The 69392-nt window shown below is 51.5% G+C and overlaps 3 protein-coding genes across 10 annotated transcripts in view; 2 read left to right on the top strand and 1 right to left on the bottom strand.

Moving 5' to 3' along the window:
- Window positions 1-4751, top strand: part of CCR5 (C-C motif chemokine receptor 5) — a 4991-nt gene extending 240 nt beyond the window's left edge. Inside the window, exons 1-3 of one of the 5 annotated variants that reach the window (XM_058727210.1) lie at window positions 1583-1607; window positions 2329-2479; window positions 3371-4751. In XM_058727210.1, coding sequence (XP_058583193.1) covers window positions 3382-4440 — 1059 coding nt within the window. In that variant the 5' untranslated portion in view covers window positions 1583-1607; window positions 2329-2479; window positions 3371-3381 and the 3' untranslated portion in view covers window positions 4441-4751. Of the gene's footprint in view, window positions 451-576; window positions 928-1506; window positions 1608-1946; window positions 2049-2328; window positions 2480-3370 lie in introns of those variants that run through there. The other 4 variants (XR_009260969.1, XM_058727211.1, XM_058727209.1 and 1 more) reach the window with 4 other exon arrangements.
- A 23044-nt stretch (window positions 4752-27795) lies between these two features.
- On the top strand, window positions 27796-29641 carry CCRL2 (C-C motif chemokine receptor like 2). 4 transcript variants are annotated; one of them, XM_058727208.1, is made up of 3 exons: window positions 27796-28046; window positions 28487-29258; window positions 29352-29641. In XM_058727208.1, exons 2-3 carry the CDS (start codon window positions 28543-28545, stop codon window positions 29593-29595), a joined length of 960 nt encoding a protein of 319 aa, XP_058583191.1. In that variant the 5' UTR covers window positions 27796-28046; window positions 28487-28542; the 3' UTR covers window positions 29596-29641. The 4 variants fall into 4 exon arrangements, with proteins under 4 accessions (XP_058583191.1, XP_058583188.1, XP_058583189.1 ...); XM_058727205.1 differs by having other exon boundaries at window positions 27800-28046; window positions 28487-29641; XM_058727206.1 differs by lacking the exon at window positions 27796-28046 and adding an exon at window positions 28066-28173 and having other exon boundaries at window positions 28487-29641.
- A 2645-nt stretch (window positions 29642-32286) lies between these two features.
- Window positions 32287-63079, bottom strand: LTF (lactotransferrin). Its single transcript, XM_058727204.1, has 17 exons — window positions 62939-63079; window positions 56929-57092; window positions 55445-55553; window positions 54952-55134; window positions 54470-54617; window positions 53511-53566; window positions 50397-50575; window positions 49828-50002; window positions 48880-49034; window positions 47277-47367; window positions 46175-46222; window positions 44905-45060; window positions 43078-43219; window positions 37555-37622; window positions 35108-35292; window positions 33888-34077; window positions 32287-32478 (listed from the first exon to the last, which is right to left on the bottom strand). Exons 1-17 carry the CDS (start codon window positions 62979-62981, stop codon window positions 32444-32446), a joined length of 2127 nt encoding a protein of 708 aa, XP_058583187.1. The 5' UTR covers window positions 62982-63079; the 3' UTR covers window positions 32287-32443.
- Between the last annotated feature and the right edge of the window lie 6313 nt (window positions 63080-69392).

Here is a 69392-nt window from a genome sequence, read left to right as displayed (position 1 = left end):
CTCCTCTAGGCAAGGACCCCAGGGAACCAATTTTGTTAACCGTTTATAAAATAAACTCTCCCTAGGAAAGGATCACGGAATGAGTAGCTAGGGGGTTGATGTTTATCGAGTGTATATTATGTGCCAAATTCTGGATGTGGGTGCCTCATGAGCCCCTCCCCACAAACCCATGAGGCAACCCATTATTCAGCCCATCCCACAGAAGAGAAAGCTGAGGGTTGGGCCGGGCTTCAAGCTCAGGCAGGCTGGCTGCAGAGGCCACCTGCTTAGCCCTGCATTATGCTGCGCCCCCCAGGTTTGGGGTCTCCTCCGCCTTTTCTCAGACCACACAAGCCAACGCTTCTGATTCTGTCGTGGACAAAAACGGAAGACCCCAGAGGGCGCTCTTGAGGCTCAGGCTGGCTCCCCCTCGGTGTTTTGAGCTCTGCCATCAACAGTTGAGGTTTTTAGGTAAGTAACCAACCACCAAGAAAGCTCCATGTGCCTACAGGTGGTATTGTCCTAGAATCCTGAACCTGACCCTATTCTTTGGTCAGTTCCTGCTCACTTTATGTGGGAAATTTCTCATCACTACAGATAGACTTTCTTTGGAGAGAGGATCTCTGCTGCCTGTGTATCTGGCATGGTGCAGGCGCTCACGAACACCAGCCGGTTTGGAGGGCTGCAAAATAGCGACCGGGTAGAGGAAATTCGTAACGACGTGCCCCACGATATATCCGACCCCAAGGAGGATGGGCAATGTGTTTTGCTCACATGACAGCCTACAGTTAAAGCCCTTTAGGGGCACCTGGGTGGCTCAGTCGGTTAAGCGTCCGACTTCAGCTCAGGTCATGATCTCGCAGTTCATGAGTTCAAGCCCCGCATCAGGCTCTGAGCTGATAGCTCAGAGCCTGGAGCCTGCTTCGGATTCTGTGTCTCCTTCTCTCTCTGCCCCTCCCCACTTGTGCTCTGACCAATTGTTTTTGTCTGCAGAGAAAAATAGTACTGGGGCCTGAGGTATGGGTGTGGGCTGGGCGCAGGGGATGGGGGGGACAGTGGCTAAAGGGGACCATGGGCTTCACGTGAAGCATCCCCTATCAATTTCAAGTTGGTTTCCGTGGCTTTCATTGCAGGCAAGTCTTATGAGAATCAGAATCTCAACTGTTCAGCCTCACCATTGATAAGCCCTGTGGTCTTATACAAATAAATCATTGGCCTCTGAAGCAGCAATTTCTTTGGGCAGAATGAGGAGGTTTGACCCGATAAATGTGAATGTTTTTCTAGCGCTAATATCCCTCAGTCCTTCTATTTTCTAACAGACTCTGTGTAGTTGCATGAGCAGAAAACAAAAGAAAATAGTGTCGTCAGGGAAGCCCACAAATAAACTTTCAGGCCAGAAATCTAGTCTCTGACCTATTTTAAGTTCAATTAAAAAGAAAAGGAAAGAAGAAGAGCTGTTTGATTTTTTTTTTTTTTGGCCCTGAAATGTACTTATTCATTAAAACTCCGCCTTCCCCTTTCAGTAGAAACCATGCATTTCCTACTTTTATGCTGCCTATATGTTTGATTTGCACAACTCAGCTAGCCAGAGCAGCTGAGACATCCGTTCCCCTACAAGAACCCTCCTGGTAAGTCATCCCTCAGCCACTCTGTCTGTTAGTTAGCTCGGCTTCTGTGATGAGTAAAAAGCTTTACAGGAAACCCTAGAAGACTGGACACACACCAGATGCTCGTAGAGCTATCTGAAAACATAATCTTCGAGAGGAGAAAAGAGTTAGAATTTAGAATCAGTTTCAGACTGTGATAACAACGAAGATACAAAACATGATTGTGAATGAAAGATTGTTGTAAAGGGAGCAATATTTGAAAGAAGAAAGAAAGAAAGAAAGAAAGAAAGAAAGAAAGAAAGAAAGAAAGAAAGAAAGAAAGAAAGAAAGAAAAAAGAAAGGAAGGAAGGAAGGAAGGAAGGAAGGAAGGAAGGAAGGAAGGAAGGAAGAAACTTCACCTTTCAAAAGAAATCTTTTCAGACAGATGATTCTTGGCCAAAATCTTGGCAGAATGATCTTCTGGTAAGAACTGAAACTGACCAGGCAGGATGCCCTGTGAATGTATGTCCAAGACGAGTTGTATCTAAGTCCAGTTTTTCGTTTGTTTGTTTTTCTCAGAAAAGAGGGAAGGGTAAAAATTGTCCGAATTCATATTGGACTACAAATATCGAATAAACTTTCCCTTTACTATATCAGCTCTACAGCGCATTTCGTGTCCTTTAATGTATGGTTCTTGCTCTGGCTCAGAATTTAAGGTGAAATTTTCTGTATGTGTCTCCTTGCTACCTAACCCGAGGGACAGGAAGCATGAAACCCACGAGGATTTATTAAAGAAACTTCTACCAGGAAGTGGAACCGAAATAGACCAGGCTAGCCAGCGGGTCATGGAGGGGCTGAGCAAACGCAGAATATGCATGGTGGCACCTGAGATGTTTTCTACCTGGATTGCTTGGGTATGTGCGGGAGCTCTTAATCATAGCAATTCGGGAACTGTAAACATGAACTTGAGACTACACGTGAGAATGGCAGCCTGGACTTTATAGCTGGCTACTGGCTGCTATGACCCTCTCGGGGGACTTGGGCAGCGGCCCGTTTCATCCGGACCGCATCGAGGTGCCAGGCTGACGATACCACACTCCACTTCCCTCACCAAGAAGCGAGAGACTAGGTAGCTGCTGGATGAGAGTGCAGGCTGCCTGCCTTCAAAATCAGCTGCTTTCTAGCTGTGTGTGGTTGGGCAAGTTACTCATCCTCTCTGTGCCTTGAGTTCTAATCTGCAAAATGGGGACGATAACATGACCTGACTCATAGGGTGACCGTGAGGATTAATTGAATGAATGGGTGTGAAGTTGTTGGCCCACAGGGTGCCCTTGGGAACCGTCCACGGTTAGCAACACACACTCCGGGGGACGCTCTGTATAAGCTCACCCCAGGGAAGGCAGCTGCAGCAGAGACGGTAAGACAGTGTTAGACAGCGCCTGAGTCAGTTTCTTGACGTTGTTAAGCTTCATTCGTCCCACGTGGCTACAGAGCGCCAGGTTTTATTGGGTCAGACGATGCTTTTGTGAACCGCCCCCCCCCCCAAGAGTCACAGTCTCTGTCCAGTGAGCAGAGGTGATAGCAATCCTTCCTTTTCCTGAAAAAGTTCTTTCTTTTTCCTTTTCTTTCTTTCTTTCTTTCTTTCTTTCTTTCTTTCGGCCAAACAAGGGAGCTCCGTTAAATGTAGAAACCTATGTACCAATGTTGAAAAGCCTGTTCGTGGATAAGATGGTTTGCACCCATGGCGGACCACCACCAAGTACATTCTGGGGTATCATAGACGATCACTTTTTCTTTATTCACAGCATCGAGCAAAATGGATTACCAAGCAACGAGCCCCTACTATGACATTGAATACGAGCTGTCGGAGCCCTGCCAGAAAACCGACGTGAGGCAAATCGCAGCCAGGCTCCTGCCTCCGCTCTACGCACTCGTGTTCATTTCCGGCTTCGTGGGCAACCTGCTGGTCATCCTCATCCTCATCACCTGCAAAAAGCTGACGGGCATGACTGACGTCTACCTGCTCAACCTGGCCATCTCCGACCTGCTCTTCCTTTTCACCCTCCCCTTCTGGGCCCACTATGCCGCCAACGGGTGGGTCTTCGGGGATGTGATGTGTAAGACGGTCACCGGGCTCTATCACGTCGGGTACTTTGGCGGAAACTTCTTCATCATCCTCCTGACCGTCGATAGGTACCTGGCTATCGTCCACGCTGTGTTCGCTTTAAAGGCCAGGACGGTCACCTTTGGGGCGGTGACAAGCGCGGTCACCTGGGCGGCGGCCGTGGTCGCCTCTCTGCCGGGGTGCGTCTTCAGCAGATCCCAAAGAGAGGGTTCTCGTCTTACGTGCAGCCCTCATTTTCCATCCAATCAGTATCATTTCTGGAAGAACTTCCAGACGCTGAAGATGACCGTTTTGGGCCTGGTCCTGCCCCTGCTCGTCATGGTCATCTGCTACTCCGCCATCCTCAGGACCCTGTTCCGCTGTCGGAACGAGAAGAAGAAGCACAGGGCCGTGAAGCTCATCTTCGCGATCATGATCGGTTACTTTCTCTTCTGGGCCCCCAACAACATCGTCCTCCTGCTGAGCGCCTTCCCGGAATCCTTCGGCCTCAATAACTGCAGTAGCTCCAACAGACTGGACCAAGCCATGCAGGTGACGGAGACCCTGGGAATGACGCACTGTTGCATCAACCCCATCATCTACGCCTTCGTCGGGGAGAAGTTCAGAAGCTACCTCTTGGTGTTTTTCCAAAAGCACATCGCCAGGCGCTTCTGCAAACGTTGTCCTGTCTTCCGGGGAAAGGCCCCCGACAGAGTGAGCTCCATTTACACCCGATCCACCGGAGAGCAGGAAACCTCTGTCGGCTTGTGACCTGGACCAGGTGTTTGTACACAGCCTGGGGGGGGGGGGACCCTTTTAAAAGGGAAGTTACTGTCATAGAGGGCCTAAGAGTCATCCGTGCACCTGGCATCTATCCCACCATTTAAGCCCGTCACGCCTGGAAAGCCGAATCAATATATGTTGATGACATAGCAAACCCCCTCACCTCCCCTCCACACGCAACAACTTATTGGCAAACTCTTCCTTTGCTGCAAAAATTTCGTTATAAAAAAAAAAAAATCCTGAGAGAACTGTTAATTCTTGAGTTTGGTGACCCAAACAGGAATAACAAAACCAATCAAGATGCATATTGTACGGTTTCTGATCTGCTCGAGGCAACAGGTGCAGGTTGTAAGTGCGCTGAAAGCAGGTGCTTGTGGGTGATCTGTTAAGAAACGAGCTCTTCCAAGAGCGATCTCCCCTCCAGGGTGTGGTTAGTAAGTTCCACAGGCGATCAGGACCGGGTGAGAGCTGCGAAGGCTTCTTCAGGGAGAAGGGGAGAGGGGAGGAAGGTTAGCTCCAGGCCTGCAGGCCCCGCACATGCGCGGGGCGGCTCTGCGGTGGGGGGTCGGCACTGGCTGGGGAAAGGCAAGGCGAGCCCGGACCATAGGGAGCGTGCGCGGCACCGCTTGTCAAAGCCAGAGCAGAGCGGGGGGGGGGATCCCCGGCCACTGTCGCCGAAAGCTCGTTGCGCAGCCGAACGATGGCCTAGAAAGGTGAGCCTTTAGGTCGGGTGAGGCGAGGAGGCTTTCCATGTAGGTCCAGGCACCAGGGATGGTGACACCCTCGCAGCATGCAGGGTGAGAGTCAACAGAACTTGGGGTGGATTGGGGTTGGAGGTGAGGGGCCGTGGGGAGGCAGAGGGACCCTCTAGGCTTCACGCACGAGGACTGGAGATGCCCTTAAGGAAACCTCAGGCATGGAAAGGGGCCAAGGCTTGCATCGAAACCAGGAGGGGCCGGTGGAAGAGGAAGCCTCTGGTTTTGCCAGCTTGAACACAGCCTTCCGTAGCCAGAACCCGGGCTCTCTAGAGGTGGCCGCTCCTGCCTTTGGACTTGTCCTTCCCAACCCAGCTCCAACCAGGGGGCGTCTCCAGGGGGCTTGGAAACACTAGGTTTAGGAAATGCGGGGAGTCTGAGGCCTGGGAACACGTTTACGTCAGCTATGACATCCAGGGGCCGACTGTGTAGTTAATGAACATCCAGGACTTTTATAAGCATTAAGCAAAGAAGCCCCAGAGGGGGAGAGGGAAACCGGGATGACTAAGTTTCTGCCCGCCCAGGACACACCACTGCCTCCCTAAGCGTTGTCTTCCGGAGTTAACTCACAGTGGGCAGAGGGGAGAAGGGACAGATTCATTTGGAAACAGGCCGCCTCCAGCTGACTCAGCTCCGAGAAGCACCATTTTCCGGAACTCGGTGTTTCAGGCTGAGTGTGGTGGCTTGAGACTCTCCTTCCAGACGCCTTCTCCCGACACACCCCCGAACACTAAGGGATCTTTTCCTCTCAAAGAGAGGGTCATGATTTCGTGTTTGGCCGTTGCTCCTTGTACTTTTTTGTACCTGCCCGAGATGGTTTGGAATCCGGAAGGAGCTAAGACCGTTTGGGAGAGATTAGGTGAGGCGACATCAACGCAGTGAGACGCCCTCACAGGATGAAGGTATCTGAATAGTAAGAGGTGCTACTGATGTTTCTCAGCTCTGAAATATGACCTTGAGAGCGCGGGTGTCGACGGGGAGCAACCGGAAGTGCTCTCGAGGTCGTTTCAAGGGCACAAGTATCCTATGACCCAGCCTCTGGGTCAACTCAAAGACACTCTGATATCTTTGGGTGTAGTATACGTATCATGTATGATGTGATACGGCTCATGTATATAGAAAGTTACAAATCGCTTGGAAGAGAACCCTTGCCCAGTAAAAAAATCGCCCTGTAAAATAACTGACTTGATTCCTGTTCTTTCCGTCAAGCGCACATTTAGAGAATAGCGTTCAAAACTGCGAAAGCCGGGCGCCTGGGTGGCTCCGTCGGTTAAGTGTCCAACTTCGGCTCAGGTCATGATCTTGCAGTTCGTGGGTTTGAGCCCCACACCGGGCTCTGTGCTGGCAGCTCAAAGCCTGGAGCCTGCTTCCGGATTCTGTGTCTCCTTCTCTCTCTCTCTGCCCCTCCCCCACTCCTGCTCAGTCTCTCTCTCAAAATTCAATAAACATTTTTAAAAAAATTTAAAAAACAAACAAACAAACAAACAAAGCAAAACAAAACCGTGAAAGGATTTTGTTTGAAATATTTTTTTAAAAGTTGCCCCCCTTCCTGGGTCAAATTGCCAGAATACTTTGTCTGAAGATGCTGCCTTTAAGGGTGGCATTTCTGAGCAACAGACACTGAAAACTTCCCAGTTTCTAATCTAATTCTACTACTGGAGCAAAAGAATTGACACATTTAAAAAAGAAAAAAAGAAAAAAAGAAAATCGATGTATGTGTAAGCCCACGCCAGTTGTCTGTGTTTGAAAATGAGGAAGGCCTAGTGGCTCCTGGGTGGCTCAGTCGGTTAAGTATCTGACCCTTGATTTTGGCTCAGGTCATGATCTTGTGGTTCATGGGTTCAAGCCCTGAGTCGGGTCCCGTGCTGATGGTGCGGAGCCTGCTGGGGATTCTCTCTCTCTCTCTCTCTCTCTCTTCTCTCTCTCTGCCCCTCCCCTGCTCACATGTGCACATGTGCATGCTCTCTCTCTCTCTCTCTCTCTTAAAACAACTAAACTCAAAAAAAAAAAAATTACAACAAGAAAATGAAGAAGACATACGATGTCACAGTCTGGTCCTTGCTCTGTAATCCCAAACTGCAGACACATGACACGCGAGGACCTGGCTGCTATAAAGGTCGCTTTTCTTTCATTTCAAATCCCTTCTAAAAACTTGCCTGTAGTTGCAGTGATGACCATGGATTTGTCCTTGACGTTTGGCTTTCTGTGCACGTGTCTCTTATCCCCAGAGAGAACAGGTGCTCCGGGAAGAGGCGACTGGTCCAGGTGGCATTTACAGCCTGGGGCAGGCTGGTCTTGAGACCAGGTAGGTCACGGTCCCACTTGGACATCCGGGGAATGAGCAGACGGCAAGGGCAGCTGGAGCCAGTTTTAGGACAGCTTTTCCTTAACAACCGGAAAGACTGCCTTCCACCTCCTTCAACAGGAGGCGTGACCCAAGGGAGGGAGGGAGGGGACTGAGTCGGAGTAGAGGAAGGGTCCGGGGCACAGTTCCATCCAGCCCACGCCCCTCACTTTGTGGGCCCTCCTGGGCCCACCCCTCCTCTGCCCCAGTCCTTAGATTGACAAACAGGCTTGAACTCATCGTGACGTTCAGGTTCTGACTCCACTCATCACATCCTGGGTGAAGACACCTGCTCCCCGGCCCAGGGGCGTCTGTCATGGAGGGAGTTACGTATGGGTCATGGATAAAGTCCAAGTAAAGTGAACGCCCTGAGCGAGGAGGGAAAATGTGCAAATTCAGACATTAGGATTCCGTTCACACGTGCATCCCAAGGTTCCAAATACCTCCAGCTAAAAGGCTACCAGTCTCACCACTGTTGTGATTAAATCAGGTCACTGCTTTCCTATCCAAGGGAAGGACAGACTCCTCAACAGGAACATCGGAGTTTCATTGTTGACTTTCTGATGAAGGCACAGGAGATGTGGAGATGTGAGCAAGGGGCGTGGCCGTGAACTACCGGGCTGCTCTCCTTCATAGCTTGTTCGCACCCCCCTGCTTAACCTGAGGGCGTGGAGAGCTCCCACACCCTGAGATGCTGCCGCTCCCGGGAGGAAACAGAGTTCTTTTGCTTTTAAGTAAAACTCACTATGAAAGTCTTGCTTGGTATTTTCCTGAAACACAGTCAAACTTGAATATTTCTGTAGATAGATGTTGCGACGGTGCCATATTTTCTTTTCTTTTCTTTTTCTTTTCAGATAGAGAGACAGCGAGAGTGAGCACATATGGGGAGGGGCAGAGGGAGAGAGGATCTTAAGCAGGCTCTATGCCCAGTGCAGAGCTCAACGCTGGGGCTTGATCCCACGACCCTGGGATCATGACTTGAGCCGAAATCATGAGTCGGACGCTCAACTGACTTGAGCCAGCCGGGCGCGCCGTGCCTTAGGTTTTTTTCTACAAGCGTTTTTTCCAAGGCTTACTTATTTTTGGCTTCATATTGTCACTACTTTAATTTGATCATAAGTTCTGTGGCATTGTGGTTCCGTCATGTTTCAGGAACTTGGTTGAGTTTCTTTTTCTTACGATGGTAACTCGTGTTTTAAACGCTTGAAAGTCTTTTCAAAGGAACCAACGGAAAGGCCTTCCAGGCCATTGAGAATCTTGGGCTATACTGCCTCCCTGTGGTCACCTTGGTATCCAACAAGGGCGTCCCGCAGCCAGCCTTGACTCGGGTGGTTATACATTCGGCTGGTTCATGTTGGTCTCTGCTGCTACCATTCCTGTTGTGGACGAGCGGTGGTTCCACAGCAGCTCAGGGTAGATAATGCTCGACTCACTGACCAGGAAAAGGAGCGCCAGTGGAGGACACAAGTCGATGCCTGCGGTGAACTGAAGGTCCCAGCTCTCTCGGGCCAAACTCCGCGGATCCCTGAACCCACAGCCTTGCCACAAGGTCACAAACTGTTTTGTGACAAAGCGTTTTTCGCCATCCAATGCCACGAGCCCGTCTCGCGTGACTCCCATGTGTATCCAGCAACGGCTGCGGGTACCTAGTATTCGAAGCGATCCAATACGGTTGCGGTGTGGGTGGATTTCTTCTTTATTCACACTTCCCTTTCTCTATTACTGTGCTCCCCTCACTTCGATTCCTCTTAATGGTATCGCATCATCTGAAAACAGGAAGGTTGCTGAGGACCAGTCAGCCCGACCCCTCACTTTATGGAAGAAGAGCGGAGCCCGCCCCCAGTGCCAGACGCACTGACACAATAGGTGTGTGACATAACAGGCCAGGCCTCAGTTTTCACAGGCTCCCCCCATTGCACCTGCCAGCCAGCGATGCGCCATTGAGGAGAGCAGGTGGGAGCCGTTCTAACTCCCCTGACAGCCGGCACCCACGTCGATGAGGGAGAGCGGGATCTGGAATTCGTGGGGACCATGCTTACGGCCGCTGGCTTAATCTTAGCTGCTCCTTGGAGTTACCTGGGGGAGTTGGACAAATAGTGATACCCAGCCCCACCCGCAGCACTCCGATTTGATGGGTCTGCAGAAGCTCGGAGTTCTAGGAAGCTCTAAGCGCAGCCAACTTTGGAAACCACTGCTTACAGCCCATCAAACCAAGCCTGCTGGATGCGGGCTGCTGTCTGAGGAAGAATCCTGCCGGCCTAGAAGTGGGTGGCACACAGGCCAGGAAGGGTCCGGATTCGACTCCTCGATCGTCCCAGCAGAACATTAACTGCGTCTTCCCACAAGCTGGTCTTTAAAGCATATGCATCTAGCTTTAGTTGGCAACGTAAAATATCTAAACGTATATCTGCTTTCGGATTATGTTTTAACCCGTCCCTTCCAAGTGAAGAGTAAATAAAGATGGGGTGTCTGTTGCCCACGCGGAGCTTGGTGGCTTCAAATTCAAGACAGAAGAAGTCTCTCGGGTAGAAAAGGTCTGTTTGCGATGTGTTACAAATGAATATTGGTATTGCTTATGTTGGCAAAAGAGTTCTCCCCCCACCCCTCCCCACCCCATTTCCTTGTCCCTCCGGGAGCCATCCCTTCAACTGCGTCCAGTAAAGCATTATCCCTGAAGACCTGGAAAACTCTGGAAGTCTGTGTGAGCCCTGGGTAAGGCGACGATAATCCTGCAGAGAAAGCAACAAGTCAGCCTCAAAACAGCAACGGCCTGTATTCACCCTAGAATTCCTGTGCTTTGGTTTATTTCCACTAGCTAATATTCCTCAAAAACCCCTTTTAAGAAAATTATGATCTTTTTAAAATATTTATTTCTATTTGGAAGAGCATCAGAGGGGGAGGGGCAGAGAGAGGGGGCCAGAGGATCCAAAACGGGCTCCGCGCTGACAGTCTGACAGCAGTGAGACTTGCGTGGGGGCTCGAACTCACACACCACAAGATCATGACTTGAGCCAAACTCAGACACTCAACCGACTGAGCCACCCAGCTGCCCCAGACAATTATGATTTTTTTTCCAACAGATCATCAAATCGGGACTCTCTGTTGATTGATTATCTCACTCCTTCCAAAGGGTGGAAAGTGGAGCCTGGTGGACAAAAGAGTGGGGAGTTCAAAGTCAGACTGATTTGAGGTCCAGCCTTGAGGCTGTAGGAGCTTGGGGAGGTGACTCAGAGTCCCTCTGTGGACCTCAGGGTCCTTTCCTGTCATTCTGGATACTATTCACGTCTATTAACATCTGAAAGTTATGTCGGTATATAGTATCTAGACCAGCCCTGACCAGAAGGACGCTCTGTAACGACGGAGATGACTCCAGACTGGTGCAAATCGTGCCTAATGTGACTACGGGACTGGATTTTTCATTTCATTTCATTTTAAAACATTCAATGCATCTATGAACGGACAAGGCTAAGTCTGGCATACAGTAAGTATCCAAGAAGCATCTTGGACTCTGGGATCAGGGATTCCTAGGCAAGTTGTAATGCTTCTAGCCTCTGTTTCCTCATCTGTGATATGGGGCCGATAACAATACCTACTACCTCATACGTTAGTACGGAGGATTTAATGAGAAATCGCACATTGGTTTAAGGCAGTTCCTGGCACGCGGAAGTTCTTGGAACCGTTAGCTACTTTCCTAATAATGGCTATTTCTTCTTCAAATTGGAATTGCACTCCCCTAAAGAAGGCTCCTCAGCGTGGTGGGCAACCCAGCTCACTTTCTGCAGTGGAATGGAACCCCCCGCGGACTGGAGGGGGCTCTCGGGCATGAACTCAAATACCGTGGATTTACAGCAATGGATGGAAAGGGTCTCCCAACTTGGTGGCGTCGTGTTCAATACGTCCGAACTTGTGTAGTGCGTTTGGAAAGGCTTTGGGTGGGGGTGGGGGGTGGGGGGGATTAACCTGAGAACGTAATTCTGGCCAGATGTCGGCCCTGCAGCTCTAAGCAAACTGGGAAATGAGGGAGGCAGGCCAACTCCCCACCCCCTCCCTCTGGGATTCCGACAGAAGCAGCAAGGTGGGAACACAGTTCTCATGTGCATTGACTGTGGGCAGCCCATTCACTCATTCATTCATTCAGTGAACATTCGTGGAGGGCCTGTGCAAGACACGGGGCATGGGGTAAGGGAGCTTGCCCATGGGGTAAGTGGAGGCACTGTGTGGTTGAGTGAGAGCTGCATAGAAGCACCGTAGGTAGAGGCTACGAGAAGGCACAACCATGCCAGCGAAAAGAGGCAAAACGGGGCAAGGCACCATCCAGGTGCCTAAAACGGCACAGCCTTGTGAGTGAGACAGACAGACGGACAGTCAGCGCATCCTCTGACCATTCCGTAAAGAAAGCCTGGCTACAATTGTCTCTCGGTTCCGTGCCTCCTTAAATAGCTTACGCTGAACAGAATGTTCTTGTCTCTGATTGTCCCAGCACCCGCTGCCCTTTGGGGGGGGGGGGGTCATCGAGGGGTGGGGAGAGGACCTGTCTACACACCGAGACACCAGCCTCCTTGGGTCCCTGGGGCTGGTTTTATAGTTTCCCTGTCTCCGCGTTTGCTTTCAGTTTGTTTGTACCACAGGAAATAAGTGGAACGTCTCCTTCCCACCCCTGCTTCTGCCTACTAGGTTGTCTGCCCTGGAGGCAATAATTACCAGTCTCTTATCTTTTGGGAGGTACTTCCTGCACATCTAACCAAAATCACATCTATCCCCTTATCTCCTGTGTTTCCACAAACCACCAATGCTCGTAGTATTCTTTACCGCACCTTGGTTTTTTCCACTTTACGATCTTGGGCAGACTTCTTAAGCGCTCCGTGCCTCATTTTGCCCGTCTGTGGAATGGGGATAATGATACCAACCTCACTGATTGTTCCAAGGAGGAGACGAGTTAATAGGCTAATTGGCACATGACAACCACCCAGTGAATTTTGGCTATTAGTATTTCTTATGGTTTGCCAGGCAGATTTTATTTTCATGCAAGTGAACTTATTTTTCGTAATGTCTATTTATTTATTTTGCGCGCAAGGGAGCATGCGTGCCCACACACGCAAGCGGAGAGGAGTAGAGAGAGGGGGAGGGAGAACCCCAGGCGGGCTCTGCACCGTCACCACAGCCCAATGTTGGGCTGGAACCCACGAACCGTGCGATCACGACCTGATCCGAAATCAAGAGTCGGACCTTACCCCACGGAGGCACCGAGGCACCCCACAAAGGAACTTATCAACTTTTTCTTTGATTTCTGGGTTTTATGACATGGTTAGGAAAGCCTTCCCCATGCTGAGATTGCAAAACTCTCCCGTTTTTATTTCTAAAGCTGTTATGGCTTCATCTTTTACAATTTGTATTCTGGAATTCATCTTGCAGCGCGGAGTAAAGTGGGGATCCAAGGTTTTTGCCCCGGATGGCACCCCATCCTCCAAGATGGTTTATTAAATTATTTTCCTACTAACTTAAAATGCCATTTTTTTTTAGAGTGGAAATGATGCTTTCCCCGTTTCCCGTTCTGAGACTCATATGTCTTCTCTAAGCTACATTTTATTTACTTATTTTTGAGAGAGAGTGGGGAGAGGGGCAGAGAGAGAGAGGGAGACACAGAATCCGAAGCAGGCTCCAGGCTCCGAGCTGTCAGCACAGAGCCCGATGCGGGGCTCGAACCCACCAACTGTGGGATCATGACCTGATCCGCAGTCAGATGCTTAACCAACTGAGCCACCAGGCGCCCCCTAAATGCCGTTTTTATAATATTTTCTCTCCTGCCCCCAGGGTTGGCCCTATTTCTGTATTTCCAGTTAAATGACTACGTGCCCAAGCATCATTTCAGGTGCTTTGCTCCTCGGGGAGGCCCCTCAATGCGTGGGGCGAGTCCTTCTGGTGCCCCATACAGGGCACACGGCCACTGTTTCCGTGATGTGAACATTGACCAGTGGAGCCAGGGAGTCAGAGTCCCCCCCACCCCGGACTGGTGATCTTGTCATTGCAGTGGTCACAAATTAGAGCGGATGCCTGGTCCCACAAAGTCCAGGTGTGTGCCGTGTGCTGCCCGAGGCGAGCCAATCACATTCTTGCTCCTAAAAGCGATGACCACGAATGCATCCCAGAGTGGCCGGCAGTGCCCCGGAGGGGGGACTGGAGACCGCCAGGGGAGATGCCCCAATGCAGAGCTTCCTGGTGATGAGGGACCTTGGGGTAAGCTGCAGGCAAAGTCCGGGCTAACAGCACAGCCCCCGCCCCCAGTGGGGAGGGGAATCTGTGTGATTTTCCTCGGACACTCCCGGCTACCCAAGAGCCAAGGAAAGGGGTTTCAGTGCTTGCCATGGTGATGTGGGAAACTAAGGCAAATGAAAAATGAAATTCCCTTACTGCCTGCAGCCCGTTGGCGAGTCCTTGAAACAGGCAGCGTGACCTCCCTCCAGGAGCTCAGCTGCCTCAGTGATGACACTTTGCTGGGGGCAAAAAGGAATCTTGGCTTCACATTATCCTGACCCCCCCCCCATCCTATAAGTCTACTTTAACATATAAAAAGTCCTTTGGAAACTTCCTTTATCTCAACTCCCCCAAGATATATGCTGGCAATCATACTCCAAGCATATGGCCCCTGATATACATCTGAATGGTCTCATGACTGAGGTTTTACTGAACCGTAATAAATGACGTTTTCCTAACAACACTGAGGCCCTCAGGGTCCTGGAAACCCCGCTTGGAAAATTCCTTAGACCCTTAGGCTGTCTCTAACCCCCTCCCAGCCTGAAGGTATGTAATCAGTTACCTGTCACAACCCCAGTGCAGCTCTTTCTGCCCACGGTCCTGTCCCCGTGTTTTAAGAAAATCATGTACGTGCACCAAAGATGTCTTCAAGAATTCCTTGTTGGCCTTCGGCTCCGAACCCCACCATCACCCCGAAACCCCATCACCTGGGGCCCCGTCTTTCCCAAGAGAAGACACCTCGCAATTCCTTCTCTCCTGTGATCAACCCCGGGGGTGTCCCGGCTGTCCCCATCACTGCTAGGGGAGCCTGAGCCCTCCCTAGTGCAGGCATAAAGTCCCCACTTCTCCCACACTCAACAAGGTTTTCCACTCCATATTTTTTAGCTGCCCTTTTCTTTTTCCAGACGACTTGATGGGTTTTCATGCACAGATTGTTTGCCAGCTGTCGTAGACTGAGTGTTTGCGACACCCCAAAATTCCTATGTGGAAATCCCGCCCCCCGATGTGACGGTGCTGCGGGGGAGCTTTGGGAGGCGATTCGATCGTGAGGGTAGAACCTCACAAACGGGATCGGTGCCCTTGTACGAAGGGATGCGAGAGCCTGCCCCTCTCTCTGCCCTTCCCCTGTGAGGATAAAGTGAGAACACGGCCATCTGCAAACCAGGAAGTGGGCTCCCACCGGACACCGCATGGCCTGGCAACTTGATCTTGGACTTCCAGCTTCCAGGAGCGTGAGGAGCGCTTCTGTTCTTTCAGACCCCCTGGTCTGTGGGAGCCGGAGCTGCGACACCAGCCCTCTCTTCTACGAGGTGTGCGTCCTTTAGGAAATCACTTTCTTAGGGGACCTTATGTTAACTACACTAGACTATGGCTTTTGGAAGACGAGCCCTTTCACCCCTCTCAAAGTACTGCCCCCACCCCCCACGGTACCCCTCGTCTTTGCTCCTCTCCCCCCTTCACCCGGCACAGAGTTAACTCACAGATGACAGTGGAAAGGGTCACGAATTCGGGACTTGCATTTTAAATCATTCAGTTATTTACCTAATGTTTAGTGAGAAGCTGCCCATGCTGCTAGGGCACAACGTGGGCTGAGTCCTGTGATCAAGGAATGAGGGAATCTGGAGCCAGGAGCCTGCGAGCCAACCGGACAGTCCCAGGGAGAGTGAGGGAAGGAGGGAGGGGAGGGGCGCCCTCCGCAACCCCCCCACCCCGCCGAGGAGGTGTCTTTGTCCTGACCCTGCCTCCACCCCCCCATCATTCTACCCCTCCCCCCACACACACCCCGCCCAGTGCTGCCCTATCAGAACTGGCTTCCTGGCTGCAGCCTGTGAACAAGAAGGAGCCACCCAATGTCTCAGGGTTATTTACATCAGGCCCATACACAGAGGCACAAACGAAACTAGAACGAAACAGTCTAGAGCCCAACCGACTTTCCCTTGTTCTTTTTTTTTTTTAATTTTTTTTTTAATGTTTATTTATATTTGAGAGAGAGAAAGAGCACGCATGTGAGCAGGGGAGGGGCAGAGAGAGAGAGGGAGACACAGAATCCGAAGCAGGGTCCAGGCTCCAGGCCGTCAGCCCAGAGCCCAATGTATGGCTCCAACCCACGAACCACGAGACCATGACCTGAGCCAAAGTCAGGTGCTTTAACCAACTGAGCCCCCCAGGCGCCCGCGAACTTTTCCTTGTTCTGAGCCCACACACCCACATTGAGTCCCACTGGGGGCAGCATACAATGCCCTCTGACCCCACATATGTGAGAGTGTGTCCCCTGTCTCCCCGGCAAGGTGCCCTTGGAACATAGCCATGGCAGGCATTTTTCTCAGTGACCCAGCTTGTGTGTGTGGGTGGGGGGTGGTCATACAAGGAGGAAGTACAAGGACAAGTGTGTATATGTGGGAGGAATTTCAGTGGAAACAGTGTATGAGAAACACAGAGGAAATGCAGGGAACCGTCAATGGTTTTGTGAGAGCAGAAGGAGAGAAGAAAGCGGGAAGAGACAGGACTGCAGAGGGCAAATGAGGCCGAGGCTCACACAGGGTGCCGAGGAGTGCGGCTCATGGCCGGGTGGGGGGTGGGAGGAGCGGTTTGAAGCCAGGGTACTCAAGACATCTGATTGGCCTCACCTTGCAGAGAATGTACTAGAGGAAGGCAGGGATGGAGTCAGAGACCCCAGGCAGAGGTTTGGCTGTGCTCCTTCTGGGACACAGCAGAGGCCCCCGCCAAGGTACAAAGCTCTAGGTGTAGACAAGCGAATGGATCCAAAAGCTCCCAGGGACAAGGACTCATCAGGACTTGGATTGAGGGTGGAAGGGAGGGGGGAGGCCAGGGCCTGGGCTGCAGCCCAGGCAGATGGGAAGTACCGGCTTCAGGTGCAATTTTCAGGGCAGGTTGAGGTAGAAATCCCAGGGGACACCCAGGGGCAGTGTCAGGAGAAGCTGGCTTGGGCCCAGCAGAGCACATGTGTGGAGGAGACCCACAGTCACAGGCAGCGGACATGGGGGAGGACAAATGGCTCCAGACAGAACCCAGAGGAGGAAGGGCAGCAAAGAGGAGAAGGGATGCCAGGAAAGGCAGGGCCGTGCAGAGAGGAGGCCACCTTGGGAGGGACAGGAAGTGTCCGCAGCGGCAAGGGCTGCAGAGATATGAAGCAAGGTGAGGGCGGAAAAAACATCCACTGACTCCGTGATGCAATCAGAAAGGCAGAATCACTTGATGGCCCCTGCCTCGTCTCTTCCTGCGCCGACTCACGGCCAATGACGCCAAATCGTATTTCCTCGCTCCCCGTGGAAAATCGCACACTTTGTGCCCAAGTTCTAGACCCTCCAGAAGGGATAGCACCAGCCTATGTGGTTTGAAGGTCCCAGTCAGCTGGTTAGGGGTCCCTTTCAACCACCTTCTCCAGAGGGTGTGGCTGAATCCTTTGGGACAGGAAGGTGATGGGGGCTCTGAACTCTGGTGCGGAGATAGGAGCCCCAGGGGCCATCCCGTCCCTGGGGGAGCACTGGGCTGGGAGGCGGCAGACCTTCAGTCCAACCACAGGGGCTCACAGGGGCCTAGGCCCTACAAGGGTCCCCCGACAACCACCAGGGAAAACACTGTCTTATGCACATAAAATCTGTCATGATTTAATTTTGTTAAAAGGGGGGGCGCTGGGGGGCTCAGTCGGTTAAGCATCCAGCTTCAGCTCAGGTCATGATCTCACGGTTCTTGAGTTCGAGCCCCGCATCAGGGTCTCTGCCATCAGCGTGGAGCCTGCTTCAGATCCTCTGTCTCCCTCTCTCTCTCTCTCTCTCTGCCCTTCCCTCACTTGCACTCCCTCCCAAAAATAAATAAAATATTAAAAAATAAAATAAAAGGAGAATGCCCCTTGGTTTATTACCTTTTGCTTCTATTCACAAAAAGAGATTTTTAAAAATCTATTTTAAATATGTCTGCTCTCAGACGAGTGACTGTCCAACCTGCCTGACCCTATGGAAACAGGAGTGTGGCCACGTAGGTGGGGAAGAAGAAAGAGGAAAGAAAAAGGTGGAGGATGGGGCCAGGGGTAGGGGATGGCAAGGTCAAGTTCCTCTTCCACTCTTCACTCTCAGACAACAACGGGTGAGTTACACCAGGATGGTCACGCAGAGTGAGTGGGCCCTGTGCCCTCGCGGGACACGTGACTCCCCCTCCTGCGCACACAGGGGGCTTGTGGTCTTATGACACGGAGGTTTCGGAAATCTTAGTTTCTGGTTCTTGTTATGCAGGGTAAATGAAATCTGTGGGAAACCCAGGGCCTGCCCACCCCGCCCCTGCAGTGGGTGCCGTGGGGCTCTGCCTGGATGTCCCTTTCAGGGTCAGTGCGCTCACCCTCCCGGCTGCTGGGGACGGGGACCACCTTCAGCCACTGGGACCTTCCCCTCCCGGAGACAACTGAGGCCAGCAGCTGTCTGGTGTGTGATTGGGAAGGCCCGGCCTCCTTTCTTCCTCGTGGGACAGCACTGCAGAGACATCCCAGGCCCAGAGCCCCTCGCAGGGTCAGCTGGGGCTTCGGGGTCCGCTTCACCCTGTGTCCGGTCCTGCCTCGCCTACTCCCTGACAGGGATGCCTCCTGGAAGCCCTCCCCAACAAGGCCTCTCTCCCTGCAGCTGTCCCGCTGAGCTGTTGACTCCCGGGAATTAGATCTAAAATAGTCTGTCTCCGTTCCTCCCCCACTTGCACTCTCTGTCTCTCTCTCTCAAAATAAATAAGCAAAATTTTTTTAATGCATTTTTTTAAAAAGGGAGGTGGCGTCTGGGTGGCTCAGTCAATGAAGAGCCTGACTCTCGATTTCAGCTCAGGTCATGATCTCACGGTTCGTGAGTTCGAGCCCCACATCGGGGCTCTGTGCTGACAGTGGAGAGCCTGCCTGGGATTCTCTCTTTCCCTCTCTCTCTGTTCCTCCCCTACCTGTGTGCTCACTCGCTCTCGCTCACTCTCTCTCAAAATAAATAAATAAACTTCTTAAAAAATGCATCTAAAATGGTCTGGTTCCTGGTTTCAACTTCCTCTTCCACAGAAGCTCAGCCCCAGACACCGATAAGTAAGAAAATGTGTCCCCCTTGCCCCATCTCTGAGGTTGGGACTAAAGAAGACGTTAGGAGGAGAAGGGAGGCAAGGAGAGGCCATGGCCACCCCACCTGGCTAACTCCCACCCGGGCTTTCTGCTTAGATGGCCCCTCCAGCCAGGCACCTTCCCCGGTCCCTCTGGACCGGGCCAGGCACCCTTGCTGACGGCTCCCCAGCTCCCGTGTGCTTCCCCCGGGACAGCACTAGACTCCCCGGATTATAATCACTTATGCACCTGACCGGCTCCCGTTAGGACGTCGATGCTGGGAGGGCAGAGGACGGGACTCTTTGCTCACCATCTTCTCCGGGGGCCTGGCAAAGTTCCTGGAACCCAGGACATGTGTCCTGCAGAGTCTTGGCAAGAAACCGACGGCACACTCAAGTAAGGCCACTGAGGAAGATCGGTGAGAGGACTCCTCCCCACGGTGCAGGGAAAGCATAGTGCATAGCGTAGTCCCTGGTGAGGGAGAGAACAGGCCGCCATCCCCACCGTTAAGATTAAGGAGTCAAGGATCGGGGAGGGGCTCTCTGTAACAAGAGCTGCATTAGGTCAAGGTCAAGGGACACACCAGCCCCACCGGGAAGGAGCCGGGGAACTAAACCCCTTGACCTCAGTCTCTCACCTCCAAAGCCCCCACTGGCCAAACCCGCCTTGGACTCAGAAGGCAGAGGAGCCTGCTGTTAAGGAGATGAGCCTCCAGGACCCGAAGCGGGTTGGAAGGCGGTGGAGAGTCCATACAGAAGGGCAAAGGGGAGCGATTTCCCAGACAGCAGACGTGAAATGTCTGTGAAATGAACAAGTAACACCTCTCAACAAATAACTCACTGCACCTTCGCTCCATGGGTATTTAGTATTTTGATCACTGTCTGATGTAAACGAAAGGCACACGCATTGAAAAAAGGCCACGGAGCGTTCATTCTGACACGGGAGCAGACAGCAAGGCCTCAGGCCATGAGTAACGGGGACCCGGTGCTGAGAGATCCCCACAGAAACCTAGCAGCCGGGGAGGAGGGGGTTGGAGGAAATGCGCCCACAGGCGGGGACAATAAGGAGGCTCGTCTGGTTTTGCCTGGACTCGAAATGGTAGAGGGACCATCTCTGAGACCCCAAAACCTGTGTCTCATGCAAACATGAAGTTCAATTTTATAATACCCTCAAAATGGGAGACCCCCAAACTAAGATTCAGCTCAGGCCACAGATGCCCTCTCGTGCTCCCAGAAGAAACAAAGGCAACAGTGCTCCAGAGGGGACTGTTCCCACTGCAGGGCCATAGACCGTTGCTGCGGGGCCAGGAAACCCCCAATAAATAGGAACTCACACGGGCACTACAAAACACACGAGAAGATGAGTCACCATGAGTGGGCAGGCCTAACGGCCCCTCGAATTAGAACCCTGAAAGTCTTCAATAAGTCACTCGTAGATTAAAGGTATTTTTATAGGGGCACCTGGGTGGCTCCGTTGGTTGAACGTCCAGCTTTGGCTCAGGTCATGATCCCACGGTTCATGAGTTCGAGCCCCACATCGGGCTTCCAGCTGACAGTGCAGAGCCTTGGGATTCTCTCTCGCTCGCTCGCTCTCTCCCCCTCCCCTACTTGTGCTTTCTGTCTCTTATAAATGAATAAATAAATAAATAAATAAACCTTTAAAAAAGTATTTTTAGGGGCGCCTGGGTGGCTCAGTCGGTTAAGGGTCCCACTTCGGCTCAAGTCACGATCTCGCGGTCCGTGGGTTCAAGCCCCGCGTCAGGCTCTGTGCTGACAGCTTGGAGCCTGGAGCCTGCCTCAGATTCTGTGTCTCCTTCTCTCTCTCTCTCTCTCTCTCTCTCTCTCTCTCTCTCTCTCTTTCTGCCCCTCCCCTACTCATGCTCTGTCTCTCTCTCTCGAAAATAAATAAACATTAAAAAATGTTTTTAAGTATTTTTAAACCTTTCTTTCCCCTAAGTGTATTTATTTATTTGAGAGAGACAGAGACAGCGTGAGCGGGGAGGGGGCCGAGATGGAGGGAGAGAGAGAATCCCAAGCAGGCTCCACGCTGCCGACGCAGAGCTCGACGTGGGGCTCAAACCCCAGAAACCATGAGATCGTGACCCGAGCCAAAACCAAGAGTCAAACGCTCAACCGACCGAGCTTCCCAGGAGCCTCCCCCCAAAAAACATTTTTATAAGGAATCCAGATCCTAAAAACAAAAACAAACCGGAATATCATTACCAGGAGCCACTCAGTGTGTACAAGGGTGTATGTGACTCTTGTGCAATGTGTCCTCTGGCCCTCGCTCAACACACTGCCCCAGAATGTGAGAAGCCCAAGAAACCCTTCTGGAACAGGAGGGCTTTTACTCAGTAGGTGTTTTTCCTGTCTTTTCCTAGGGATACACATTCCCCTTCTACCCACTTGTCTCCCAACGGGAGAGTGTTAGGATTAGGATAACTCAGAGGATTCACTGATTTTCCCTCTTTCTTCAATGCGGTGCCTGTATTAGGATTAGGTTTAGGCATAACTGTAATGCCCACCGCTCAAAGTTTTGAAACAAGGTTGTACCCTATTTCGTGTTCGGTTGCTACTGGCAGATTTTGAGAATTTTTCAACGTTTTTTTTTTTGTTTTTTTTTTTTTTTTTAATTTTTGGGACAGAGAGAGACAGAGCATGAACGGGGGAGGGGCAGAGAGAGAGGGAGACACAGAATCTGAAACAGGCTCCAGGCTCTGAGCAGTCAGCACAGAGCCCGACGTGGGGCTCGAACCCACAGACAGTGAGATCGTGACCTGGCTGAAGTTGGACGCTTAACCGACTGCGCCACCCAGGCGCCCCTTTAAAATTTTTTTTTCAACGTTTTTTTTTTTTTTAATTTTTTTTTCAACGTTTTTTTTTTTTTTTTTTTTTTTTTGATTTTGAGAATTTTTGCTGGTGAAGCTGTCGTGTGGTCATTTTATAAGGTACCGATGGGGGGAGAGGCCGTGACCCTGCTTCCCTCTGCCACCTTTACTGGAAAGGCCTGTGCGGATGTCTTTTTAGATTGCGTGAGGGTTTCAGAAACTCCAAGCGTGGCTTCAGCTGGGGCAGCCCAGGAGGTAACGGTGCCTACGTGTTGTCCACCGTATCGCGAGTAGGGGGAGAGTGGACACCTCCCACTCACCGGCACGCGATGCGTCAGCTGCCCCAGCTTCACAGAGCAGTGGATGACATTTCTCCACGGGAGGCTGTTGGTGACCCTGGGGAGGCCGATCTCAGGGGAATGGTGGAGACAGACGCCAGGCTGGAGGGGACTGAGTGGGGAGTGAACGATGATAATGTAGGAAGAGTGGGTTTGGACGACGAATGAAGGCTCCCCAAGAAGAGGGAGGGTATGTCGTTAGAGCGGGGTGTGGGGTTAAGGATGGGTTTATTTTTTTTCTGTTTTTTTTTATTTTAAATTTTTGTTTTTTAATATAATTTATTATCAAGTTGGCTAACCTACAGTATATACAGTGTGCTCTTGGTTTTGGAGGTAGATTCCCATGATTCATCGTTTCCATACAACACCCAGTGCTCATCCCAACAGGTGCCCGCCTCGATGCCCATCACTCAGTTACCCCTCCCTCCCCGTCAACCCTCAGTTTGTTCTCTGTATTCAAGAGTCTCTTATGGTTTGCCTCCCTCCTTCTCTGATTGTAACTATTTTTTTCCCTTCCCTCCCCCCACGGTCTTCTGCTAAGTTTCTCAAGATCCACATATGAGTGAAAACATAACACCTGTCTTTCTCTGACTGACTTAGTTCACTCAGCATAATGCCCTCCAGTAACATCCACATTGCTGCAAACGGCAGGATTTCCACCTTTCTCATTGCCAAGTAGTATTCCATTGTAGATATAAACCACATCTTCTTTATCCACTCATCAGCCGATGGACATTTAGGCTCTTTCCATAATTTGGCTATTGTTGACAGTGCTGTTGTAAACATTGGGAAAGATGGGTTTACAGTCTTTATTTAAGGGAGACACCAGGGGCTCCTGGGTGGCTCAGTCGGTTAAGTGTCTGACTTCGGCTCAGGTCGTGAGCTCACGGTCCGTGAGTTCGAGCCCCGCGTCAGGCTTTGTACTGACAGCTCAGAGCCCGGAGCCTCTTCGGATTCTGTGTCTTTCTCTCTCTCCCTGCCCCTCCCCCGCTCACGCTCTGTCTCTCTCTGTGTCTCAAAAATAAATAAACATTAAAACAAAAACCTTTAAGGGAGACACCAGAGCATTTCAATATCGCGAAGAATCTAATAGATTCCGGCTGCTGGCGATCAGAGTGCAGGAAGAGAAATTAACCTTTACTATCAGAGGAACAACTCTTTCTATGGAGGAGGGAAGAATGGAGATGCCACCATGCATTTGAAGCCGGAGCCCAGGGGGTGGACAAAAACAGAGATGGGGTCGCCTCCTGAGCGTAAGTGTGGGCAGTGGCGGTGGGCGTTCGAAGGCACAGGAAGAGGTTTCGGGTGCTTGGAACAGCTGATGGAAAATAGGAGAAGGGGACAATTTGGGACACTCAGAAGAGTGACTAGGGAGACTAGAGAAGTTTCTGGAAGCTAGCTGAGATGGGAGACCACAAATTAGTGATAAGTCTTCTCTTTGTGGCTTAGATGGTTTCAACCAGCTATCCTCAGACTCACGTACTCAGAGAAGGAGTGAAAAGGAGAAGCAGGTGGGGAGGGTCGATCTAAGGCCGGGGCTTCAAGGGAGGGCCAGGTATTGACCAGAGAGAGTGGCTAAGTGATAGACTTGGATCCCAGCGAGACAGGAGGGATGTGACCACCCGAGGGGCTCGCGGGCAGAGGCTGGGGGGCTCGAGGAAGGAGCACGGGCAGGAGCAGAAAGTGAACAGGGGGAGGGGGTCAAAGCAGTGGAAGCTGTAATCAGAAAAGTGAGCAAATGTACTACAAGGCTTCGGTGGTGAATCAGCGTCAACGGACCTGAGGGAAGTCGAATTCGTGAGTTAATGGAAGTTACAAGCTGGTACAAGACGAGGGTCAACACAGGTGGTTAAGTCACCAGGGACATGGAGGAAATTGGAATGGACCAAAGTTCATTATCCATGGCTTTAATTTTTAAAAAGTGGGGTGGGGGGAGGGAGCAGGCAGGCAGGCGGTGGCAGGGATGCAAGGGAGCAGAGGGTGATACAGTTACAGGACTGGGGACCGGAAGCATACCTGGGAACAAGGGTCGGCAAGTTGCACCGGGGCCAGGGATGTCACCTCCTGACCCCCAAGATAGGTGTGAGAGGGAAGGGGTACCCCCAAGGGATGAGAAACGTTAGGAATATTCTGGGATACGTTAAGGAGGTCAGCAGGAGTGTCTATCACGGAATTCAGGTTCCAGAGGGCACAGAGGAAGAGCGTGGGGGGGGAAAGGGAGCACGGAGAAGGGAGCTGAAGGCAAAGAGGGCACGAGGGAGATGGTGATGAGAACCAGAGAAGGCACATGACCTGAGGAGTTGAGGAGGATGGGCCATGATGGCAATCCCTGATCTCATGTGTTCCAGAGAGCTCGAGCCTGGCAGGCCACAGGTAGATGGGGGTGGGCAAGATGGTCAGAGAGGGAAGAAGTGTTGCAAAGCATTATTCTTCTCCAGCAAGCCAAGGGCTCAAGCCCCTAGAGATGGATGCCGCTCTTCTGAGGTTGTGTTAGCTTGGCTCCTTCGAGGTGGGATGATGTGGCATAGAAGAAATGCATTAGAGGAAATGTCTCTGAGAGATCATAGGGAGCCGGAAGAAGCTGGGAAAGCCCCAGGTCACAAAGCGGATCTGAGCCCCAAGTAAAGGAGAGAAGGAGGGTCAAGGCTTGGGGGTGAGGGGAAGCACCAGCCAAAGTCACCGTCAGAGGAGCCGACCTCCCAGGACTGGGCCTGCTCCGGTGTCCCTAAAAGGGTCACTGGCCGGAGCAGCCCGCCCCCGGTAAGCATGGCCTTTGGAGGGCGCGTGAGGATGTGCTTCAGGGTGAGGCAGCAGGGACCCTCAGTTACACTCCCTTCAGAGTGGCGGAGGCCCGTCCCCATGGCCGCCCCACGACACAGTAGTGTGTGTATGTCAAAGGCAACACTTCTCAAATTGTGTTCTACAGAACCGTTGGCCCATAAGGACCTGTTTGCGAACATCAAAGGGGGTTCCGCGATCAAACCACTTTGGGAAACACCGCAGACCCTCTCTTCCTCAGGGAGGATCGCTATACTTATTAGCGTATTAAGAGTTCTGAGAAGTCCCGTAGTAAAGACACTTGCTTACATTTTTTAGTTCAGTTTAGTTCCCAGAAGGAACACCCTTGGAAGGTGCCTTCCCTCCCAAGGCTGAGATTCAGAGCTTAGATTCGAGGTGGTATGACTGCAACCGACTGAATCATGTGCTTTCCAATGTCCCTTAGTAACGAGGGAAAAATGAGATCGCGAGCATTAGTTATCGGGCCCCATCATGTGCCGCTCCTGTGCACACCTGTTGCCAAGCTTTCTCTGAACCATCCTGTGTAAAATGTGAACTCTTGCACCCCCCTGGCCCTTCCTACCCTCTTTCCTGCTTTTTCCCTATAGCACGTCTCTGCCACTACCCTACAATTTACTTACGTATTCTGCTTTTGTCTGTAGCACGTAAGCTCCGTGAAGTTCAGGATGTTTGCCTACCTCGTTCATTGATGTTCACCTTGTTCACCCAGGATGGCGCTGGGCACACGCCAGGCATTCCATATACATATTTGCGGAAAAGACTAATTGAATAGATGAGTGATCTGTGTGTATAGGAAAACAAGAGTTCTAGTTTGTTACTCTCTTAGACTGAAATCGGGGTTAAATGACAGCGATAAAGAACTCAAGTAAGGTTTGTGAGCCACATGCCAAAGCCACAGAATGTGGTGAGGTTTCACAAATAGCGAAGAGACCCTATTATGGTTCCAGCCAGTGGAATGGTAACGAAACTCTCCTCTTGCCTCCGCTTCAGACCTCCAAACCATTCCTTCCTACCAATTTAGAAGTTTCTGGAATCCCATGGCCTTGGAGATCTAACACACAGTACAGTGATTAGAGGCAACAAAATTGTATAATAAACCTCAAACTTGCTGGCAGAGTAGATCTGAATTGTTCCCACTCCTAGTAGAAGAAATGATGGTCGCGTGATGGGAACAGAGGTGTTGGCTCACCTTGCAACGGCAATCCTTTTGCAATATAAACATATCAAATCAATACGCTGTACACCCTCAACTTACACAATGGTATATGTCGATTATATCTCAATTTAAAAAAAAAAAAAAAAAGGGAAGAGCTCCCTGGCCTGAGTGTGAATAAGCAGAATGTTGGGAGTCAAGCCAAAATAAAATAATACTGAAAGCGAAGCCTGTACTAATATCAGGAAGTTAGGGTGAGCCTGAATTTCTAGTGTTTTTCCTGGGGAAATTCAAATTTCAAGTAATTCTGTGACATATGTGCGGTCCTGCTGGCTGCTATTTTCCTTTAAATAGAGGAAATAATCATTAATCATGTAGTGTGTGTGTGTGTGTGTGTGTGTGTGTGTGTGTATGTGTATCCACGGGGCTTTTTTAGGTTTCAGAGTTGACTTGACTACTTGCTGCCTCACCCCGGATGGATCAGTGAGCATCAGACAGTAAGGCACCAAGGTCCTGGGGTCGTAGGGCTGGTGTGGCTCCAAATAGCCCAGGCATGTCTGCTGGTCCCAGAGCTGTGCCCAGGGGGCAAGGCTTCCGGGGATGGGCAACTCCCACTCACTCACAGAAGCCTGGGGGATGGGGGGGGGGAGTGAGTGGGGCAAGCCTTGCTTGGGAAGTGCTCACAGAGGGGTTCCCAGTGACACCAAACCCCTCCATACAGAGGAACATCATCTTCGAGGCAAATTTAATGCTCGACCATATGTTCGTCTGAGCTCTTTTATCTTTGTTTTCCTTTTCTTTTAATAGTGTGCTCATTTCTATTTCCATCTCCACGGGTCCACGCTCTGTAGTGAATGCTCACCTCGGACATGTTTCTGGCATTCGTTGACAGGGATGTTATTTAACCAACTCTGTGAATGCTAAACCACGGTGTAGGTCTGGTCCCCAAATTAGGTCACTCACAGGTACAGGGACTTGATCCAGAGGAAGTTCATACAGACTTTCCAACCGGTTCACGTTCCTCCTCTCCATCCACCTTTCTTCCAAGCCACCCCCATGCAGCCCCCCGCCCGCTAATTCCTCCCACTCTCCCAAATCTGGAATCTTCCCGGCCTCCTTCCTCTCTGGCCTCAGACCTCTCACCCCACCCCTGCCTCAGTCAGGGGGTAGCACGTTCCCTCGCCGCCTCTGTAGCCCAGACTTGGCATTGCTTCTGTGGAATTTCCTGGCATCTTCTCAGAGCAGGGTCAACACCTCATGGCTTGCCTAACTCCGGGTTTTCCCCACTGTCAGTTTTCCTCAAATCCCCACAGCGGCCCCACACCCACCGGTACTGAGCATCTCGGCAGAAACGCCCTTCCCTGTCCCAAGTGACACCCCTCCGTGGCTTCCTTTGTCCCCCAAGTTCTCCCTCAGGACCCCCCCCCCCCTTCAGCCACAGCTCAGTGTCTCTCAACAATGACAAGGAGAATCCAAGCACATGCCACTCACTGTGGTTCTCCCCGAGCGTTCTAGATGCCCAGTGGTTTCTGCTGCTGTGGATGAGCCGCTGCAGGGGAGCGCCGGGCCCTGGGGTCCGGACATAGAGCTACCACAGGACCCTTTCTCCTCCGCTGCTGGCTGTTACCTGCTCAGAAGAGCCCTCCTGCCACCCCACCTAGTATCACTGGGGAGCAGCGACAACTCAGTTCCCTTATCTAGGGCAGCCAGCCGGACGCCTGTCTAAAGGCCACAGGGAAATCAAAGGCGGGGTCGGGGGGGAACCGGGAGGAGAAAACAACTTCCTGGTTTGGCTCAAAGGCTTGAGAAACACTCTAGGGGTCTGGAGGAGCTTTCGAGCTGCTTTATTTGGGTTACTCCCTGAGACCGGGCACTTGTGGTGTAGACACAGACCTACCAAGGGCTAAAAGTGGCTTCTCTTGCCCCTCAAGGTCAGGACCTTCTGCTCAGAAGAAAGCCGGTCTCCCAGCTGCCCCCAGGCCATTCCCACAGCAGCTCGGATGGTGGGTCAAGAGGCTGTGCCCTGCCCCCCTGGAACTCGGTCAAGTGGTAAGTCATCCAGTGACGTTCCTGTTGGTGCTTGGGGACGGTTTCACTTTTGCAAACCTTTTGTTTCTCTCCTTGGAGAGAAGGACTCAGTCATCAGCCAGCCCGTCACAGGAAGCTCCTTCACAGGGTGAGCAGGCTTTTTGCACACATAGAAATTAGGACCGGGACCGACTTCGAGGAAACTAGACCACAGTTCTCGGCTCTCTTTAGAGCTCTGTTTTCTCAGATGGTGTCTTCGGACAGGCAAGTCTTGTTTCCACCAGGAGAGCTGAAGTTCTCTCAAGACGTGGAAGGCTTCCTTTTATTCCCCCGGGGGTGTCAGCACACTCTGTTTGGTTTCAGTCTCCTGAGATGCAGACCTACTCTGGGTACAAGGAAGCATCAGGAGAGGGTAAGTATGGCTGTGTGGATGCTAATCCAATTTTTTTTTCCCCCTGCAGGACCACCCAGCTGTATGAAGGGAAGATAATCTTTCACTTCTCCACAGGGCAGGCTGATGATGGCTAATTACACGTTGGCCCCGGAAGATAACTATGACGTCCTCATAGAGGGGGACCTGAATGACGACGAAATAGAAACGTGCCACCCGTACGACGCCAAGGTTCTCTTGAGCGGGGTGGTCCCCAAGGTCTTCATCCCTGTGCTCCTGGCTGGACTGCTGGGCAATATCTTGACTGTGCTCATCCTGGCGAAGCACAAAGGACTCAGGCGCACGGAAAATGTCTATTTCCTAAACCTGGCAGTTTCGAATTTATGTTTCTCGCTCTCCTTGCCTCTCTGGGCCTACACCGCCTCCCATGGGGGGGTTCTCGGCAGCCCCGTGTGTAAAACTCTCGTCGTATTTTCCTCTATAGGCCTGTACAGTGAGGCTCTTTTCAATGTCCTTCTGACCGTGCAAAGGTACCTGGTGTCTTGCAACATGAGAAGGTTTCCCCGGACCAGGACGATGCGCTGGAACATCGCCTCGACTCTTCTGGCATGGGGCCTGGCCACGCTGGTCATTTTGCCTGAATCCGTGTTTTACACACCTCAGATGGAGAGCCAGAAATACGAGTGCTTTGTTAGCAGCCCTCCCTTCCTGCCAGCTGATGAGACTTTCTGGAAGCATTTTCTGACCCTGAAGATGAACATCCTGGGCCTTCTTTTCCCACTGTGCGTTCTCACGTTTTGTTACACGCGTTTGGGAAAAACGCTGAGCTTTAGGGGGAGGAGGTATGACCCTCACAAGCTCGTGTTTGCCGTAGTGGTTGTTTTCCTTCTGATGTGGGGCCCCTACAATATCGCACTTTTCCTGTCCGCGTTCAGAGAACATTTCTCCCTGCACGACTGTCAGAGCAACTACCACCTGGACAGAAGCGTTCAGATCGTGAGGATCGTCGCCGCCACCCACTGCTGCGTCAACCCCGTGCTCCACGCGGTCCTCGACACCACGTTCCGAAGACACCTCTGCCGCCTGTGCCGTCTGCGGGGTGACAGTCTGCTTCGGGGCGCGGAGGGCTCCGCACAAGACGCGTCAGTGGAAGAACATGACGATTCCACCAGAGTGTAAACAGGCTTCCGTCAACGGCGGGATAAATAAACATCGGGTTTTGTATTGCTGCATCGTGTGTGTATTTATTTTTACACATCTGTGTACAAAATAGGATACGAGAAGAGGGGCGCCTGGGTGGCTCAGTCGGTTAAGCGTCAGATTCTTGAGCTCAGGGCATGAGCTCATGGTTCGTGGGTTCAAGCCCCTCATCGGGCTCTGCCCTGCCAGTGCCAGACCTGCCTGGGATCCTCTCTCTCTCCTTCTCTCTCTGCCCCTCCCGTGTGCTCTCTCTCGCTCTCTCTCAAAATAAATAAAAAATAAACTTAAAAATATTTTTAAAAATAGGATATGAGAAGACAAGTGGGGAGCACTGAATTTGTCTTAGGTGTCATGCGAGGCAGGCCCTTGGCAAACGTGAGCTCCTCCGCGGCTCAGTGCTTGTCCGTGGGTGTAGACGGCATTTATCTCATTTCACCAAGGAGGAAACTAAGGCTCAGAAATTGGTCTAGGCTCACACAGCTAGAAAGTGGCAAGGCTGGGACCCAAATATGACTGCCACTCATTGCAGAATCTATGCTTTGTCCAGCACCCCAAACTTCCAAACACCAGGCAAGAAAACACATGAAATAAATATGTACTCTTTTTTTTTTTTTTAATTTTTTTTTCAACGTTTTTTATTTATTTTTGGGACAGAGAGAGACAGAGCACGAACGGGGGAGGGGCAGAGAGAGAGAGGGAGACACAGAATCGGAAACAGGCTCCAGGCTCCGAGCCATCAGCCCAGAGCCTGACGCAGGGCTCGAACTCACGGACCGCGAGATCGTGACCTGGTTGAAGTCGGACGCTTAACCGACTGCGCCACCCAGGCGCCCCTCTTTTTTTTTTTTTAACGTTTATTTATTTTTGAGACAGAGAGAGACAGAGCATGAACAGGGGAGGGGCAGAGAGAGAGGGAGACACAGAATCGGAAGCAGGCTCCAGGCTCTGGGCCATCAGCCCAGAGCCCGACGCGGGGCTCGAACTCGCGGACCGCGAGATCGTGACCTGAGCTGAAGTCGGACGCTTAACCAACTGAGCCACCCAGGCGCCCCAAATATGTACTCTTAAAACCAGACCACATTCCAAATTAGAAGCAACCTGTTCATATAAAAGCAATTGTTCAGGCACATTTTCTTGCAGGTAATTAAAAGAACTGGCCAGCTGAACTATGGGTAAAGAGGTAAAGGCGACCTGATCTGTGGAATTCACTAGGTTTTCTTGCTACGTGAATAGCCTGCACAAAGTAACTACAGGCAAGAATATTTTCAAGGAAGTTGAGAGAACACTAATTCAGTACAATCTGAAGTGCGATCTGCCAATACGTGTTATAAGCGATGGGAGTTCAAGTCTGTGTTGAGCAGGAAAAGGCTCAGTTGGCCAAATTTACAAAATCTGTAAAAATGGTAAATAAAGTCAATGGTCATTCGCTACCGGATCTTTGTGGGAAATAATTGGAATTTACGATGTGAATTAAACCAGCAGTCTCAACCGTGAGGTTCATTGGCTGCCATGGGCTTACCTAGCCTTAATTCTGTGGATTTTTTTTTTTTTTTCAGAAATAAAAATTTCGTATCGTGACTCACCCTACCACGCAGCAGTTTTGTGGCTTAGCAGTGGCAGATTGCGTTCAGGGCCACGACGGAAATTTTTCTGAACAAGAAGGATGGTCCGTATCTACTTTATAGAACACGGAATGGCTTTGAAAACTAAATTTCTCTGCCGAATTCATTATGGTTCTTAATAAACGCAATCTGACGTCACGAGGCAAAATAGCACTTCCATATGAAACATACACTGTAGTAAAGTCACTTGACAACTAATGTTTGAATCACAAGAAACGTCAAGACACTTTATATACTTGCCATGTGCTATCAAAGTTAAGTCAAAGATAGAGAAGGACCTAGAAAGTGTTATGCTAAGTGAAATAAGTCAGACTCAAGACAAATGTTATAGGACCTCACTCATGGGTAGAATCTAAAAATCAAAACAGGGGCACCTGGGTGGCTCAGTTGGTTGAGTGCCCAACTCTTGCTTTCGGCTCAGGTCACGATCTCGAGATTTGCGAGTTCGAGCCCTGCATCGGGCTCACTGCCGTCAGTTCAGAGCCTGCAGCCTGCTTTGGATCCTCTGTCCCCCTCTCTCTCCTGTGCTTGCGCTCTCCCTCTCTCAAAAATAAATATTTTTTTAAAATGTCTTGAAGGTTTTCACCTTTCCCTATGACCCTTGTAGTTGTCCATTCACTGTACCTGATGCAATTTATTTAAAATACCAAGTACTCAAAAATCTTTGTGACACCCAGTTTTTCTCACCAGTCCTACTCCCTATTCCCTCGCTCTGCCCTAGAAACACATGCACACGCAAACGCACACCCACACACAGGTACAAGTGCACACACAGACACATGCACACATGCACACACGCATACACGAGCACACGCACACACATGGCACCGATCATGCGAACGACCAGCCAGATGCCCCTGAGAAAGCCAGCTGCCGGGCCTGTCCTTTGGCTCCAGACCAGCAGGCCCCGAACCCAAAACTCCAGGCGCTGAACCTGGAAAACATGCAAGGACAGGCCCAGCTGTGCTCATATTCGATCAGACACAGGATTTCAGTACAAAATTCTAGAGAAGATAAAAGGACGCCTTCTAAGGAATGAAAACCGACAGCCTTTCTCATTTCCTTTATTGCTGGGATGACCGCTGAGGGCCGCGAAAGCAGGTGACTGGCTGGGAAGGGGGACAGCCCAGCGCCCCAGGCGGGGCTGAGAGCGGGGCAGGCCTGGGATGCCGCAGGAGGGGAGGCCAGAGAGTCTGCGGGTGGGTTTACCTCCTCAGGAAGGCGCAGGCTTCCAGAAGCGCTGTGGGACACACCAAAGCAGAAGAGTCAGTAACTGATTTCTTTTAATCAATAGATCAATCAAGGAGGGCACTAAGAAACAGACCCTCCCCTGCCTTCGGCGGTGCCGGCTCACTTGTCTCCCTGTGCCTTCCTCCTCACGCCAGCCCAGCCACTCGGGCCCGCCCTCGCTAACCCGGGTATGTTCCGCCCTGGCCCAATGGACGCCGCCCCCACCCCATTTGTCTCTAACGGAACCAACTGTCACCCTCAAGTTCATGTGACACGACGGTCCTCTCACTTCTGAAATGTGGGCAACCCACGCCCTCGTCTTTATGCAAATCTGTCTCCACTCGTGTTCGCCCAGCCCTTCACAAATACTCGCGGGGGCCTGCTTTGCGTGAGTCACTGTGCTAAGTGCTGGGGGCTCGGCAGGGACACACAGGCCCCGTCCTCAAGGGGCAGGCAGTCTGTGCAATCCTGAGCTGGCTGCTCCCAAGAATAGCCCTACAGCCTCTTTCTCAAAATGTCGTCAGTGCTAGGACCACCCGACCACGATCCCGGGACGCCGGGTGGTAAAGGACAGTGACGCTATTGACGTTTGGGCCTGGGCAATTCTTCATCGAGAAGGCCGTCCCGTGCTTTGGTAGTATCCTTGGCTTCTGCCCCCCAGACACCAGCAGCACCCCCCTAAGTTGTAAGAATCAAAAACACCTCCAAGCGTTGCCAGATGTCCCCTCGGTGCGGGGGAGGGGAACTGTGCCTGGTTGGGAACAGCTGATACAGAGATTCTTGGCCCCGCCCCACCCCGGACCACCACCACCCGATGCCTCCAGCTGTCTGGATGAGGTGCCAGAAATAAGACTTTGGGTGATTCCCCGCCCGGCCTCCCCCAGCACAGGGGAGGCAGTGCCCGTTGAAATTTTAGAATCACCGCCTGGAGCCTTACAACGCTCCGCGATGTCTTAGAAGTGTTTTTGGAGGGCCAAGTTATTTGTCAATATGTTTTCCTGGCTAAGATACTTTCTGAGAATTTGCAGTCTCGACAGTTGGCATTTATGGTAATTGTCTAGAGACCGGGGTTTGTCCTTTCTGAATACATACACATATACACATACATATATATGTGTGCAGGTGTGTATACTTACATATAGATATACACACGCTTCATTCTACTGAATACAATGAATTCTCAGTGTCTAAAACCTCCCTGACAGGCACTTACAATCAGGATTATAAAAACTTAGCATATTATCTACTGCTTTACTTTTCCTGAGTGTTTCCACCCAATCAGTGAGGCTGTAACTTCCCGAGGTCGGGGGATATCGCATTGCCTTCACATTTTTATTCCCATCTTCCCTCCTGGAATGCTGTTTGGCCCTCCAACCTTGCCCTTCACGCGCGGTGGTGTCTCTGGGACGTCCTACTTACGGGAGGTTGAGCACTGTCTCAGATTACCAATGGCCGTGACATATGCCGATCCCAAATATTCTTCATACGTCGTTTTGCCTTGGAGTTTGGCCAGGCACTCGGTGTTGTCATTGAACAGGAGGTTTTTGGTTTCGGACTGGAACAGGCAAAACTCACTCGGGCATTTGTCTCCGTTTGTCCCAAACTGAGTCTGTACCAAAAGGGCAGACAAGTAAGCGAGTCGCCGAGGGAAACAGGAGAACGTGTGGACCAGGAGAGGCCAAGGACCTTCCTTCCAGCCAGGCTCAGCCCTGAGTTCTGGAGCTGAGTTCTGGAGTCCTTCCACTGCCTCAGCTGAGCCTCCTGCCACCCCCGTGTCATCCCGCAGCCCGTGCCCCGGGTGGCCGACCCACCGGGCAGGGCCTGGGCCCCCCCACTACCTCTGACCCACCTCCCACCATCGTCCCCTCCTTGTTAATCTGTGGTCTCTTCCCTTAGAACCTCTGGGTGGCCAGGTGACAGCTGAAGATTTCCGAGATCACCTACAGCATTCCCACAGGCCAGCTCTCCTGGAGAACCTGTCTGCATTGGAAATCTTCTCTGCCACTGAGCAGGTCCTTGCCTTGGGCGGGCCACTCAGCCTCCCGTGGCCATAGATCCTCCTCTATGCCCAGGAATCAGAGCAAAACACCTCGATGATTAAAGACCTCTTATCAGGGGCGCCTGAGTGGCTCAGTCGGTTAAGCGTCCGACTTCGGCTCAGGTCACGATCTCACGGTCCGTGAGTTTGAGCCCCGCGTCGGGCTCTGTGCTGACAGCTCAGAGCCCAGAGCCTGTTTCAGATTCTGTGTCTCCCTCTCTCTCTGCTCCTCCCCCGCTCATGCTCTGTCTCTCTCTCTCCAAAATAAATAAACATTACAAAATATTTTTAAAAAACAAAAGAGAATCCCAGACTTTAAGGAAATTGCACAGTTTGCTTCAAACCACTTTCCACAGACAGCCTTCAATCTATGGGAGTTCTGGGTCTGTTGTTGTCCTTCGAGATTACAAAGGCGGATGCCTCTGCTGTTCTCACGGAGACTCCCGGCAGCTCCTCAGCATGAAGCCAACACATGAAGCCACCGGCGCCAGGCAGAGGGACAAGACAGAAGGGCCGTGGGTAGGCAGCTTTACCTACAACCGCCCCGCCCCCCAAGAGCCCGGCCAGTTAAGAAAGGGCCGGAGGCCCTGGGGATCCGCACCTGCTGTTGGAGCAGCACCTGCTCCAGGTATTGGGCCTTATCTTCCCGAGACACCACGCCGTGGTTCGGAGCCCTGGCCAGGTGGCACCTCTCCGCCTCCTTCACAGGCTTCCGGGTGCCGTCCAGGCACAGCAGCTCAAAGTCCTCCAGCTTCAAATCCTTAGCCCATGCCTCAGAGCTCCCTCCTGGGGACAGAAAAAGAGGCGGCATCAGCCACGGCTGTCCAGCTTAGTCAAAGGTCCGCCCTGGGTGGGCTGGACGAGTCCACCGGCCTCTTGAAACGCGCACAGGCGGGTCTCAGTGACACGAGAGAGAGGGAAGGAAGCTTTGTCGGCACCAACGATACGAACTTCCAACATATCAAACGTTAGTGCTGCTTCCATTCAAGGGAATTAGGAGTCAACAACCAAAGAGAGGGAATCATTGACACGTTCTACAACGTGGATGGGCCTTGAAAACACGATGCCAAGTGAAAGAAGCCAGTCTCAGAAGGCCACATGGTTCCATTTGTGTGAAATGTCCAGAGCAGGCCAATCTACAGAGACAGAAAGCAAGCTGAAGGTTGCCAGCTCTGAAGGAGAGGGGAAGGGCACAGGGTCACTTTACAGGCTTGTGTGAGTATTCTAGAATTGGACTGTGTGGGTGGGTCACGCAGCTCCATGAATGTGCTGGAGACCACTGAATCGCACACTTTGAACGGACGGATTTCATGGCATGAATTATCTCTCAATAGAGCTGTTGATTTTTTAAAAAGAAAACCTTCCATCTATGCCATATTTTCTAGTGAGCTCCAGAAAAAGAACCATCTGGTTTATGTCCAAGAAGAAATTGCTTTCTCCTTCCTTTCGTGTTCGAATGGTCTTACTGTCACTAAGAAAAGGTGAGGAACCTCTATACATTTCTCAAATATTCAGTCAATTCCAATAAAACGCCGTTGTGAAATCCCAAAGAAATTTACAGACAATTAAATCTGACATCACTCTAGGGGATCAAGAGTCCCCTGATTGGGAAGAGCACTGAGAAGTATACAGAAGTGTTGAATCCCTATACTGTGTATCTGAAACTGTTATCACACTGGATGTTAATTATCCTTCAGTATAAAAAAAAAAAAAGCTGACATCAATCTGATCCTTGGACATCACTTAGAGTGACGGTTCACAAGTTCAAATGTAATTGTATGCACATCTGAGTGTGTGCAAATACAGGTTCATTGCTCAGACCCCTGCGTCTCTCTTTCCACTCTCTCCCCTCAATAAAAGGGGCGCCTGGGTGACTCAGTCAGTTGAGCATGGGACTCTTGATTTTGGCTCGGGTCATGATCCCAGGGTCATGCGATCGAGCCGTGCGTCAGTCTCTGTGCTGAGTATGTAGCCTGCTTATGAGGCCCTCTCTCTCTCTTTCTTTCTCTGCCCCTCTCCCCAGCTTGCATGCTCTCTCTCTCTCTCTAATTTAAAAAAAAAATTTTTTAAAACACTTCATCCATTCTCTTGGCTTTGTCTATTTGATACTGAGATCATTCCAAATTTATATGGCTGTCCTCAGTCCATCTCCCAAGAGACATGGAGAGGGGCAGGAGGAGGGAAGAGCGGCTGTGAGTGCCAATGTTTGAAGGACAGAGGCAGGAAGTCCAGGTGGCTCTTCCTCAGGGGATGAAGTGGCAAGTTATCTGCTGGGGGCCGTGGGGGCCGAGTGGGGCTGCAGTTCGGAAGGCAGCCGGATGTAGGGGTGCGGAAGTTGGCAATTATCACCATTTATCTTCCATTATCTCTATCTGCCTGTGACTTTGTCTCCAGTGACTCCCAAGGAGTTTCCAGACTGAGGGCTCCCATGAGGTCCCAATGAAGGCCCTTACTTTCTTTTTTAAAAAGGGAAGTTTGGGGCACCTGGGGGTTCAGTCGGCGAAGCGTCCGACATCGGCTCAGGTCAAGATCTCGCAGCTCGAGAGTTCGAGCCCCGCGTCGGGCTCTGCGCTGACAGCTCGGAGCCCGGAGCCTGCTTCGGATTCTGTGTCTCCCTCTCTGCCCCTCCCCTACTCACACTCTGTCTCCATCTCTCAAAAATAAATAAACATTAAAAAAAAGGGAATTGTATTCATTGTATTTGCGCATATCAATTTTTCTTTCTTCCTTTTTTTTTTTTTTTTTTGGTAGCATCCACATTCAGTTGTCCATGTAGGAACAGGCAGATGGTGTGCTTCGTGGGTGACTAGACAACGCCAGGGAGACATTTGTTACTGAGCACGGCTGGTGCGTGTTTGTGTGCATGTGTGTGTGTCCGAGAGAGAGTGAGACAGAGGGAACTTGGTTTCAAAGTCAACGTGACACTCACAGATGCACCATGTTGCATATGAGGTAAAGGATTTTGGAATGAACTTGATCCAAAGCCTGGAAAAGGTTCTATAATAGCTTCCTGACTGCACATCTGAATACTGGGATGTATTCACCCACCATTCGTGTTCTGCAGGACAGTGGAGTCTTTCACAAAGGCAACATCTCCAGCCTTCTCAGCCAGGCACCTAAAATGTTCCAGAAAAGAAACACATTGCCCGAGAAGAAAAACCATTAGGGTTTTCATAAATATTTGTCATATGCATGGCACAGACGAAAACAAATATTCCTGGAACTTAGGATTTAAAATGGTAGCTTGAGGGGCGCCTGGACAGTCAGTCGGTTAAGCGTCCGACTTCGGCTCAGGTCACGATCTCGCGGTCCGTGAGTTCGAGCCCCGCGTCGGGCTCTGGGGTGACGGCTTAGAGCCTGGAGCCTGTTTCAGCTTCTGTGTCTCCCTCTCTCTGCCCCTCCCCCGTTCATGCTCTGTCTCTCCCTGTCTCAAAAATAAATAAACGTTAAAAAAAAAAATTAAAAAATAAATAAATAAATAAAATGGTAGCTTGAACACACATGTGAACCTTCCCTGCTTCTAAGATCCCAATAAAATACCATTAGTGAGATTTTTTTTTTTTACAGTAGTGAGATTTTTTTTTTTTGTAAGCCATAAACCATGAGCAAGAGGAGGGCAGGAGGGAGAGAAGATAATATGACCATGTTTGGAAGGTGGAGAGCAAATCGATGAGCAGTGATTTCCCCAGCAGAGCAGAGAACAGCGGTACCATAAGCCGGAAGTGTAGGAAGCCCAGAAGAAAACGATGTGCACGGCAGAACTCCAGAAAGACTCATCAGTTAGAAGGACCAGGCACCCCTGAGAGTGGCTGACACAGGAGGACTGGGCAGGTACCCTCTTATCCCATGCACCCAGGAGAGCACTCCCCCTCCCCCCACCCAGCAGAAGATTGAAGGTTTGTTCACAGGAACTTGAACCTGAACAACACTACGGACAGACAGCCAAGCACCGCAGAGGCCAGAGGCCCAACACTAAAATCAGAAAGGGGATTGAAAGGGGTGCCTGGGTGGCTTCTCGGTTAAGCATCCGACTTCAGCTCAGGTCATGATCTCACTGCCTGTGGGTTCGAGCCCCGCATTGGGCTCTGTGCTGACAGCTCGGAGCCTGGAGCCTGCTTCGAATTCTGTGTCTCCCTCTCTCTCTGCCCCTCCCTGCTCACACTCTGTCTCTCGCTCTCAAAAAATAAATAAAACATTTAAAAAAAAAAAAAAAGAAAAGAAAGGGGATTGAAAATCTCTATTCTGGAAGATTAAATCATAGCCCCTTTCCCCTACTCAGCCTCCCGAGAAGCATACAGGGTGATTCGTTCTCTGGAGAAGCTGATCAACCCAAGAAAAATGCCTATCGATTCTGATATTTGATGCCCCACAGTGAAATGACACAAACCAACTGCACCACAGGTGAGGCCCCTACTTGCCAAGATGTGGTAACTGATGCAGAACTGTGACAGCGCCATTATTTCCTTCTTAAATAGGGACAAAGGGCCAGAAACCGCTGGATAGTTGAAGAAATACCAGAAAAAATAAATGGAGACCAAAGAAATACTCAGAAAATACAGAGACAATATGGGAGAGAGAATAACACTTTTTTTTAAAAAACGACAATGAATGTCTTTAAAGGGATGAGAGAAGGGGCAGCATTCATGAAACAAGAATGCAAAGTCTAAAAAAGGAGCAGTCGGAACAAAGAGTTCTTAGAAAGTAAAAAAAGAAAAAATCATCATCATAAAAACTCTTAAAAACGATAGAACAATTAGAAGGTTAAGCTGAGCAAATATCCCAGAAACTGGAAGATAAAGAAAAGCAATTATGAAAAAATAAAGAAGAAGAAAATGAGATGCTAACCCAGGAGTCTGTAACTTACGAATCAAAGTTTACAGAGAAACCAGAGAAAACAGCATAGGAATCATCAAAAAATAATGAAGTAAAATTTCCCAGAACGGAACACCTTGAGCTTCCAGATGAAATGCGCCCACCAATGGCCCAATCCCAAAGGATGAAAAGGAGACCCACGTACAGAAATATTAGTGTGAAGTTTCAGAATACTGGAGATTAAAAGAAATCATGTTTTTAAAAACTCAGAAACTTTGTAAGAAACTCGTTCTCGAAACATGTTACATTGGATAAAACCCCAGATGAATTTTTCCTAAACGTATTTTTCATTACTGCTAAATCTCTGTAAATTTAGAGAGAAATACACATATAAGAGAGATGTGTTAGGTGTCTGATTTCTTCACTCTTCACAAAATATCCTCTGCATAGACTTGTGTGTCCAGGATGCTTTCTAAGCCTTCTAAAGCTTATTCTCTCAGGAAATTATACATAAAGTATTCCAAATTCAAAAATAGAGTTTTCTCAAGATGAAAGTGTCATATACAAAGAATCAGAAGTCCAAACTGGTATCCGATTTCTCAACAGAAACTCTAGACTTAGAAGACAATGGATCAACGCATTTAATTTTTTGAGCTTGCTGTATATTCTTTCTGCTAAATTCTGGATAAGTTTTTCACAAATCTTCATTCTTTTACTGTGTCTATGCTGTTAATCTGGTCAATTGCATGGCTAATTTTAGCTGCTGTGTTTTTTCCCTTTCCAGAAGTTCTGTTTATTCTTCTATTAAAAGAAATACTACCTTGTTTTTTCTGCTGGATTTTGCTTCTGGTAGCTTGGTAGCCTGGTGTGTTGGTTAATATTATTATAATTATTTTTTATTGTGTACTGCTCATCATTATTGAGACAGGATTTCTGAGCAGTCTTTGGAGGCCCACCATGAAAGTGCTGTCTTCCAGGCATGTTTCTAGAGGGACCACTAGTCTGGGATCTTTTCTTTTTTAATGTGAATTTGCTTATTTTTATTTTTTGAAAGAGAGAGAGACAGAGAGAGAGACAGAGCACGAGCGGTGGAGGGGCAGAAAGAGAGGGGGACACAGAATCCGAAGCAGGCCCCTGGCTCTGAGCTGTTGGCACAAAGCCCGACACGGGGCTCAAACTTGCAAACCGCAAGATCGTGACCTGAGCCAAAAGTTGGACACTTAACCGACTGAGCCACCAGGTGCCCTGGGATCATTTTTAAAGATATTTGTGAGTCGAGAATTTCTGGACCATCCTAGGGGATACAAGTTTGAGCTACAAATCCATGCAGAAGCTGGCTCATGGTTTCAGGTTCTCAGGGGGGTGGTATGCATTCTCCCTCCCTGTTCTCCTCGGCATCCAGCAACTGGATGCCCTGTAGGAGTGGAAGTTACTTCTGGTTCATTCCTACCTTAAAGGTGTAGGTAACCTCCAGGTTCATGTCTGTCATGAAGATAAATGTCCTGAGGAAAAAGTGGGCACTTAGCTCTCTCTGAATTCCTAGTCTCCCTTAGATTTTAGTCTAATAATCCTTTACTACTTTGTCAGTTATTCAATACTCTTAAGAACACGCGTGTGAAGGTACAGCTGGGTGGCTCAGTCAGTTAAGTGTCCAACTTCAGCTCAGGTCATGATCTCACCGTTTGTGGGTTCAAACCTCATGTCAGGCTCTATGCTGACTGCTCAGAGCCCGGAGCCTGCTTCGGATTCTGTGTGTGTGTGTGTGTGTGTGTGTGTGTGTGTGTGTCTCTCTCTCTCTGCCCCTCCCCTGCTGGTGCTCTGTCTCTCTCTCTCAAAAATAAATAAAAATATTTCTTAAAAATGTTTTTTAAAAAAGAACGTGTGTGTGTGTGTGTGTGTGTGCGCGCGCGCGTGCACATGTGCACTAATCCAGCATTTTTGCTTGTTTTTAGTGAGAGAATCAGTCAAAACAGCTAACACTGCCATTTCCCAGACATGGAAATCCTGTCAAAATCCTTAGGGAGAATGTTTTTCAACCTCCACTTAGTTATCCAGCCAAACTAGAAATCATTTCAAAGATAGAAGAAAGACGTTTCCAGACATGTAATACTCAAAACACAGCAAATCCAAGCCACCCCTTCTCAAAAAGATGTGTTCTGTGCCAACAAAACCAAGAAAGTGAAAGATACGGGATCCGGGAAGTGGGCAATTTAACACGAAGTACAACAAAAGGAAATCCCAGAAGGACCATCAAGGGGGATCCCAGGACCACAGACATCCAGGGGGCCTAGAGAAAACCAGTCCAGACTGGGCAGGAGCAATATTCCCCATCACCTGATGAACCCCGGCCAGCACTCACTCTGGGTATGTATTGTTAGGAGGTTTACGCTCCTGGCTAGGGGTTTTGAGATGAATTAGTGATTTTTCTTTTTAAGCACAGAAAATTAAGCAAATAAAAAATGAGACACCAGTTAACTCTAGAGTAAACAGGAACTTTGTACAATAAGGGAAGTACAACCTTATTATACCACATATTTAATAGGAGAATAATATTTACATATCCATGGTCATGTAAGCACTGAACGTGACATAAATTTGTGGGAGGCTAAAAGCAGGTGAAGTTTGTGGTTGTGAGCGGAACAGGCACAGGAGAGGCTAGAACCTCTTCTTCCAGAATAGAAAGTCCGCGGAAAATAGCTGATGGTTGAAAATTAAGAACCAGCAGTATAAGGACCTTGGTTAGAAATACAGTGGTAACAGGACTTCTGGTCCCAGCTCTCAGTGTGAACAAAAGACAAACCATTCCCTTCCAGTATAAACAGGAATACCAAGGTGTAAGTGTTTCCAGTGAAATAATACCTTCCCACAGGTTTAAGAGAGAAAACCACGTGATTCCTTTGGGTTTTTATCAGAAACGTGTCTACTCAATGTTTCTGAGCGGAATCACACCACAACTCTTCCATTTGCAAACCCTTAAAGATATTCTTGTCCGTCTGCAAAATACTTTTATGGGCCACTGAGACGAGAGTAAAAGCTACTTCTGTATCCTCCCATCACTGGAGAAAAGGCTACTGAATTTTATTTTATTTACTTATTTATTTTAATGTTTTATTTATTTTTGAGACAGAGAGAGACAGAGCATGAATGGGGGAGGGGCAGAGAGAGAGGGAGACACAGAATCGGAAGCAGGCTCCAGACTCTGGGCCATCAGCCCAGAGCCCGACGCGGGGCTCGAACTCACGGACCGCGAGATCGTGACCTGAGCTGAAGTCGGACGCTTAACCGACTGAGCCACCCAGGCGCCCCTGGCTACTGAATTTTATATACTGAAAAGCTCAGGGACACCTGGCTGGCTCAGTCTGTTAAGTGGCCGACTCTTGGTGTTGGCCTAGAAGGTGGCGGCTACAGGAGAGAGAAGTCTTCCCCCTAAAATTGAATTATAGACGGGACTTAAGGGGCCACGTACTCTCCCCATTTGATTCTGAGGATGAGGACCCTGAGGCCCACTGAGGCCGACGTCGGCCCCAGGCCACAGGAAGACGCCCGGCTGAGCTGAGGTCAGACAGCACCCTGTCAGCCTCCACTGTCTGCAGTGGCTTATGTAGGGGAGGAACAGTCCTTCAGTGGACCTCCAGGCTACTCCCTGCCTCTGCCGTGACAGGCCATATCTGACCCCTTAGAAATGCACTGCCAAGATGCCAGAGGATGACGGACGAAGGACAAGTCCCTGTCCTGGGGAGGCTCGGCCGCGGCACTCACCTGAAAGCCCCAGTGTAGCCAAAGTATCTCTCACTGCTGTTGGGCACACACTTGTTCTCACCCCTTTCGTCGCCAATGCACAGCGCACAGAGATTGGAGTTCGGGTCGGACCCAGGGGCACAGCTCTCACTAAAGAATTCATCTGCGGGGAAGGAACACCGGGAGTCAGCTCTTCCTGCCCGTGTCGACGTAAGAGGCCTTCGCCCAGCAGGCGATGCCACTGGGTCTGGGTTCATTACACGGCCCAGGACAGACAGAACACGCTCACCGTCGCGAACGGCAACACGGACCCACCCACCGAGGGCCCACCAGAAATCGGAGAAGCTTCTCCCTGTAGGCACCGACGGGAAACCTGACCGAGGCCAGAGAAAAGAGTCTGTCACTGGACAGAGGGTCCCACGATGACAGCCTCGAGCTGGGGACTCAGCTGATGAACTTGGTGGCACCCTGCAGGACCTGATTTTCCTTTGCCTCCGAAATAGAAAGCCAGCTTTTGACCCGAGCTCCTGGTCCCTTAGAATAAAGACTGGCCTCCCCCGCCACCCCGTGCCCAGTAGAGCCATGTGGCTAGGGACGTGCCAGTGAGCACCAAGCAGGAGCGCTGTGTGCCAGCGTCCTGGAAACACCCTTAAAAGACAGTTGGCACCTGCCTTTTGCCTCTTCTTCTCCCTCCCCTCCTTCATGCTGCACATGGAAAGCAGAAGCGGGAACTAGACCTCCACGGGCCATGAGGTGACCTTGAGCATGGAAGCCACCTTGTCAGAGCCCGCGTTGCTGACACTGTGCTGCTGTCCCAGTAGCTGTGGACAGTCCACCTCTGGATCGCACTTGCACGAGAGGGAAATAAGCCTCTGCCGGTCAGGGTTTTCTCTCCCAGCAGCTTAAACGTAATCTGCACTAGCCCATCGTGTGATTTAACCCGCGTTAGGGAGCCAACATGGATTAATGTGGGTTGAGGAGAGAGAACACGATGCGGACAAGAAAGCCCCGCCTCGATGAGCAGCTAAAGCCCGTTTTGAGACGTGTGCAGCCCCCGCCCCCGGAAGAGCCACCCCGCGTGCCAAACTCCGGAGGAGGCTGGGGAGCACCCCGCTAAGGTCCTGGCGGCTTCCCCCCAGCTCGGAGGAGGCCGCGGGGCTTGTGCAGAGCAACCACAGCGAGTGCTCGCAGTGAGGAGCAGAGCCACGTGGAAAGCTGCCTGAACCAGGGTCCCTAACCCATCCAAAATGCAGGGGGGCCCCACTCGAGGAGACCCCTGCACGAGAGGTGAGCCCCGGCGGGAACATGTCACATACTTCCACGTCACCAGGCCCACAGCAGGTAGGGCACGGGGTGTGAGCCTGGGGTACGGCCAGGACAGAAGGCCCCGGAAGCAGGTGAGCCAGAACCCTGGAGGTCTAATTTGGTTTCCTTGCCATGTGGAGGAAGAAGTCAGCTTCATGAGGCAGGCAGGTGCCTTTCCCCAAGTTAGGAAGCCGGCGCCTAAGAGAAATTCGGATCCAGAGCTCCAAGAGATTAAAAATAATAATAATAATAATAATAATAACATCCGTACTTCTCAGAACCTGCCTCCGTTCTTAGGGTGCAGAGAAACAGACTGATACTCCAGAATTTTTATCTTGGGCTGGGGTGGCTGGGGCATGGGACGTGTTGGGTAGAGACCCACTCAGAGACCCTCCTCAGCCACACAGAGAACACGCTTACCCCAAAAGGGGCCCGCGGGCCGCAGTCGGCCTGCACATCCCCGCCCCTGCCCTTCCCTGAGGTTCCACAGCTCGATGTGCCTACCGCCCAGGGTGGCCCACCCACGACCCCCTCAGGCCTCACCAAATTTGCAGGAGCCTGTCTGGTTGAACAGCAGGCCCATGGGGATGTTCCAGCCGGCAGTCCTGTCCACGGCGGTGTGGCAAGACTTCCTGCCTCTCAGAGAATTCCAGGTGATATCCACATCTGATTTCCTGACAACTGCCACGGCCAGGTACCCTTGAGCAACAGAAGAGCAGGACTTAACCTCCAGGGTGCCTGGCATGGGACTCTAGTGCATCCGTCTGCAACCCAAGCCAAAATAAGTCAAGAAGCATCGCCAGGCGATGATGCCCCCAAGTATCCGGCCACTGCCTGAAGCTTCGGCTGCTGTTCTTTGGGAAGGTGAGAACGGTCTAGGCTATGAAACGAAATAATAAGAAAAGCTGATCCTTCATGTTCATTTATTTTTGAGAGAGAAAGAGACAAAGCATGAACAGGGGAGGGGTAGAGAGGGAGACACAGAATCCGAAGCGGGCTCCAGGCTCTGAGCCGTCAGCACAGAGCCCAAGGCAGGGCTCGAACCCACAAACTTGGGAGATCGTGACCTCAGCCAAAGTCGGACACTTAACCGACTGACCCACCCAGGCGCCCCAGGAAAAGCGGATCCTTTAAGTGATTGCTAGGGACTGTCCTTGGCCAGGCACACATTGTGAGCTACTAAATTAGACGTGAGCCACTAAGGCAAAAAAAAAAAAAAAACCACTGAACAAGCGTGACCCCAATAGTGCATAAATCACCAGCTGCAACAGACACTGGGCCACAGCCACGATGGCCACCAGACTAAGTGCTGTGTAGGTGCAGGGAGTGTGTCTGCAAGGGCCCCCCCATGCTGAGTCCAATCCAGCCCTGCACCGTGAGAGGGTCCACATGGTGGCAATCCCTCTCCTGACGGTGCGTCACTGACGGATTCCAGCCGTGGACAAGTGCAGAGCTCCTCTGGCGCTGAGCAAGCCCAGGCTCCAGCGGGAGGGTGGGGGTAACGCTCAGAGCACGGGATCTAGCCCGGGAGACCCGGTTCAAGGCCAGGATCTGCCGCAGTACCGTCCATGGCTGTGAGAACAGTGAAGAACTCTGACAGTTCTCTGCCAAGTGTGAAGGTCAATACAACATTAATTACAATTACTCGTCTATGAATTATTTGCCTCTTCAAAAGAGCTTACGGCTTCTGTGGCTGTATCTCTTTCTGTGAGGTTTTTTTTTTTTTTTTCTTTTAAGTTCCCGGCCGCCTCCTCCTCCTCCTCCAGCAATGAGAACTTACCCATGACCCTGAAATTAGCAGATTCCAACTCACCTTCCACTCGTCTATCCTCACAACTTTCATTATTAGGGATCTGTGATTCTGAAAGGAGCAAAAACAAGCAAAATGTCATTAAACACTCAGCTTTACTGAGAAGCCACAAACTGTTAAATCTCAGCGATGCGGGATCAAATCCGAAGAGACCGTCCAGCAATCCCATGCAGCAGAAAGGCATAGATGCTTGTGTTCAGCAGAAGACACAGACGCAGATGCCACCAACTGGAAATGACCCAAACAACAGCCACCAACTGGAAATGACCCGAACGCCTCTCCCCCATAGATGGACGAATAACTACCAGGGTCACACCACAGAATACCATACAGCAGCGAGATTCAATACTCTTTGGATGAATCTCACGGACGTAACACTGAGCAACAGACGTACAAAGCATGTGTCTTGCACGGAAGGTTTAAAAACAGGCAGATACTGGGGCGCCTGGGCGGCTCAGTCGGTTAAGCGTCCGACTTCGGCTCAGGTCATGATCTCGCAGCTCGTGAGTTCAAGCCCCGCGACGGGCTCTGTGCTGACAGCCCAGACCCTGGAACCTGCTTCGGATTCTGTGTCTCCTTCTCTCTCTGCCCCTCCCCTGCTCACGCTCTGTCTCCATCTCTCTCTCAAAAAATGAATAAAAATTAAAAAAAAAATTTTTTTAAACAGGCAGAATTGATCTGTGCCGTTTGAAGTCAGGGGTTACTGCCCTCGCTGGAGTAAGGCGGCTGGTGGCAGGAGGGCGCCGGGGGCCATCTGGAACTTGCCGTGATCGGGGCACTAGGGCATGGGGACCCACCAGTTTGTGACACGTCACTGAGTTGCACTTACGGGCACTTTTCTGTATGTATATCGTACTTGACTAAAATCCCGTTTTACATGAAGAAGAGGAAACCAATCTGTGCTTTGTCACTTCTCAACACACAGGCCGTGTGGGTAAAGGCCCCTTTCATCCGTTCTTGCCCCCCACCCTCCCCGATTCTCCTGTTGGAACGCATCCGTCCATCTCAGCATCTGCCCCTGGACCCACCAAGTGGGGTTACTGCTCCCATGGGCCAGACGGAAGAAACCAGAGAGGACACCCCCGCCCCCCCAACACCGACTTACTTTGGTTCTCGGCCAGGACAGGCACCAAACCACACTTGCCCGCGACATAGATCAGTCCTCCATCCAGGCTCAGGGCGTCGGCTTCTCCTTTCTGTAAAACCAAAGCAAATCGTCGGCACCATACAGAGAGGAGCTTTCCCGTCTCGGCTATTTCTAGGCTGTCTGAGAGATGGCTTTAGGTCAGAGAATGTCAGGTGCTCTGACGAGGTAGCAGAAAGAGACAGGGCCTGTTTGAACTGAGCACCCAAGGAAACACTTGGCACACTCTCGATTATCAGCCCCTCACACCTTTCGTGCGGTCGCTCCCAATGGACAGACCAGGCACACGTTGCATTGACCCTCTGTCCCCCAAACGCTCTTGGGACGCCCTCCTGGACCAGCCTCACTCAGTGAGGAGACGGATCGAACAAGCCGCCTTGTCTGGTCTCAGCCCCTTGGCGTTACGCTCAAGTTCGACACAGAAGTTGTTCAACAAATAAGCAGAAACGACTGAGCTGCTTCGCCAGGGGAATGAATGCACCCGCACCCCAACATTCGAGTATGGATTCATCAAGACTGCAAACTCGCTCTTCGGCTCAGTAATAATTTTCTTACAACTCTATTTAAAAAAAAAAAAAAAAAAAGCTGGAGGGGCGCCTGGGTGGTTCAGTCAGTTAAGCGTCCGACTTCACCTCAGGTCACGATCCCACATGAGTTTGTGAGTTCGAGCCCCACATCGGGCTCTGTGCTGCCAGCTCAGGGCCTGCTTTGGATTCTATGTCTCCCTCTTTCTCTGCGCCTTCCCCACTCTCTCTCTCTCTCAAAAATAAATAAGCGTTAAAAATTTTAAAAAAGAAACTGGAGGGGCACCTGGGTGGCTCAGCCGGTGAAGCCTCTGACTCTTGATCTGGGCTCAAGTCATGATTTCACCAGTTTGAGCGTTCGAGCCCCACATCAGGCTCTGTGCTGACAGTGTGGAGCCTGCTTGGGATTCTCTCTCCCTCTTTCTCTGCCCCTCCCCCACTTGCACACACACACACACACACTCTCTCTCTCTCTCTCTCTCTCTCAAAATAAATAAACTTTAAAAATTTTTTTAAAAACTGGAGATATGAAGATATGGATGAAAATTTCTATTCAGGGATGCAGCACGGGGGGGGGGGGGCGGGGGGGGTCTAATGGTAATAACAAAATAACGGGCCAAAGCGGAATAGGTTCGTGGCTGAACAGCCACAGCCACGGGAAAGACATCCTCAAATCATTTTTCAGTGTTTTCAGGGAATAGATATTCACGTGGGGGAATGGCCACGATGTACCGTTAAGTGGCAAGGACTCAAAACCAACCGAACTGGCACGATCCAGGACGGTTGGGGGCACGCGCACACGTGTCCTGAGAAGTCCGGGGCTAGGAAATTATCAGGACTTTAGCCGTGGTGTATGTCTGCTGTTTGTTTTTCTACGAGCTACCTTTCTATGTCCTCCCAGCGCCCTGCAACAATCACGACTGTTCCTCGAAGCAGGAGAGTGGAAAGGCCACAAACATTCTGGGCCTGTGCCCCGCCTGCACGGTGTCTCCCGGTCCCGATCGCCCCCCCCCCACCCCCGGCGGAGCCCGCGCCCCTACCAGGACCAGGGCGATGCAGTCCTCGCCGGTGGGCGCCGAGACACAGGTCACTTTCCCGAGGCTCGCGCGACTCCACTGCTGGCACTTGCGCTCCTCCGCTCCGCCCACCGCGCACCAAGCGACGCGCGCGCGCCTCTCCGCCACTTCGGCAGCCGCTGCGCACAGGGACACACAGGGACACAGCGGTCGGTCGTGGGGCCCAGAGCCTGGCGGGGACACCCAGGCGCCGCCCACCGCCCGGAAGCCGTGCGCTCGCTGCCCCCTGCCGCTCTCCGGGGCCCAACCCCTTCGCCAGGCGCGCGTAACCCCGGGCCTCCTATTTCGGTTCCTTTGGAGGCTTCCCTGGCTTCTAACCCACCCTTCAAGCCTTAGTGCGGTGACTTGCCTAGTATCGGGGTCCCACGGGATTAAAGCTCCGGGACACAGACAGCGGCAGCCCCAAGAGATGGCCTAGGGGACTGACCTCCCCTCAGGCACCACCATTAACTGCAGTGCAGTGTCCTGGCTCAGGCTGACTCCATCTCAGCCCCCCAGGAGAGGAGGAGCCATGGCTGAGCTGGCCCCCTGTGGTATCCCGGCCAAGTCCAGGGCCCCAGTCCAGAACTGCGTTCACCAGGCCTCCAGATTCATCCCAGGAGGGGCCCTGGCTCTCTCGGTTCATGTGCGTAGTTCTTACTTCATAAAGAGGTAAGTTGATTGTCCAGGCCGGGGAGCCGGGGACATACAACCGCATTAACTGGGTGTCTGTCACATTAGTCTGGAGACTCTCCCGCATGTTAAAATGCCCTGCCTTGCTTCACAGCACACTGGCATCTGCCTCGAATGGACAAGGGCCACTCCAGAGCAGAGCTCTGCTGCCGGAGAAGGGAGAGTACTTTCTGGAAGGCCTGCCCCTTGGCTTAGCACCCCCACCAGCCTGCCCGCAGGGCCTGCCCGGGCCTCACTCACTTTCCCTCAGGCCCTGGATGGCAGTGAGGTAGTTGAAGCCAAGGTACAGCCCAGAATCGACCTTCGAGGGGACCCTCAAAAACCCAAGGGCAGAGTCTTTGAACAGCAGATCCTTCTCATTGTTAGGGGAGCCAAAGAGCTGGAACGCAGGTGACTTGTCTTTTCCAAACTTTTCCTGATTAAGGAAAAATGGAATTACAGCGTCAGTGGGAAATAGACAGGAAAGAAAAGCACAATGTTGAACCACAGCTCCCGGAGCTTGGGGATGATTCTGAGCGTTGGGGACCTTGGTTCACTTCCTCGTGTGGAGGGACTGGCCCCGTGGCTCATTCAGCTGTGGCTTCAAAAGTCGCTAGGGCCCAGGCACCTTAGAGTCCTGGGAATACTGCCTCGTCCAGAGCCCATTGAATCTGTTAGCCTTTGTGCAGAGAGGCCGCAGAAAGACTTGTAAAGCAGCAGGACATTCGGGAAGGAAGGAAGCTCCCCACGGCAAATCAAGGCAGGCGGGGAGGACCTTAGGAGCGGGGGGGGGGGGGGGGGGGGGAGGGGGGGGGGGAGGAGGTGGACACCTGCGCCTTGTTGAGAAGCTTCCAGATCAAGTCCTCCTTGCCGTCCACACTTCGGGCCACGACAGCGTGAGAAGGGATCCGGGCCAGGTGACACTCCTTGAACGCGTCCACTGGCTTCCGAGTGTTGTTTAAGCAGAGCAGCTCGTACTTGTCCTGGTCGGCCTTGTCTGGCAGGGTCTCTGGAGGAAAGGTGGAGGTGGAGGGGAGCCCGGATGAGCCCACTGTAGGCATTAACCGTGAGCTGGAGCTCCCCTTCTCCCACATCGTGAGCTAGAGGAGACATCATAGGTATTCTACAAAACTGGCGGGGGGGGGGGGGGGGGTGGGGGTTGTCAGAAAGGCAGTGGATTGCTCCGGAACACTCAAAAAAAGTAAAGATAGTAACCAGAAAGCCCTGGGGGCTAGCCCAGTGTTCCTCTGGATCATACAGGCTGCTCTGGGATTGTTGCACCTTCTGCCTGGCCAGCCAAGGAGGCTGAACCAGAACCCATCTGTTTCCATGGCAACCCCTCCTAGAAAAGGGTCCCAGGGTAGAGGCAATCCCAGCCCATGAGCCAGGGGGCGTTGCCTTACCCACCTCTCTAGAAAGACTAAAAAGTTACAAACATTTTTAAGGCAGGATGTACAGTTGAATCACTTCCCAACATGAGGTGTTACCAAAAGAAGGGGAAAGTCTGTTTTTATGAGTGAGTTCAGCCCAATTTGGAACTGCCAATGTATCCCATATATGAGCATGTATAGTGACAATATGTAAAGTGACAGGAACCTGCCCAAGTCCTTTTAGGAGATTAGTACAACCTTGAGCTCAAAATCAGAGAGAGCAGTACAGGAGAGAAGAATTACAGGCCTATTTTCCTTATGAGCATACGTGCAAAAATCTCAGATATATATTAGCTAACTCAACCTAACAGAGTATTTTAAAAACTAATAGATCAGGGTTAAGGTTTATCAGCTTATTTCATTAACAAAGAACGGTCAATCATCTAAAAAGCCAGAGTATTCCACGTCATTAATAAGCACCATGAGATAATCTTAACAGATGCAGAAAAAGCAGGTGTGTGTTCAACATCTAGTTGTGGTTGGGTTTTTTGTTTGTTTGTTTCAGGAAACTAGTAATATGGAGAATTCGGTAAAGTTCTTGAACTTGAGAAATGCCTTTCATCAAAATGGCTGCAGCAAAATCATACTAGCAGGAGAAAATGCAAGCATTCGCTTCAAAATCAGGAACAAAGCAAAAATGTCAGCTGTCATATTGCCAACACAGTGCCGGACGCAACTGACAAAAGAAACGAGATGGAACCACCGGAAGGAAGAAGGCCAACTCTATTTAAAGATGATGCGATCCATGGGGGTGCCTGGGTGGCTCCGTCTGTCGAGCGTCTGACTCTTGACTTCCGCTCAGGTCATGATCTCAATGGTTGTGAGACTGAGCTCCCTGCTGGGTGTGGAGGCTGCTTGGGATTCTCTCTCTCACCCCCCCCCCCCCCGTGCCCTTCCCCCCAACCCCCCGCCTCAAAAACCAAAAATAAAAAAATAAAGATGATGTGGTCATCTACATAGAAAAGCCAACAAAACCAAGGAAGAAGGAATAAAACCAATAACGGTATCCAGCAGGGTAGAACTTCCAAAGCCAAGTATTATCCTCATTAGCAACAACCAAGCAGAAGCTAACCTAGAATATCAGACTGTAATGGCAACCCAAACCATGAAAGAGCTAGTAACTAACCTCGCACAATAAGACCAACAAAGAGAAACTTTGTAAGTTCTGTTAAAGGACATAGAAGAGGTGTGATCAAAGGAGGAAAACTCATCGTGATCAGGGATTGGACAACTTAACATTAAATATAGTTCCCCATGGACCAATTTAAACTCAAAACAATTCTAATTAAAATTAAAGGATGACGTTTTTAGAAATCCAGCAAAAGAATTCTACACTTTTAGTTCAACGAGATTTGAAAACGAACAGCCAAGTGTAGGGTGAGATCTCTCTCCACCAACCCACGTTGGGCTCTGCACTCCCACTGCAGAGCCTGCTTGGGATTCTCTCCCTCTCTTTCTGCCCCTCCCCTGCTCGCTCTCTCTCTGTCTCTTTCAATTTTAGTATATGTGCTGCCGAAGCGAGCACTCTCTCTGTCTCTTTCAAAATAAATAAACTAAAGAAAGAATGCCTCTCCTTGAATCAACATCATGAAGAAACAGGCATTAAACTCAATAGGAAAATAGTCAAGATTAGAAAATGACTAGCAAATATATTGAGATGATCAATGTAAGCCTATCTCTGGAGGTCTCGGGTCAGTGGGGTGGGTCTGTCTCTGGTGGTCCTGGTAAGCATGTGTTCAGCCCGTGCACACCCAGCAGGGTGCATCAGCATGTGCTATTTCAGGAATCTTCTCCTGCACAACAGTAAGAGGACACACAGGAGAACGTGAGTCATGGAGCTGTTTGTGGTAGAGGGAAGGGCAAGGTGACCTAGGGTGACAGATAAGTAGAACCCGATGAGCATTCCTCAGCTGTCAGAAACACTGAACTAGACATACAACGCAGATAAATCTCCAAAACAAGATGCTGAATGGAAAATCCTGGCAGCAGCATGGCTTCTAATGCCGAAACTTTTGTGGTCTCAGAACCCAAAAACCTGTGTTGGGGACAGAGGTGGGGGTGTCTCTGAGGAAAAGAAAGGCAGTGGGTATTGGGGGATTTAGAGAAAACTGATGGCTTAAAATGGGAAATAAGGGGGGGGCGCCTGGGTGGCTCAGTCGGTTAAGCGTCCGACTTCGGCTCAGGTCATGATCTCGCGGTCCGTGAGTTCAAGCCCCGCATCGGGCTCTGTGCTGACAGCTCAGAGCCTGGGGCCTGTTTCAGATTCTGTGTCTCCCTCTCTCTCTGCCCCTCCCCCGCTCGTGCTCTGTCTCTCTCTCTCAAAAACAAATAGACAGTAAAACATTTTTTTAAAGAAAAGTAAAACAGGAAATAATATCAAACAAGAGGCCTGCCCCGTAGAGAACCTTGATAATAGCGTGCCAAGAAGTGAAGAGTCCAATTTGCTCAGTGCTCAGAATTATGGGAAAATAAAAGAAAAGGAGGCTGTACCCTAGCTCTCCTCCCACTTCTTACCAAACACTGTAGTGTGCCTGACAAAAGCCACATCTCCACCTCCTTCATGCACACACCTGTGAAATGAGAAAGTCGCAGAAGGGTCAGCACAGAGCCGGCTGTCCCCAGCTTCTTCCTCAGGCCTCCCAGGGGAGCAGGGCCCCGGGCTCCCCTCCTCTGAGGCTTTGGAGCGCACCTGTCTGGGAAGGCGGCCACCTCCAGATAGATTGTGAGGAAGGACGGCTTAGGCGTTGGCCAGAGCCCCCCACGTCCTGCGTTAGGGCCTGAAAGGGCAAAACGGGTCTTTCTATATAAAAGGATATGAAGCCTCTATATGCCTGAGTATGTGGTCCTTTCTCCCAGGACCGAGTGGGCAAATGTGCTGCGGCCAAGCGGGGAGGCCTCCGTCTGCAAAAATGCCTGAGCTCAGGAGGCAGATGTGGGGAGAGAAGCAGCATCCGCCTCAGCACGGGGCATGGGGGGGCAGGGGGTGCAGGGGGCAGTCGGGCAGAGCTCGCTGTCTCCCGGCTGGAGGAGAAGCCCGCACGGGACAGACCACATCAGCCTGGACACTCCAGCTGTCCTTCCGGGAGCGAGGGACTGGTTATCTCATGACAAGACCCCTTCAGTCCCTCTGTGGCTAGGGAGAGGGCGGAAGTCAGCAAGGAAACACAGGACATCCCAGCGCAAACAAAGCCACAGCCTCGTCTATGGGGACAAGGAATGACCCCTGTTGGGGTGACGGCTCACGAGGCTGGGGTAGAGGTAAGGGGCCCGTAGAGGGGGGGTCTGGGGGGGAGGGGGCTGGAGGGGCACGTGCACTGGGCAAAGCCAGTGCCCTCTTTGGACTCAGGAGAACGACACCTGCTCTGCGGTCCCTGCTGGCAGGCTGAGCTGTGACTGGGGCCAGAGAAAAGGACTCCCGGCCTGAGGACACAGGGTGCTCAGGCCACTGGGGAGAAGAGGGCCTTCTCACTCACTTGAAGGCACCGGCGTAGCCAAAGTATGGTTCCTGGGAGGAGCAGGCACATTTGTTCTCCCCTGTCCCCGCACACAGGCTACACAGGTTGGGGTACTCTTTCCCATCCGCGCAGGGCACACAGCTGGCAGAGAAGAAGTTGGCCGCAGCTGTTGAACACAGAGAAATAGGCCACAGATGTGTGAGCCAGCAGCTCGTCACATCTCCCAGGGACGGGCACGAACTGGGGAGAGGCGGGAGGGGAGGGGGGTGGAGACAGAGCCCCTTCCTCCACCCCTGCGGGACAGCCTCTTACGTGAGGCTGGGCTCTCAGAGCCGCACCTTGGCCGACAGCAGACTCTGCTGCCGCCTCCCAAAGGGCCGCTGGTGCGGTGGGCCCACTGGGGTTCATCCCACGTTTACAAAGTGGCCTGCGCGTGCAACCAGCGTGGAGACCCCCCTCCCCCCGCCCAGAGACTGCCCACAGTCCTCCAGTCATCTTACCCTTCTCAAGGGGCTCGGGCGGCCCTGCCCAGTTTAAGAATGGACGAAGCAACCCCATAGGGATGTTCCATCCGGCGGACCTGCCAAGGCCTGTGTGGCAGGACTTCCTGCCTTGTAGCTGGTTCAGCTGGAAGTTGGTTCCCTTCTTTGCTATGGCCACAGCATAATAGTGGGTTTGTGGCTCTGCAAAGGGACAGAGAGAACTGAAAGCTCTTAGCCCAGACTGGAGGGAGAAAAACAGCCCAACGTGACCTTGCCCTGGTGGAAAAGGAAGCCATATGCTAGCTTTTCCTGGGACCTGCTCTGTTTCCCCAGGGAGCACACACGTGTCCTCCCCCAGCGGGTCAGCATCGGGCCCAAAGAGCCCAGGGACTCAGTTCCCTGCAAGTGGGATGCCGTCTGTGAGCCCACCTCTAGATCTCATCCACCCTGCACAGAGCCCGGGGTCAAGGCCAGGGTCACCCCAGCTTCCGGGTCTCCAGGGAGAACTCACCCGCTTGGGTCCCATAGACCTCAGCCGCTACAGGTCGCAGTTTATTGGGGTCCAGGCCTGCCTCGTACACCAGACCACCATCAAGGGTCACAGCATCTGCCTTGTTCGCCTGAAAGCAAAGAGGCCAGGCCAGCTTCAGGAGAGAGCCCAGGCAACCCAGGCAACTGGATTTCAGGAGGTCAGAAAGATCTAGAAGGATCTTCAAAAGGGTCTCCTTTGGGGCATACTCACTCATGTTCACTTGGTGGCACGAGTCAAAGTTCCCTCTTTTGAGGGCAATAGCTTTAACTACGGACGTTGGCATATTGTCTCTTTCTTATAAGCGTCCCCGCCTGTATCGTCTCATCGTTCCTGCCCTTCACAGTCATTTATACTTACAGTTGTTTATTCTAGGGGCACCGGGGTGGCCCAGTCGGTTGAGTGTCCAACTCCTGATTTTGGCTCGGGTCATGATCAGAGTCATGGGATCGAGCCCCATATCAGGCTCCAAGCTGAACGTGGAGACTGCTTGGGATTCTCTCTCTCTCTCCTCTCCGCCCCTCTCTGGTACAGATAATATGTTGTGGACTGCTTTCTTCTTCTAAAATGGCATGCATTTTCATACTTCTGCAGGGCCTTTATTGACTTCATAATATTTTATCATAATGTGGTTGTTCCATAGTTTGTCAAATAACCCCTCAGATGTTCAGCACTTTCTTTTTGCTATGAAATCTCTGCTCTCATGGGTAGCTTTGTCCTCGTAGAATTTTTTCCTTCCGATGGCCTGTCACCTTGGGATGGGCAACTAAGCGTGGACTCGCTCAGACAGTGACCTTGTTTATCTTCGTGGCCCTGGCTGTTCTTGTTATTCCACTTTCCAGAAGATTTGTAATGCCAATTTGGAAGGCCACCAACCAAGAAGATCAGTTTCACTATAAAATCACCAGCAAGGTAGGCTTTTGTTTTATTTATAAAATCACCAGCAAGGTAGGATTCATTTTATTGCCATTACTTTAGAAAATGCAAGTTCTGGGGAGCCTGGGTGGCTGAGTCCGTTAAGCGTTCAACTCAGTTTCGGCTCAGGTCATGATTTCACAATTCAGGTGTTTGAGTCCCATGTTGGGCTCTGCAGCTGGCAGCATGGAGCCTGCTTGGGATTCTCTCTCTCTCTCTCTCTCTCTCTCTCTCTCTCTCTCTCTCTCCCCCTCTGCCCCTTCCCTGCTTGTGTTCCTCCCTGCCTCTGTCTCTCAAAATAAATAAATAAACAATAAAAAAAAGAAAAAAAAATTGTGTTGCAACCACAGTTTCTCCACACGTGGTGTTTCCGCTTTAGAATGTTAGTATCTGCTTTCCAAATAGTCTTGTGTCCTATGAGGAAGGAGCACTCCCAACCCATCGGTGCCCAGGAAGAAAAGCAGAAGAAGGGGGAAATACATTTTTTACTTTATTCCCTTCCCTTCCCATCCATTCAATTTGGTTCCAACCAACACATGGTACTGACTTACCTTGATGGCCTGGATACATTCTTGGCGAGAGTTTCTCCTTGTGCAGAAGACATTGGGGCCACCCACTTCTCTCATATTCTGTTGGAATTTGGTGCATTTTGCTTCCTCTGCTTGTGATATGGTGCACCACCGAACACTTCTCCTAAAGGTGCCCAGACACAGTCCTGGGAGAAAGAAACCCAGGAGTAAGGGCTCAACCACTGCCCATGGGAGAGGCCACCTCGCCCCCTGCCAGACTTATCCAGACTCTTTCATCTCTCTGCTCCTCCTCCTTCTGCCCCATTCGGCCACTAGGTCAGGCCAGTCTCCTCAAGTGGAAGTGTCTTGACTGTCTAACAAGCGTTCTCTGCCGGCCAGAGGGCTCTGATTCTCCGCAAATTCAAGGAGACAGTCAGAGACTCTGGGTTATCTTCCCTCCTGTAACTGACACATTTCCTACCTCTAAGAACTGGTGATGCTCATTTGCCTCAGTTGGTGGAGCTTTGTCCCGCTTGAAGCTGGGAGGTAGGCAGGAAAGGGATTCTTGCTCCTGTTTTGTTAATGTGGAATCTGGCTTTTGAGGAGGCTGAGGGACTGACGGCTCAACAGTGGCAAAATCTAGCCAAGAATCCAGGTGTCTCTAGACGGTTGTAACTGCAAGAACCGCCCCCCGCTGATGCCGAGGCAACTTAACCGCACCAGACTCCTTGTCAGTAGCTACACTGAGTCGTGTACCAAATGGGTCAATGTGCCCGAGTTACCACCATTCGCCTCTGTATCAGAAAGACTGGCTCTCCTACCTTGCTGATCGGGTCAATGCAATTAGGAAGGAGGCTGGACCAGATTTGCTCACAGCTCTTAACCAACACATGGTTGCCTGATAAATGGCATCTATGAAAAACTTACAGTTTTTCACCATTAAATTAAAATGGTGAAAGACTGAAGGCTTGCCCCCGGAAGATCAAGTCTCCACTCTCAGGTTTCCTGTGCAACAAAATACTGGAGATTCTAGCCACAATAATAAGAAAATGCAATAGAAGTCATCCAGACCAGAAAGGAAGGAGTAAAACTGTCTTTATTTGCAGATGACACGATCCTCTAGAAAATCCTAAGGAGTGCACAGAATGCTATTAGAACGAATACACAAATATAACAAGGTCACAGGATTCAAGGTCAATATACAAAGAGCAATTATATTTTTGCAGATAAGCCCTGGATGCTCCAAAAATAAAATTAAGAAAATAATTCTATTCGCAAAAACAACAAAAAGAGTTAAATACTTAGGGAAATATTTAACCAAAAAATACAAAACTTACGCTGAAAATTAAAACTTTGCTGAGAGAAATTAAAGATCTAAATAAATGGAGAAACGTTTATGTGCACGCTTTATGAATTCAATATTGTTAGGATGGTAATTCTCCTTAAACTGAGATAGAGAATCAACACAAACCCTATCACAATTCCAGCAGGCTGGGAGGAGGGGGAGGTTTGCAGAAGTTGACAAGCAGATTCTATAATTTATATAAGATAAATAAATTGATGCAAACCAGCCAAAATAATTCTGTATAATTTATATTTACAATTTATTTTTGTATAATTTATATATAATGGTGAAACAATTTTGAAAAAGAACAAACCTCGAGAAATTTTACTTCCTAATTTCAAAACATACTATAAAGCCAAAGTTATCAAAAGGGTGTGATATTAGCATAAAGACAGACATATAGATCAATGAAATAGAATGCTTATATGTACATTCAATTGATTTTAGACAAAGGCACTAAGGCAATTCATTGGCAGAAGGGCAGTCTGTTAACAAAGGGTCCTAGCATAACATATATCCACATACAAAAACGATTAACTTAGAGCCCTACCTCACACCATACACAGAAAGTGGATCATAGAATTTAGTATAAGAGATAAAACAATTAAACTTTTAGAAGGAAACACAGGGAAAAACTTTGCAAGCTTGGGATAGGCAAAGTTTAATCAGCCATGGCACCAACAGCACAGTCCATAAATGAAAAAACTTGATAAAGTGACCTCTCAAAATCCAAAACTTCTGTGTTTCAAAAGTCAGTTAAGAAAATACAAACACAGAGGTGCCTGGGGGGGGGGGGGGGGGCGGGGGGGGGGGGCTCAGTCAGTTGAAGCCACTTTGGGAAACAAATTGGCAGCTTCTCAAAATGTTAAACATTTTGACCCAGGAATTCCACTTCTAGATATGTACCCAAAAGAAATAAAAGCATATGTCTGCATAAAGACTCCTGTATGAATATTCACAGCGGCATTATTCAGGAAAGCCAAAAAGTGGAGACAGCCTGAAAGTCCAGCCACGGGTGAATGGCTAGACAAAATGTGGTGCATGCACACAACAGAGTATGATTTGGCAGTAAAAAGGAAAGAACCAGCAGTATGCACTACAACATGAATGAGCCTCATTCACGCTAAATGGAAGAAACCAGACACACGACACCACCTGCTGTATGACTCCGTTTGTATGTGAAAGGTCCTAAAAGGCAAATTGATGAAACAGAACGTAACTAGCAATTGGCCGGCTGCTGGGGCGGGAACGGAGAGTAACTCTAAATGGACATGAAGAATCTTATCAGCGGGGCGGAAATGTACTAAAAAGATTTTACAGTGATGGTTGTGCCTCTTGGTAAAATTCCTAAAAAGCATTGAATTGTAGGGGCGCCTGGGTGGCTCAGTCGGTTAAGCGGCCGACTTCGGCTCAGGTCACAATCTCGCGGTCCGTGAGTTCGAGCCCCGCGTCGGGCTCTGGGCTGACGGCTCAGAGCCTGGAGCCTGCTTCAGATTCTGTGTCTCCCTCTCGTTCTGACCCTCCCCCATTCATGCTCTGTCTCTCTCTGTCTCAAAAATAAATAAAAACATTTAAAAAAAATTAAAAAAAAAAAAAGCATTGAATTGTACACTCGAAGTAGGTGAATCTTATGATATGTAAAATATAGCTCGATAAAGCTATCTCTCTCTCTCTCTCTCACACACACACACGTGCACACACGTGATTGCAAAAGCCCCTTTCCCACTTGGATACGCTTTAGAGTGGAACATGCAGCCCTCTGCTACCTCCTGGTCATGAACCATCCCCTGCGCAGTCAGACCCGCCAAGGTATTTGAGGCTCCCTGGGAGGGTGAGGGGAGGAGGGCAGCGGCTCCCAGGCTGAGTCAGCGGGGGCTCAGGGGCATATGCTGCCACACTCCTTCCCCACTGACCGTCATCCCAGGAAATCCCAAAGGATGTCATCGATCCCGAGGCCCTCAGGGAACTGTCCTGCCATACAAATATTAACCTGGTCCTATCCGGCCACTCGTGACCCAGTAACATTTACTGGAAGTCTGTATACACAGCACTGTGTCTCATGTAAGCAGACGGGACGAGATCTCCCCTCCCATCTGGAGAGGAAAAAAAAGTCAAAAAAGAGGAAGCTAAGGATAAGCTAAGGATGCTCGCCCTGTTCTTGCCACAAGGCTAGCCAGTCTATTTAGGCTGGCTAGGTTAGAAGCGGGCTGCAGCGGAGATGGGGCGAGTAAAGGATTTGGGGCCAGAGCGTGGAAAGCCCTCCAAGCTGGTCAGGGGAGGTCTGGTTCCAGAGGGAGTAGAGCTCGCTCATGAAGAGAGTAGAGATAAGGGCTCTGCCTAGAATGGGGGAGGGAGTGAACTGAAAGCCGGGAACCAAGCAGAAAAGCACTGGGAATGGAGAAGGGGCAGGAATAGGGAGCTGGTGTCAGAAATTAGCTTGGTGACAGATGGGATCTGGGGGTGAAGAGGGAGAGCCAAACAGAAGGGCATGCTTCAAGGTGAGGGGAGGGCACGAACAGCAGCAGGAATGGGGAACCCACGGGTAGAGCTCATTTCTCCCTTGGCTGAACTAGGAGACTAAAGGACCACCGAGGGGTTTTCCAAGATCCACAGTCCCAGCCCCCCAAACCCCAGGGGCACCAAGTGCACCACAAGCTCATCCCCCCTCCAAGAGCTCTCACCAGCCGGCTGTGAAGCCACACATCCCCCCCCCCAAGATGATATGTTCCCCAAAGCAGGTGTAGGGCTGGCCCCTCCTGTATCCCCAACCTAGCATCTGAACTATCTGCCCCTCAGACGCTGCCCCCATGAGCCTGGATGGAAACTTCTTGAAAGTAGGCATCCTGTGATTGCTTCCATGCAGACATGCGGTGTTCTGACCTCAAAGGGCAGGGGCTGGGATGGAGTTACCCTTCTCGGCCCAGCCAGCCTCTGCCAGCCAGCACAGCCATGGGGGCAGGGCAGGAATCCCCCAGGGCAGGTGCCACTCCTTCCGCAGGGGACGACAGGGTTTCAGTGACACTTTAGGATGCTAGCCACCATTCTATTGACTGTAGGACTTAAACTGCAGATTCAGCAGGGGGGAGGGGGTGAAGGGAGGGGGCGAGGCAACCAAAGATTCAAGTGAAAGTGGAACCCAAGGGTGCAACTCTGAGCCAGGATCTGTGGCTGCGACCTGTGACCACATCCAGGAAAGCAAGGTTTCCTGCTTCTCGATCTCTCCCAAGCAGCCCCAACCCTGTGCTGTGCTACCCAGCAAGCCCCAGGTCAGGGGGCAGAAGGGAAGTTGGTCTTGGCAGACCCGATCCTGCCTCAGAGAAGACAGCGATGACAATACCATAGGAAGGAACTTGGAGAAGGGGACCAGAGGTGGGGACAGGGATGGCTTCACAGTCCCTAGGTTTGGGGGCATAAGGTCACTGTGCGCCCTATTAGTCTTTTCCACCCAGGGAGCGCCCAGCTCAGAGGAGGCTGACCTGGGCTGGCAGGGGCCTGGGAATTGGGAGACACCTGTCCTTCTCCCCCGACCCCCCACTTACTTCCCAGGCACTCATGCCCCTCACAGCTCCGCCCCTCCACTGCCGGAAGCCCCGCCCTCACACATTTACATCACTAATATCTACAACTGGTGAGTGCCCTCTGTACACCCCCAGAAATTGTTTCAAATAATTCTCGTCTGGGCACATTGAAAACCAGAAATCAGGGCGAGGGGGTGCCCCTGGGTGGCTCAGTCAGTTAAGCATCAGACTCTTGAGTTCGGCTCAGGTGATGATCTCACGTTTTGTGAGTTCGAGCCCTCCATTGGGACCCGTGCTGGCAGTGCGGAGCCTCCTTGGGATTCTCTCTCTCTCTCTCTCTCTCTCTCTCTCTCTCTCTCTTTCTGCCTCTCTCTCTTCTCTGCCCCTCCCCCGCTCGTGCGCGCACTCTTTCTCTTTCAAAATAAATAAACTTTAAAAATAGAACAGAAATCAATCATCTTTCTCGTAGACCCTCTGACAGTGGGGTCCGGTGGCCGTGGGGTGGGTGGGGGTGGGGGGCTCTCTGTGCCACCAGCGCTGCCCTTCCGGGGTGGGAAACGTGCGCACCTTGGCCCACCGTTGAGCAGTGGGCAGCCGGCCTCCACCTCACAACTGTGTGGGCAGGTGGCTGGAGTCGTTTTTTAACTGAAGAAATTGGGGCTCTGTCTTGCCCATGTCACACAGCCCTGCCGGCGCTGGCTTCTGACTCCCGTCTCCTGTGTGTCTTGGGCAAGTCGCTCATGCTCTCTGGGTCTCATTTTCCTCCCATGCAAAAAGCCTGCAACAGTCCTATGGCTACCAGAGGTCCCGCTGGGACGCGATGGGACAGGGTCCCAGAAGGCTCTTTGGGACGGACGCTTTGCGCAGCTCTGGGAACTCCCGGATCCGCCTGGAGGAGCTCGGCTCTGGCTCCTCCCCAGGCAGGTGGGCTGGGCCCGGCCCCAAGACCCCCCCGCACCCCTGCACCCCCGCAGCCTCCCACGCTGCAGGCTCTGGGAGCCCACCCGGCGGGGCGCAGGGACAGAGGGGCACCGATCCCGCGGGGCGCAGGGACACAGGAGCCCATCTCGTGCGACGCGGACACACGGGCGCCCACCCCGCAGGGCGCCGGGACACGCGCGCCCATCTCGCGGGTTATGGCGACCGCGGCGCCCAGCCGGCGGGCGCACCCCCAAGTCCCTGCACTCACCAAGGGCCCCAAGGAACAGCAGGGCAGGAAAGACTAGCTTCATTCTGGGTTCCGGAGGCGACCGGCGAACGAAGGCTCTGCCACCTGAGCAGTCTCTGCACCCCTTTATCCAGGGCTAGGTGACCTCACGGGGTGTGGCCCGCCCTGTGGCCCAATCGGCACCCCTGCCCTCCCCCGCTCAACCCCCAACTGGTTCCTCAAGACCAAGAGGCGGGGGGAGTGGTGAGGGGGAACAGTGGTGGGTGGGGAGAAGGACCAGTGCCAAGCCGCTCAAAAAACCCAGCCCACCGCCCCTGTGCCGCTGGTCCCGCCTGCTTATTGGGGTGGTCTTTCCCTCTGTCAGTCTGCAAGCCCTGGGGAGTCGCGGCCCCTGAGTCTGGTCCTTCCTCTGGTCTCAGCGCCTCCTAGAAGGTTGGACACAGAGCCGGGATCCTAAGGGGAATATCTGTGGTCATCTGTGATCATCTGTGATCAGAACTGTGGGACTCGCCTTGCCTTTAGCAGATGGGTCTAAAGCGCGGGGGAGCTGGTCAAGGCAGGGGGACCCCCCCGCTCCCCGGCACCCCGGCCAGCAGCCAGCCCACAACTCTGCAGAAGACCCAGCTGCCTGGGGTCAGCGGCCTGGGACAGCTAGCGGAGGTGACAGATGCTGCCCAGAGTCTGACCCCAGCTGCCCACCGGCTCTCTCCTGGCCCCACGGAGAACACAGTACAGCTCCCAGAAACCAGAGCCAACGGTCTCAGAGGAAGTGACCGCCACCCACTGCCCACCGGCTGTCCCCTTGGCCCCTCATTTGCCAGTGAGAAGGCTGTCCTAACTCTTGTTTTATTTTTGTTTTGTTTTGTGGCAGCATGAGGTGGGAGATGGGCACCTCGTTTTTTATTTTATTTTTATTTTTATTTTTTTCGCTTAAATCCAAGTTAGTTAACATATAGGGCAGTAATGGTTTCAGGAGTAGAATTTAGTGATTCATCACTTACATACAACACCCAGTGCCCATCACAAGTACCCTCCTTAATACCCATCACCCATGTAGCCCATTCCCCACCCACCCCTTCCCCAGCAACCCTGAGTTTGTTCTCTGTATTTAAGAGTCTCTTATGGTTTGCCTCCCTCTCTGTTTTCATCTTATTTTTCCTTCCCTTCTCCTATGTTCACCTGCTTTGTTTCTTAAATTCGACAGATGAGTGAAATCATGTATTTGTCTTTCTCTGACCGACTTATTTCCCTTAGCATAATACATTCTAGTTCCATTCACGTTGTTGCAAATGGCAGGATTTCATTCTTTTGGATCGCTGAGTAGTATTCCATCATATATGGATACCACATCTTATCCATTCATCCGTCGATGGACATTTGGGCCCTTTCCATAGTTGGCTATTGTGGGAACCTCATTTTGATAAATCCCCCTTTTTGTCCTCATGCATCCGTGGACCGTATTTCAGGAAGATGTTTTTAAAGTCTAAAGCTAGGATTCTGCTGAGAATGTACCTTGTAAAAATACACCCCCATGATGCACAGCGGTTCACATACAAGGGTCTCCGGGGCAGCACTGTGTGTCATTAGCCAAATGGAAGCAAATTAAACATCCGTGCCTGGGGGGGGGGGGGGGGGGGGGTCACCGAGTGTGGTGCCACGCATGCCGTGGGACACGCCTGCAGCCTCAGAAAGTTCGGGCCATCCTGTACGTATCCATGTGAACTCGGCGCCCAGAGATATGAAGTGAAGAAGTAAGGCAGCAGGAGGGAGGGAGATCAGAGGCACCTGGACATTGGCTCTTGCCAGGTCCATCTTGCCAATACATTAGTCTGGAATCTGCTCATCCGGGCAAGTTGCTTTGGGCTGTTTGCTTACGTGGTGCACCAAGGATTTCCTGGAGCCACCGGGCAGTAGCTAGGGAGGCAGCACTGTGTAGGGTGGGGGTACAGCAGGCTCTCGGCCACGAAGAAGAAGACCTGGCCCGAATCCGTGAGACCCTCAAGGAATCCGCGGGCCCCCTCTGCCCCAGGTGTGGAGCCTGGCCAGGCACAGAGTAAGGTCTGATAGGGCACCCTGCTGCCTGGACACGAGAGTGGGGACTGGGGTTCAGCCCTAGGAGCAACACCTGGGTTTGGGGGTGACAGATCCAGGATCTCCTATGGTTTGGAAACATAGTGTCACAACCTTGAAAGTTGCTTTCATCAATAATTGCAATAAGCCATTTCAAAATTGGTGAAGAAACACGCAATTGACTAATTCTCGAGAGTGCCGAAGCATCTTTGTGCCTCAATCAACAACTCGGCTCTGCCTTTCCATGATTGTAGAAGAATGAAGAAATGTCACATCCCACGTGTCTGTCCCTGAGTGCAAATTCTAAAAAAAGGTGGATTGTGAGATGAGGGGCCCCTAGACCCTCTTATGTCTGCTACAGCATTGGCAGGGACACAGAGAACCTGCGGCCACGGCCAGCAGACTGAGTTTCAGGGATGACCTCGAGGCAGAACTGGGATCCATTAGGCCACAGGGCAGACTGTTTTATGCTGTGTCTGCAGGGAATGGCCCAGCCCCAGGCCAGGCATGTGCTCAGCTTCACACACGCAGAGCAGGGCTCCATCCACAGAGGAAGCTGATAATAAGGGAGGGATCTACCCAAAAGACGACGAGGTTCAACTGATGTATTATCAGCATTCATTCATGCATGTCAGAACTGGTGAGTTCCAGGAGGGACACGGAGAAGAGGGGGCTGTCCTTGCCCTCAGGAGCCCACAGCACAGTCAAGGAGCGGGGGCCAGGCACAGGCACCTGGGAAAAGACCAGGCAGCATAAACAAAGTGAGGGTGGGGACCACCTGGGTGGCTCAGTGGGTTGAGCGTCCGACCCCGGCTCAGGTCATGATCTCGTGGTTCATGAGTTCAAGCCCCCCATCAGGCTCTGTGCTGACAGCTGGGAGCCCGGAACCTGCTTTGGATTCTGTGTTTCCCTCTCCCTCTGCCCCTCCCTCGCTCGCACTCTGTCTCTCTAAAATAAATAAACATTTTTTTTTAATCTTAAAAAAAAAAAAAAAAAGGTGAGGGTGGCAGGAGAAATGACCGACCAGTTCCCGTCACAAGGGTTCCAGAAGAGTTCAAGGAAGAACATTTGACCCGGGTACCTGGAGAAAGGACAGCATTTCTGTAAGGAGAATATTCAGGTGGAGGAAACAGCGGAGTAAAGGCTCGGGAGCGTGGGCACGCCATGACCAATTAGCTGAGCGCGAGGAACAACGGGAAAATACTCGGGGCTTTCTGGCCGGGAACTCTTCTCGCAAGAAGGATTAGCAAAGTCACCTCCTCTATCCTGACCGCCACACCACGTGTCTGTCTGCCTCTGAACCACTCCTCTCACAGGGCCTGTAGGTACCGAAACTCGGTGCGTCTGAAACGAAACTCATCCACCCCCTCCAGGCCGGTGTCTTCTCTCGGATTTCCTACCACCCTCCACCAAGCCCTCCAAACAGAGAGCCTCAGAGTGGTCCTCAAATCCTCTGACGAGCTAGCCCTGTATGTGTGATGGGCAGCTGATGATCAATACTGGTTGAATGAATGAGTGAATGAATAGGGAGGAAGGTCAGGAAGTGGGTGAGGGATCCTGATGGCAGTGTGTCGAGTCTGAAAGACAGCGAGGCCCAGAGCTGGCTATGCCAGGGCCTCCCCAGAGCCAGTGTTCATGGAGTCATTAATTTGCCTGTTTGCCCGGCGTTGAACCGCGGGGCCAGATCGTGCACAGCCTGCAGGGAAGCAGGGGACGGGTTTCCCAATGTGGAGACGGTGGCATGGCGTGAATATAAGGAGTGCGAAGCCAGGTGGCTATGGTACAAACCGCTGGGCGGTGGTGGGAGCTGGTGTTTGGCAGGCAGGCGAGGGAAGTCAGCTAACTTCTCCCGCATCCTGGCTTCCTCTCCACCCCTGAAATTCACACGGGGACCCTTGGCCGGGACAAGGACTGGCACAAGGTAAGCCCTTCCCCACAGGCATGCCGTAAGCCCCACACCTTGCCCTCTATGGAGTCCTCTAGCTTCAAACCCAAGAGGAGCTCTGGGAAGAATGCCCGATCTGGGCAGAACCCACTCTAGATAGAATAGACGAGAGAAAAGGAGTTCTTGAGATAGCTACTCACCCGGGGGCTCCAGCCTGGCCAACAGGAGAGACCCCAGACCAGGGATCCTGCCCCTGCCGATGTATGAGGTTACCGGCTGGGCAGAGAGCCACCTGTTAAATATTTAGGAATTTCGAGGCGGGTTGTTGGACCATCAGTAGCTTGAAATCATTCATGGTGGGAGGATTTACACCATGGAAACTAGCAAACGCTATGCATCAGGGCATTTTTCCCTCCTGGAGAGCCAGTTCACAGCACATCGCTGCCTGGGTCTGTCCCTGTTTGGAGGCATGCAGTGCCCACGTTAGCGTGGGTATCTGGGGCTGGGGTGCCATCCCAGGAGAGAGACAAGATAATAACCCAAAACCCTGAGTCTCCCCTGAGGCCCACAACCAATCCGTCACCCTCAAGGGCCCAGAACTCCCTTAGAGCTCAGGATGCAGAAGCCGAGATCCGGGGATACCCCTAGCTCTTGATCTCGGCAGGAAGGAAAACCCACAGGTCCTGAGCCCCTTCTGTGGAGCAGAGGTGCTATCCAGATGCTTCCGCACATCGGCCGGGGCTTTTGGTCCTCATCGAAGCACCGTGACCTGCCTCATTAGGCCTGCTTTCCAAATGGGGCGGAATCAGGCAAGGCAACTTGCTCACAGTCACCCAGTTGGTCAGATCTAGAAATCCACCATGGACCCCTGACCCTTATCCAGTGATCCTCTATTGCTATCGACCCTTCCTTTGCTGACCACCCTGAAGGGAGAGCAGAAAGCGAGCAAAACTGAGGATGAGGTGGACAGAGAACCCCCTGCTCGTTGGCCAGTGTGATGGTCATGATTTCCAGAACAAGGCCCTAACGTTCGGCCCCAAGGCGGCCCCCTGCATGTAGCCGAAGGCCCTGGAGAGTCTTCAGGTGTGTTGGTGGGCGGTGGGGGCTGCTATGGGGAGAGAAGCTGAGCTGAAGGGTGGCGGGCAGGAAAATGGTGGCTTTATTAACTAATATGTCTTGTTGCCAAACCTTGCCTAATTTACAAAGAACCCACAGAGACAAAGAGCTTCTATCTCCTTGGACAGCACTCTTCCTCCTTCTCCTCCTCACCTACCTCCCCTCGTAATCAGGACCCTCCCTTCCTGGGACCCTCCCTGCCCCTCTGGACCCTCCCTTCACAGGGCCAGCACCCCACAGACCTCCTGAGTGCCACTGCACCGTTCTGCCCGATGGTCCAAGGGGCAGTGGAAATTGGCTTTTCCACTTGCAGATTTCCATTCTCCCAGCCAGAATAGAACCCCATGTCCCTGGCAGAAATCCCAACTCCACGAACTCCTAATCACCGTATCCACGGAGATGAGAATGCGCAGCAGGCCAGGCCCAGGGAAAGTCTTCCTGGAAGGTTCCAGTCAAGGGCAGTCTGGAAGGTGACAGGGGCTGGCCCAGCGTCAACCATGCAAATTTCTTCCCTGCAGGAATGAGGTCCCTGCCAGAGAAAGCCCCCGGGAAGGAAGCACCTGAGCCTGAGGCCACCGCAGCCGCCTGTCCCAGGGGGCCGCATTCTGGCGGGAAGGAGAAGGAGCTTGAGCGGGCTGCCGGAGGAGCCAGGAGCCACTGTGGGTCTCCATCCCGCTGGGCAAGGCCGGTGCTGCTCCTCCCCAGCTCCCCGAGGCCGGGAGTGGCCAGCCCCACCTGCTCCAAGTAGACGTCTCTTCCGCACCCCCCCATTCACTGCTTCACCAGACGGCCTCTCGGGCCAGCAGGCACAGGGACACACGGTTAGAAGCACGGGAGAACCGGCTCCACTCTAAATAGCCACCTGGACCCGTGCTAGTCTCGTAACCTGTCTAAGCCTCAGTTTCCCCGTGGGTCAAAGAGGCATAAACATGATACCCACCTCATGAAGTGGGCAGAGTTAAAATCTGGTGTTTGAGATGCTTACGAAATGCTCAGCAGACACTCACGAGCCCCCGATGAGTGGGCTTTGGCTGGGCACGGGCATCCGGGGGAGCAGGCGGGCAGGGGGAGGTGGCCCCCGGAGCGGAGACCAGGGCAGAGTTATTTTTCCCACATGCCCCTCCTTCTAACAGAGCACGTGGCTGCCCTCAGCTGCCCGCATTTTCTCGAGTGTGGGTCTTACCCCGCCCTCCTCTCCAGCTTCTTCTCCGTGCCCCTGTCTGATCCTGGCCTCTTCCCCTCTCCTCCCTGCGGACCCCGGCTGAGCCTCCTTCTGTCGCGGTGCTTGTAACACTGACCCACCTGCCTGTACCTGCCCCCGGATGCCGAGCTCTTGGAGGAAAGGGCTGCAGCGGACCCATCTCTGGATCCTCAAGGACAAAGTTCCGCTCACGGCCTGGCCCA

The sequence above is a fragment of the Neofelis nebulosa genome, chromosome 4, assembly GCF_028018385.1.
Source record: "Neofelis nebulosa isolate mNeoNeb1 chromosome 4, mNeoNeb1.pri, whole genome shotgun sequence".
Classification (NCBI taxonomy): domain Eukaryota; kingdom Metazoa; phylum Chordata; class Mammalia; order Carnivora; family Felidae; genus Neofelis; species Neofelis nebulosa.
This window is presented reverse-complemented; position numbering and strand designations above follow the sequence as displayed.

What these genes read in the sequence shown, in the direction of transcription:
- CCRL2 (XM_058727205.1), top strand. Translation starts at nt 28,543, where the DNA reads ATGATGGCTAATTACACGTTGGCCCCGGAAGATAACTATGACGTCCTC.
- LTF (XM_058727204.1), bottom strand. Translation starts at nt 62,981, where the DNA reads ATGAAGCTAGTCTTTCCTGCCCTGCTGTTCCTTGGGGCCCTTG. An exon ending in GGTCTATGGGACCCAAGCGG is followed by an intron (nt 55,135 to 55,444) that starts GTGAGTTCTCCC and finishes GTCCCTTTGCAG; the next exon opens with AGCCACAAACCCACTATTAT. An exon ending in CAGGCACACTACAGTGTTTG is followed by an intron (nt 50,576 to 53,510) that starts GTAAGAAGTGGG and finishes CCTTTCCTCCAG; the next exon opens with AGACCCTGCCAGACAAGGCC.